The sequence below is a fragment of the Pinus tabuliformis genome, chromosome 7, assembly GCF_031772625.1.
Source record: "Pinus tabuliformis cultivar Carrire ecotype Pingquan chromosome 7, CPIR1, whole genome shotgun sequence".
In the NCBI taxonomy this organism is placed as follows: domain Eukaryota; kingdom Viridiplantae; phylum Streptophyta; class Pinopsida; order Pinales; family Pinaceae; genus Pinus; species Pinus tabuliformis.
The window spans coordinates 1,178,479,724-1,178,551,812 of record NC_142293.1 but is presented as its reverse complement, the minus strand read 5'-3'; the positions used below and the strand labels follow the sequence as shown (position 1 = coordinate 1,178,551,812).

At 38.3% G+C, this 72,089-nt stretch overlaps 1 protein-coding gene across 1 annotated transcript; it reads right to left on the bottom strand.

Moving 5' to 3' along the window:
- Positions 1-33,119: 33,119 nt before the first annotated feature.
- LOC149251652 (putative histone H2A variant 3) lies at positions 33,120-68,134 on the bottom strand. Its single transcript, XM_089453955.1, has 3 exons — positions 68,042-68,134; positions 33,478-33,591; positions 33,120-33,344 (listed from the first exon to the last, which is right to left on the bottom strand). Exons 1-3 carry the CDS (start codon positions 68,132-68,134, stop codon positions 33,120-33,122), a joined length of 432 nt encoding a protein of 143 aa, XP_089310081.1.
- Between the last annotated feature and the right edge of the window lie 3,955 nt (positions 68,135-72,089).

Genomic DNA, 72,089 nt, shown 5'->3' with positions numbered 1-72,089 from the left:
ATTATTATTATAATGTATGAGAATTTTAAATTTGATTTATATAAATTTAAATTTTTAATCTCATTGTTTATATACTATTTAGTTGCGGTCAATCAAACTGCCCCCACAAATTTTACAGAAAAAATATCTCAAGAATAGCCTGAATTTATAAATATCATATAAAATTATTAAAAATTTAAATATTTTTGCAAAATTATTACAACACATTTTGCATATTAAAAACTCGCAACATGCCCCAAAATTTCTAAAATTTAAAATAATTTCATCGAGCAATCGACGTGAATTGAACACGCCATCGACGTATAATATTCTCGGCCTACGTTCCTATGATAAGCACTGACGTTGATGTGAAATTCATAGAGTTAAGCCACGTGTTATGCGCTCATTCCGGGTGGCGAATTCTAAGAATTTGAATTTTAGAAAAGTCATCCCATTCGCTAACCATAAAATACGTTCATACAGTTTGAGGATTTCTAAATGTTATTTTTTTGCCAAAATATTATATTTAATTTCCACTTATTTATACGGTTTGACGATTTCTAAATGTTACTTCTAAACAAAATATTGTATTTAATTTGTAATTATTTAATATTCATGTAATTGCTCCGTATGCAAAAACTTCTCATGTAAATGCCTGAAGCGAGAAAACCCCTTGCGAAACCCCAGCCTCGGTTCTCTCCGCACAGGGAATTCTATTTGGACCTGCATATGGCACGTTGTGTAAGAGGTGTAGCACTCGTCTTTGTAGTCGTTGTGTAACGGGAACAGCACTGCCTCTCATACGAATATAGTTTATAGAGAGAGCCATTATATTTCCTCAAAATTTTAAAAATCTTACTGTTCACACATAACTGTTCACGCGCAGAGTTCGGTGTTAATCTCTCACTTCGGAAAATAGATCTATTGACCATTAACCATAGTTTTCATAATTCAAAATAAAAGAAACTCTCACTTATAAGCTACTAACACAAAGCCATGTAGGAATCTGGTGTTGTATTTCCACGATGTAATCTACAATGGCTCCAACTCTGACAACGCAACATCTACGCTTGTGGGTGCTCCACAGGGGGCTAACCTCACACTTCTCACTGGAAAAGACAATCACTTTGGAGATCTGGCGGTGTTTGACGATCCCATCACTTTGGATAACAATTTCCACTCCCCTTCTGTGGGCAGAGCTCAGGGATTCTACTTCTACGACATGAAGAACACTTTCAGTGGCTGGCTTGGATTCACGTTTGTCCTCAACTCTACAGACCACAGAGGCACCATCACGTTCGGTGGAGCGGACCCAATCCTTACAAAACACAGAGATATATCGGTAGTGGGAGGCACCGGAGATTTCTTAATGGCAAGAGGAATCGCCACAATCTCTACGGATGCGTACGATCCCAATTAATATAAAATGTGGGATGAACTAGAGCTCACAAGCTCCGAAGCCGGTACGGGTCGATTCCCGGAATCGACCCGCCGCCGGTCGGGCGGGGTGGAGTGGCGCGGGGGTGGCGCTGCTCCACCCCCGCGCCGCTCCGCCCCGCCCGACCGGCAGCGGGTCGATTCCGGGAATCGACCCGTACCGGCTTCGGAGCTTGTGAGCTCTAGTTCATCCCACATTTTATATTAATTGGGATCGTACGAATCCATAGAGATTGTGGCGTATCATATGTTGAATTTTATAGGAAATGAAATGACAGAAAACCATCTTGCTTCATCCTGTAACCATATCAATTAAATGCAGACGAACTTCCATTTTCAGCTTTCACTCATATAACTAAATACCAGGCAACTAGGAATAGCCGACTAAAACACCAAGCAACTAGAACCTTGGAAATGTTGGAGTTGTTTCAGCAATAGCCCACAGTAAGGCGACCCCACTCACAATATAAATCAATTGCTGTCTTCCACCTTTGGATTCAGGGATGCCGGTTTTCGAGTATTGGCTTGAATTATGAATTGTACTTTTTTCACGGTAATTGTTATAAGCATTTGGGATTTTTTATTTTGAAGTGTAATTTTTGTTATTAAAATGTTTTTGTATTAAAAACCCTTATTTACATATGTACTATGCAAATTACATAATAAAAATTATAATTCTACTACATTTCGAAACTACATTATTTCTTTGGCACAACATTAATGATGCATTCCTTACTTGGAAATGATTTCAACTTAATCCGAGCTTCAAACACTTAACAGAAGCCTTACTGAACCTAAATTATTAAGGGCCAGCCAGCTCAACAAGTTAAATTTCTCTCAAAAGTTAGCGCTTGTTTCAGTCATGGACGCATTTGAGAAGAAATGATACACATTCTCTGAAATCAATAGAAAATCTACAGCTTCGACCACTGCCTGGGCAACTCGAACATTCCTAAGGAACATTCAGGTATGAGTAATCATCTGAATAATAACGACAGCTAACCTATGATGTCATTGATTTGGATTATTGTCTCGTTATTGATTCGGAGTTCGACTCCTTCCCAATTCCGTGTTTGATTCCTGCACCATATATGTAGAGGACGGGGGAGTCACTGCCATCAAAGCTTGTTTGTCGGAGGTGCAGTACCCTGCTACGGAAAAGGGAAGTGCAACTTCGACAATCCAGGCTTTCAATAATAGCACCAGCAATGAAGAGCTCTGCAAAGCTTTTAGGATTTGGAATGTTTTCTGGAGAGCTGATATACATAAGTTCAGTCCTGATTTTGATTTCGTTTCTATCCTTAGTAGAATCCTCGAATTTCAACGATAATTTCGAAATCTTATGGGGAACCGTTAGATTGTTGGATAATAACCAAACAGCTCAGCTCACTATGGATCGATCTTCAGGTACAATATTTTATATTTGAATTTCGTATTCTTTATAACACAAGAGTTGCATGGTAATGATGTCACTGCCTTGGTAATGATGTCACTGCCTTTTCTTTTTTTGTAAAGATGTATAACGATTTTAAAAAGTAAGTAATATATTTAATGTGGACCTTGTACTAACAAAAACACTATTTATAAAATTAAATCTTATTTGGAATGTATTTTCTGCATGTAGCGTATGGAAGGCAAACCATTTGAAACCCTCCCCAGATGATTTGCAAGAAGTAAATAATATATTTAATGTGGACCCTGTGCTAATAAAACACTATTTATAAGGTTAAATGTTGTATGCTATATTGGATAATGATTTAATGATGTCTTAAATTAAATTTCTAAACTTATAACATGTAATTTGATCTCATAACTGTGATATTAACAAAACCAAAATTGTACATATCTTACTATTTGTGCTAATCAGTAATTTATTCTTCTAACCATTGAAAATTTTAAGGAAGTCAAAGCATAATATTGGCTATGGCTGATACAGAAATGAGTTCAAAAGGTTGAAAAAAGATTAGGTTCTCCAAATTACAACCAATTTAAAAGTGTCTGCATCTTATTGAATATTTGTTGTTGCAAGTATTATTGTGTCAAGCACACACATGCTTGTGGGAAAAGGTTCTCCATTTTTTGTATTTCATGATCCTTTTATATAGATAGGCCTTGCACAATGTATCAAACGTTGGAAAATATGATATCATTGATAGCAGAATAAAAGAGAATATTAGATGTGCTAAGAATCTAGCTATTCAATTTCACATCATGATTATAATAATAGGTTTAAACTGCTTCGAAGATTGTATTATTGATTTTTAATTTATAAAATTATTTTTTCAATTTGGTTTGGTGAAATAAAGAAACAAATAGTTCTATCTAATAGCATGTTTGTTACCTAATTGATTTTTCAAGTGTTAGTCTTGGAAAGGGATTTAGAGAATTAGTTATCAAATTTTGCAAATTATTTTTCCTATATCAAATAATAAAAGAAATAGCAAAACCAATCCATGGTATGACAAAGAGTGTAAAAGTGCGAGGAGAGCAATTAAGGAAACTGTTGATGAATCTCTTAAAATGGACAAGATAAAAATATATAAAGTCCTAACTAAAAGGAAAAAGAGGCAATACATTCGTCAAAGACAAGGGAATCTCTTACACCTCTCTAAGCTAGCTCCTAAGAAATTTTGGAGGCAAATTCTGACTAGGAAGACTAAAGAGGTGTCTCACCTCCATTCTTGGAATAAGAAGAAGGATTCAGGGGAAGTTGCTAGGGGGATGCATGAGAGAATTCAAATAGGAGGAAACAAACTAGAAAAAAAGGAATGAAAAGAGAAGTTTAAGAGAAGAGAATGGGATAAAATGAAGTGCGACGAGTATATAGACTAGATCAACTCTTTAAAAAGGTGGATCCATTTTCAACATTGTCCCTCCTAACGTGCGTCTAGAAATAAAACAATTGCATGTGAAGGTGGGAGAATAAAGTATTCATTGTTTGATTCGAAATTACTTGAAGATTTGGGTAGATGTGTTCTAGATCCATGCAACGCCACCCCCGGGCCGCCCTGCCCCGCCCGACCGGTGGCGAGTCGATTCCCGGAATCGACCCGCCACCGGTCGGGCGGCCCGGGGGTGCCGCTGCCGCGGAGGGGGCGGGGGAGGGGAGGGGGAGGGGTGGTCGGAGAGGGGGCGGTGGCGGTGGAGGGGTGGGCAGGGGGGACGGGAGGGGGCGGTGGTGGGGGATGGGTGGGCGGGGAGGGGTGGGCGGACCGGGGAGGGGGCGGTGGCGGGGGATGGGTGGGCGGGGTGGGCGGGCAGGGCGCGGTGGTGGTGGGCGGGGAGGGGGCGGTGTGGGTGGAGGGGTGGGCGAGGTGGGCGGGGGGACCGGGGAGGGGGCGGTGGCGGGGGAGGGGTGGGCGGTGGCGGTGGAGGGGTGGGCGGGGTGGCGGTGGAGGGGGGGCGGGGAGGGTGTGGGCAGGGTGGGCGGGGGGGCAGTGGCGGTGGCGGTGGCGGGGATGGGTGGGCGGGGTGGGCGGGGGCGGTGGAGGTGGAGGGGTGGGCGGGGGAGAGCACAACTGTGATTTTCGCATTGATTTTTTAGTTAATTATTATTTTTTGAAAAAAAAAATTGTTATTATTATTTTTTTGACATGAAATTCATAAAAAAAACTATTATTTGACCATTTTTAGTTAATATTTTTGTATAAAAATTGTGATTTTGACATGTTAATTCTAGCAAAAAATTATCAAAACGTTTAGTTTTTTTGTTATATTTATGTTAAAAATGGTTACTTTTATGTCCATTGTTAAAAAATGTTGCTTTTTAGAAACAATTATTTCATGTGGATTGAAAAATTAATTAAGGATGTATAAATATGTAGATTATCTAAAATTCAAACTATCGACTTTCTAATTTAAAAATGCAAAACAATAAAAACCCCACTAAAAAAAAAAAATTAAGATAGAGAAGAATAAAATATGAATAAAATGACCACTTCAAAAACTATCAAATTTAGAAAATAATTTTTTACATTTCACACACTAGAAAATTTAAAGTCAAAAAATAGGTCTTTTAAAAAAAGGGTGTGATGCAGAATACTCACTTTTTAAAATCAGGATGAAAATCACTACCATTCACTACCATTCTAAAACTTAATGCACATGAAAAAATTAAAGTTCCAAAAACCATGTTCTAAAAAAAACATGTGTATTCTGCATCACCACTTTTGAAAATCGGGTCATTTTTTTGCCACCTCTACAAAACGGGTAATAGTATCAGTTCCCGTTTCAAAGTTTACATTGTTGAGAGGTCAAGATTTGGAAAGGAAAAGAGTTTGTGCACTCCAGTGGCTTGGGGAATCCAAGAACCACCCTAGAAAACATTCTCTATTTTAGGAGACTCAAATTGAGCTCCTTATTTGTAAATCTCTGCTCTAAAGATACAATAAAAGAAGGTCACCACTGAAAGTTGGACCGGAGATGTAGTCCTAAAGAATAGGGTGAACTCTTTATTAATTGTTGTGTTCTTGTTTTCACTTATTGTGTTTTTCCTTACTATTTTCCATTTTCCAGTGTCTGTGTATTTTGCAATCTGATCGATCCGTTTCCAAAAATAACATAAACACACACCAGCACATGAGTCTGCAATACCTTCATTTATTAATAATTATTTAACTAAGGTCACACACGAGTGAATTTCAGATCAAATACAAGCTTTGGTGGTCAACCTAGAGAGATCCAAGTATGTCATCACATACTTAAAACAGGAAAAAAAACAGTTGAGTGACAAAAAAGTCCTCATGGCGCTGGAAATGAATGAAGCAAATAGGAAATTACCAAAGAGGCTCATGTCACATTAACTCCTATTGAGCAAGAGATTGAAAATGATAGGGAGACTTGGCTTGAGAGAGTCAACATACATATTGAAGGACTCATTGAGAATGCCAACAGGGATAAGAAAATGCTCAGACATATGGCATACCATTACATGACCCGCAACAAAATTTGTAACATGAGGATTAGAAAGTTAAAGGTTAGGCTAAGGAGAGCTTTAGAAGGCAAAAAGGAGAAAGATAGTTTAAAGTTATTGGCTAAAACCTCCCTAGCTCATCAAAGTAGTTGATGGTGGTGTCTCATGCCAAATTCGGGTAGCTTTTGAAGAACTTTTATCATTTTGAAATTTTGGAAATTCAAAACACAGGAAATCTACCTAGAAGTGCAACGCCACCGGCGCTATGCTTTTTCTAGGGGCACCCAATCGATAAAAGGATTGAATTTTTGGATTCAAGGCATCAAGGACATTCACTCTACCAATTTTCATAATTTTTGAAGCACATTTAGTCCACCAGAAGGTCCAAAAACACTCAAAATTTGACCTCTCTGCCAGTTTTTGGACACACAGAAGCAACCTTGGGAGAATTGATTTTTGAGGGGGAAAATGAGCTCCAAATGAAAAAATTAGGTGTTTTGGAAACTAGACTTGAATACCTTTCCCATGTGCTATCCTGGGCTCAATTTGGATGATGGTAAGGCCTCCAAAGGTGGACTGAAAGTGGCTCTATGCGTAGGACCAATGGCGTTGTGCTTAGGGAATTTTTCACTCAGCATGACCTTTTTTGCCTAATTTCTTCTATTTTCTTGATTTCTCTCTTATGCAAATGAATTTTCTGATGTAATTAATGCCATGGATTGTAAATGTAATATTCAAACACTAGTAGATGGTATATTCATGGACAAAAAGTGGTTTTGAGGGTAATGAATCTATTTCCACTCTTGTAGAGGCAAGTTGTTTGACTGCCTAGATTCCTGTTCTTAGTTTAGAAATGGTTGAAATATCTCCTCTTCTCATGGATTTGACCCTTGATGGCTAGGATGAGTGGTTTAGATTTCTATATCATGTATTCTATTTATCATTTGCAAGGGTTGGATTCAGCTGGATGCTCATGTACTGAACACATATCATTTTGTAGCAGTTTTGGCAGGAAACTAATAAAGTTGCAGCTATTTTTATGGGATCCCTGTGGTATGGCCTTTAGCATGTGTTTCTTCTTCTGTTAATATGTTCTCATGTTATTTATGTATGCCTCTTTCATATAATTGCTTCTGATTGGTTGTTTTCAAGTCAGATAGGTGGAATACATTAGGTTTTAATGCTTTGCCTTGGGAAAACACCAATATTTCATGTTTTCTTCTATTTAGGAAGGATTCTTGACTTGCTCAGGCCCTTCTTAGCTCCTCACCAGTCTAGCCTTTCACCCCATCAAGCTTAAGGTGCTGAAGATCATACCTACCTTGCCCCATAGAATCCCCTGCAATTTTGACTTAGTTTCCCAGACCCAAATTGTCAAGCTCCTCCTGATCTGGCAAACACCAACAAAATTCAATCAAAACCTTTTGAGCTACTATGCCTAGCCTAAAATATTTACCTGATTTAGTCATCCTGACTAACATTCATAAGGATAGACCCCTCTCCCGACCTGGTAGGGCTAGCTACCAAGTTAAGCTTGGTTTGTGGTTACCGTAGAATTGCCTCCATTTACCCTGAGGTCAATTTATGCAATAACATAGTGGCGACCATACTAGGGAATGAAGACTAATCACCCCGGTAATATGTTTTAACCAAATTCTTGAGCTTCGGATGATGATTTTTAGAATTTTCTAGGCTGAAACAGAAAGTTGTAAAGCAATATAAGAATTTCGAAATTTGATCACACTGTCTTCGAGAAGGTACACGAGGTCCAATCCTGATTTGAATCCTCCCCCTGTATTTGAAAATCCTAACCTCATTCTGAGAATAATCAAACAAGAAATTTCAATAAGTCCTAGACCTATTTTTAGATCCAATTCCTGTCCGAGTGAGTGGTTGTTCATTGAATACCTCCCTTTTGACGAGTATTTTGATCTTTCTCTGTTTGAAACCAAATCTGAAACTGCACTTGACAATATAGTTCTAAATCCAGAATTTGTAGCAAATCTCGAAATTCAAAGGGCAAATAGATCAATTGATGAATATATCTTAAATTCTCCTTAATCATCCATCACAGCTGCCAATATCCCTAGGCTTTCAAAATCAGCATCCACTACTCTCAGTTCATCAATATTCCCATCAATTTCTAAAGTCCATTCTCAACCTCAGTTTATACCTACCCTTCCCCTTCAACCAATCATATCATATCAAAAACCTATCACCCCTACTTCTCCATTAACTGCTCCATTAACCCTAGTAGTTCAGCTGTTGTTTCAAATCCACCTCGAGTCATGGCTGCCCGGTATGAACCCCTTGTTTTACCTCAAAATTTGGATGATATGCCTACTAATTACCAAAGTAAAATACCTCTTTTTGATGCCACTCAAAGTATTACAGAGCAAAAACATGTTCATAGAATGAGTGACTTCTTCGACCTTCATGAGGTAGATGTAGAAAATGTGACTATGAGATTGTTTGTGCAAAGTTTTGGAGGCGAGGTTCGAAAATGGTTCAGAGCTTTACTAGCAGCCTCTATCAACACTTTGCCAGTTCTGCATAGACAATTCCTAGACCGGTGGGAGGTAAAGAAGAACCCACTCCAAATTTTATCTGAGTATGAAAATATCAAAAGGAATGCAGGTGAAAGTGTGCAAGATTATTGTGTGAGGTTCAATGCAGTATATAATGCTATTTCGACTGACATTAAACCACCGATGGGGTTAGCATTGCTCAAGTTTCGAGATGGTTTTGATGCTGATATGGCATATCAGTTACGGGAAAGAGATCCTACCACACTTGAAGATATGCGCAAGAATGCTGTAAGTGTAGAAGCAAATCTGTTGTCTAAAAGAGCGAGAATGAGATCTGAAAAGAAGGTGACTATAAAAGAGGAAGCATCTACCTCAGATTTTAAGACAGATACTTTGCTCTGGAAAATTAAGAAGATGTTTGACCGGATGACTGTTGCAAATAAACCTAAAACACCAATCAAGAATCCAAACTTCAAAGGACAGCAGCAGCCCCAATTCCAGATTAAGCAGAGGGAGCAAAAGGCACAAGATCAGAGAACACAACAACATCAGGTTAGAACTCCTTTGTAGCAGAACTATGTGCATGGAATGGAGGATGAAGATGATGATGATCCAGTGGTTGAGGCAAACCATTTCTTCACTGTCGATGGTTTGCCCATTTTTCTGATGGAATATGAAGAATATGCAGAGGTTCCAGACATCCAAAGGGATGAATATTACATACTAGCAAATGAGGTAGTTTTGGAGGATGAGTCAGATGATTATCAGCAAGGATATATGAACGGCTTGACAACACAACAGAAGCAATACTCTTTGAGAAGTAGATATGTACCAGTAAGTCCAATTCAAAAGAGAAAGGAAGCACAATCTAAAAATGACTCCACAAACATTCAGAAGAAAGGGAAAGAGCCAACTAATCAGACTTCCAACAAAGGATCATCAGCAAATAGCATTGCAAATCAAAAGAACAATCAGCATAGTGCAGCAAAAGAAAGAGCAAAAAGGAAGGACCTTCCTGTCAAAGAGGTAGAGAAAGTTTCATATTTTAGCTTAGAAAATGAAATTTCTAATTTAATAGTTTCAATTCCTTTGACTAAGTTGATTAGGAACAACAACTATAAACACCAGGTGTCCAAAATTTTGCATATAGATCCTTTGTCAGATATGGTAAATGTCGAAGACGATCATCCTGAGCTCATTTTTGGCCCTGCCTTCAAATGTCAGTTCGAAGATAGTGAAGTTCCTCCATTTTATATAAGCCTTAGATTAGACGAGTATGTTCTCCATAATGCCGTATTCGACTCCGGAGCTTCTCATAACCTGATGCCAAAAGCCATTATGGAGAAACTGAGCCTTGACATTACTCGAAAATATCATGATCTGTATTCTTTTGATTCTGGTAGGGTCTGTTGTATTGGTATTATCAAAGACATGGTAGCATCTTTATACCAAATCCCATCCAAAAATGTTTTGATGGATGTCATTGTTGCTGATATTCCTCCATGGTTTGGTATGATTTTTTCCAGATCGTGGGGTGCAAAACTTAAAGGAACTTTACAACTTGATTTCTCTTATGCTACCATTCCCTTGTTTGGCCAATTGAGAAAACTATACAGGGAGAATAAAATGAAATACATGATTACTAGCAAAGAGAAGCCACTCAATCATCCAACAAACGATGTACATACAGATTTAGAATCATTTGTACTATATTCAGATAGTGCTTTGAATGATGTAGATAGTCAATTAGTTGAAGTAGAAGATGTACTGGAGATTTCAGAAAATTTTAAAGCAGCCCTTGATCAAGAGAGAAATAAATTAACAAGTTCTTCTGAGCAGTCCACATACCAGCAGCAAAAGGTCACTAAACAATAGAGAAATGAAGAGATCAGTCAAGGTAATGCAAAAAAGGAAATATAATTTCAACATCTAGAAGAAGAGGGACGTGTTTGGAGCATGGATTTTGACGGAGCTGTTGGTAAGGACAGTGCTAGCATAGGAATTTGGATTCGGAGCCCTACTTTCCAGCCTGACAAAGTTCCTAGTAATGTTAGAGTATGTTCTTACAAATTGGCTTTTGACTACTCTAACAATGAAGCAGAGTATGAAGCTTTGATTGCAGGTCTAAAAATTTTAAAGAAGCTAAATGCAAAAAGAATTTTAGTTTATGGAGATTCATAGCTGGTAATCAAACAAGTAAAGGGAGAGTATCAAGCAAAGCACCCGCGAATGAGAGCCTACAGAAATGCAGTCCTAGACATCTTGCGAATGTTTCCTGATTATACTTTGACAGCTGTACCTCGGACTCAGAATATTATTGCAGATTCACTCGCCACTGCTGCAAGCAATTTGAAGATCCCAATGAACTCCAGCAACAAGTTTGAAATTCATGTCAAACACCAGCCTGCTATTTCGGATAATTTAAGGTATTGGAAAGTGTTTTGGGATGATAATGAAATCAATACTTTTTTGCAGAATGAAGGAAAATTCAAGGATGCTTCCATAGATGATGATTATGATACCGATGACCAAGAGATTGAAGTGAATCAAATGGAGGTATTGCAGCTGAAAGATAACATTATTCCTAAAAGTCTCATACCTTTAGAAGAACTTTTGATCAAGATGATGTTGCAAGAAAGCCGAGCTTAGTGCCTACAGATAAGGGAGTTGATGATATCAATCTTGGAATAGCAGATAAGCCCAAGTTGGTGAAATTTTCCAAAGCATTGTTTCCCAAGGTAAAGACTAAATATGTTAGATTGTTATCTGAATTTTCTGATGTGTTTTCCTGAGATTATTCAGATCTGAAGGTGTATGACAAAGATGTAGTTCAGCATACTATTCCCATCAAGCCAGATCAGAAGCCATTCAGATATAATTTGAGAAGGATGAACCCAAAGTTGTTGCCTTCCATCGAGAAAGAGATAAACAGATTATTCAAAGCTGGTATAATTGTCCCAATCAGATTTTTTGATTGGATTTCGAATTTGGTTCTTGTATGAAAGAAGACCAGAGAGATAAGATTGTGCATAGATTTCTGGAACCTTAACAAGGTATCTTTGAAGGACAACTACCCACTTCCAAAGATGGATCATATCCTGCAAAGAGTGGTTGGAGCATCGCGCATGTCACTACTCAATGGGTACTCAGGTTATAATCAGATCTTGGTGAATGAAAAAGATCGAGACAAAACTGCATTTACAACACCTTGGGGAACTTTTCATTATGCTAAAATGCCATTCGGTTTGAAGAATGTTGGAGCCACATTTCAGCGAGCCATGGACATCGCCTTTGCTAATGAGAAGGATGTATTTTTGGTTGTATATTTAGATGATTTGACAGTGTTTTCAGGTTCCGATGATGAGCATCTACACCATTTAAAGATTGTTTTTCAGAGATGTAGGAAGTTCGAGATATCTCTTAATCTGAAGAAAAGTCTCTTTGCCATGGATGAAGGAAAGTTTCTTGGTCATATTATCTCAAAAGACGGTATTCGCATTGACCCTTGGAGGGTGGAGGCAATTCAGCAAATAGATTTTCCTTGAAACAAGAAGGAGATATAATATTTCAATGCCCTGGTCCTGATTAGTCCTAATTACACTCAAGATTTCATTATATTTTCATTCTCATTTGAGTATACCATGGCTACAGTATTGATGCAAAATAGAGGTCAACTGGAGAAGCCCATTGCCTTTCTGAGTAGGACTATCCAAGATGTTGCCTTGCAGTATAATATAATTGAAAAATAGGCACTTGCTCTCATAAAAGAGTTGAAGGATTTCAGAGTGTACATTCTGCACTCACACATCATAGCATATGTTCCAAATGAAGTAGTAAAGGATGTGCTGATACAAACTGATCCAAAAGGAAGGCGAGGAAAGTGGATTGCAACAATGTTGGAATACGATCTGGAGATTAAACCCACAAAACTTATCAAAGGAAAAGGCTTAGCGAGACTAATGGATGAATCAAATCTGCATGCTTTAGATATTGATCTCATCATAGCCATTATCAGAAGATGAAGAAGAAATCTCTCTCATTAGAGTGTCTGAAATGTTTCTTCAGTCACCATGGTATTTAGACATAGTGTATGTACTTCAACATCTTTCACCACCTCCAGGAATGTCTAGAACCAAAGGTAGATCACTCAAACTCAAAGCTGCCAAATTCTGCATTTTAAATAATGCCCTTTATTGGAAATATCTGGGAAGTTTTTTACTTAACTGGTTGGTTGAAGACGAAGCTCAGCAGGAGATGAATGACTTTCATAAAAGTGATTGTGGTGGTCATTTTTTCTGGAAGATGAGGGCAAATAAAGTGTTGAGAGCAGGTTATTACTAGCTGACTCTATTTTTAGATGTTTATAAGACAATCATGAGCTTTCATGAATATTAGGTCTTTCAAGGGAAAAGAAAATTATTGCCTCTTCCACTGAAACCTGTCGAAGTCAATGCACCATTTCAACAGTGGGGACTCGATTTCATTGGGGAAATCCATCCAACATCGTCGGCACAACACAAATGGATTCTAACAGCAACCGACTATTTCACTAAGTGGATTGAAGCAATTCCGACCAAACAAGCCACAGATATGGTAATCATCCAATTTATAGAGTCAAATATTTTATCTTGTTTCAGTTGTCATAATAAAATCATCATAGATAATGTAGCCGCATTCAAATCAAAGTGGATGATCAAATTTTGCAGCAAATATAATATTACTTTGGTTCATTCTACAACATATTACCCGCAGGGAAATGGTTTGGTTGAATCATCAAATAAGTCTTTGGTAAACATCATCAAGAAGATGCTGGAAACAAATAAGAAAGGTTGGCACAGGAAGTTGGTTAATGCATTATGGGTTGATAGAGTGAGCCATAAGAAATCCATAGGTATGTCTCCATTTGAATTAGTTTATGGCATTGACACAGTTTTTCCAACATTTCTTGCAGTTCCGGTTTTGAGATTGTTACAGGAGGCCGATAGTGAAGAGGATGACTTTCAGTGAAGAATCAATTAGATTATTCATCTACAACAAACAAGGGATGAAGTTTCCAAAGCACTTTCAGATTACAGGAAAAGATCAAGAAGATCTATGATTGGAAAACTAAAGCAGACAAATTTCAACTAGAGGATGTAGTGTTGCGGTGGGATGCTCGAAATGAGGACAAAGGAAAGCATGGTAAGTTCAAAAAATTATCGAAAGGACTCTATAAGATTGTAGCATACAGAGGACAGAATGCTTTTCTACTCAAGGAGATGGATGATCAAGAGTTCCCAGGAGGACCAGTCATGGTAGGTTCTTGAAGCACTACTACTTTTGAGGTGATTTCTGAAATTATAACATGATCATTGTACATACCATTTTCCCTTTCATTGAAAGATTTCAAAGTACATAGTCATTCCAGCTTGGGGCCTGAAGTGAAGGCTATAAAGTTTGAATGATATCTGTAAGGTTTGCTAGTTTTTATTTAGTTTATCGTCACAGTTTGAGTCATGAGTCAGTTTCAATTTGCATTGGTCGGTTTTAAGTTTTTGAAGAGTTTTGACTCCGTTGCCCAATGGATAAGGCTACTAGGTCTATGGTGTTCTTGACACCTCCAAGGAGCTACCATCCCCATTGGAGACAATGTTAGTGTCAGTCTTGTCATACTGCCATCAGTGATCAAAATCAACTCTTTTGCATTTGCATGATAGATGTCCCATACTATCAAATTTCAATAATTCATTAGGTCATGGATCCACTAATGGTTGAGGTGACTGCTTTTCATGAAACATAATTTCTGATCCTCTTTCTTATTGTTTTCAGTCAAAAGTCTGTTTCCTTCTGCAGTTGGTCTCATTAGGTTTTAGGATTTTCACCGTAGTTAAAATTAATGGTTGAATGCCAATAAAGATCAGCAAAGACATGAGGATGCCAAATAAGTTCAAGTAAAAGTATCAGAAGAATTGACAATTATTTTTAGCAAAGTCAAATGTAATTTTCACCTCAACACATGTTTTGAGGTGAAAATAGAGTATTTTGTTTCTTTTCTTATTTTTTTATGTAATTTCATGTTCCTATATGTAATATTAATCCTAAGCTACCCATAAGTCACCAAACTTACTACCAAGCTACAAAGACTACAAAGAAATCAAGGAAACATGAGAAAATCCACCTACAAAAGAAAAAAATGAACAGGCATTAAAATCAGGGTTTCTAAAAAGCAAAGAGACATTGGAAAAGTGGGTTTTCAAAAAGCAAAAATTAAAATGAGGTTCATATAAAACCCATTTATTTTTTTTATCAGGTAAGAGTAGGACCTTCTATTAAGCTTAGCAAAAAATACATTATTTGCAAGAAGCCGCATCCGCTCTGTGAGAGTTCAACTATCAGCAGGGTAGGCCGAACCAAACCATTCACCCAAACCCAAGAGAAACCTAAACAGGAAAACCAGGGAGAACCGCCAGACAGTTAAGGCACAAGGCTATCTGGCAGTGCTGTCATGCAACAAATGAACCTAGAATTCCTTGGAAAGCTATTCCATCAAACCGGAGGTCATAAAAGGCCACAAATGACTCACCGTGGGTGCACAAGAAGTCCCACCACAAGCCAAGCTTAAAACTAGCAAACGAACTCGACGAAAACTAAAAGAAAAACACTCTAATCTTTTTTCGGTTCCAACCAACTAGCACAAACAAATCACCATCATTGATCAACTGACTAAGAACCAATGGTCTTCGTGAATATTGGGAGGACTAGAAGCGCGAGAGTCATCAGGCGGTTTTCTCTCACCTCACTCTGCCACGCGTCGCACGAAGAGTGGAATCGGAGCCAATCTCTAAAAGAATAGAAAACTTTCGGACCTCGGCCGATATACCACTTGTGGTTTTGGAATGGTTGTTGTGTAGAAAAAGCAAACATGTCCTTTCGCAACGTGTTGTCCTTCAATTCCATCTAGCAGGCAGATCTGGAGCCAATCCCATCCACCTCGATTCTCTATCAAACACCAACTAAGCAAAATGAAAATGGACACCTCATCCTATGGTGCTATCTGAGTCAATCCTTTCATCATTCAATCAAAAGAATTCCAGACAATGGAAAATAGCCGAACCAAGAAGGGTTAGATTGTATGGGGTTCTCCATCCACCTGTCGGTCTTCTGAGTCCCTTTGATCTATCCTGTTAGTCCATAGTTCCATATCCTGGGTTGCCAAATAGAGACAGTCCTCCCACAATTTGCCTAGAGGTAACAAATCCCGAGCATACCTAGAATCCCTATCCCTATTGGTGACTCCTTCATTCACCAATCGATCGACTAACATATTAGCTTTCCTTTTCACATGAACAAATCTGACAGTTTTAAGGGTTCACATGTGAGAGTAGATGCGGTAAAAAAATTGCAAAAGCTTACAGTGCTTCGACACTTTATCTGGAGAGGGTCCATTGCTAATTTTCTTAGCCACTCTAATAATTAATTCCAAATCTACTTCAATTATAACATTATGTGAACTTGAATCCACCAGGATTTCCAAGCATTTCTCTAATGCCATGAGCTCAACCATGTTAGTAGTTGCCTTCCCCAAGTGGCCATGGAAGATTTTCTGTATTTTTCCCTGATCATCTCTTATGGCACCCCCAAATCCCACTAATCCTGGGTTGCCCTTAGTTGCTCCATCAATATTAACCTTTAAGAAGCCATTAACACCTCGGCTTCCAAATGTTAACACCTTTATTTATGAGGCTCACTTCCTTTATTATTCCCAAAGGACTGATAGACTGGAGACCCAAGTGAAGTATAATTCTCTCCTCTTGGGGCAGAGGAGGATCTTTAGGGAGGGTCATCAACAAGCTTCTTACTGTTCCTTTGAGCTGCCTTAGAATTTGATCAATTATGTGTTGGGGCATGCTTGTTTTTTTTTTGAAGATCTGACTATTGCGCTCTTTCCAAACATTCTAGATGACAAAGCCTGGAACCAGAATCCAGGATTTATTAACAATCTCATTCTCTGAGAGGTTTTTCCTCCAGTTCTTCAGAGTGTTGGATATGCTGAGACTATCCCTATCAGTTTGTCTAAAAATAGAGGCCACCCAATCCAACACCTTTGAAGTGAAAGGATAGAGGTTGAGAAGGTGTTCAATCTTCTCCTCATGAGCGCCACATAGGTAACATTTGGAAGGTTCAATGAAGCCTTTCTTAAGGAGATTCTCCCAAGTTAATATCTTCCTTTGATGCACTAGCTAGATGAATAACTTTATTTCATCCAATGTGGACTTTGCCAAAGTTTCTTCCATCCTTTATCAAGATTCACAAAGTTAAATCCTGTGACTTCCTGTTTAGCTTCTTTGAGGTTAAAGTTACCTTCAGTATTCTTTCCCCATCCTAATTGATCAGATGAGGAAGATACCAGAATCCTTCTATGCTCTAGATCCTAGTTGAGAGCTTCAACCTTGGTCTTCAACGGGTTTTCATCATTGTATCCTAGCTCCTTCCACTTCCTCCATTTTCCATAATTCCTTCCTTGGTCCCAGAAGTCTTTTACCAAAACCATACCTTTGCTATTTGTGTCACTTTTGAGAGCTACAAGTTCATCCCTATAAAGGTTGGGTTCCTGTTGCCAGTTGTCCTCCCAAAATCGAGCAAGGTCCCCTGCTCGAATTTCCCAAAAACAATGTTGTTGAACAATACTTTTATTATCCCAGGCAAGGTTCCAAATATGGGAGCCCCTGATTTTCCCTGACATTCTAATGTGATCCTTCTCCTGCCAGTACTTGGCATACTTTTGTTTCCAAAGCTTAGCCCAGGGGGCATTCGGTTCCTTAATCCATCTCCACCAAAGCTTGGCTCTCGAAACTCTGTTGAGGGTCTCAGGATCATGAAGCCCCAATCCACCATGGCTCTTGGGCTTGCAGAGCTTCTCCCAGGCTACTAAAGCCCACTTCTTTTTCTCTTCCCCTCTGCCCCACAAAAAGTCCCTTTGTATGCTTCTTATCTGCTGCTTAATACCTTGAGGAGCAGGAAGAGCTGAAAACATGAAAATGGGAATGGCCTGCAAGACCGCCTGTGTGAGCACAAGGTACCCTACAAAATTTAGTGACCTGCATGTCCATTTTCTGACCTTGTCTTGAATTTTATTTAATATTGGCTCCCACACTTTCTTGCTTAGGGGTTTTTCAGTAATAGGAATGCCCAGATATTTGGAAGGTAGCTGTTCCCTTTGAAATCCAAGAATTCTGGTAATGTTTCTCTGAATAACAATATTAGTGTTAAAGAAAAAAACTTTTGATTTGTTGAGGCTTACCTCTATGCCTGCTGCCATAGCAAAGTCATTTAAGATGTTTTTGATTGCTCTGACCTCCATTACTGTAGGTATGCCCTGCAACATTGTATCATCCACAAATTGTTGATGAGTGTTTGCCTCTCCATCCACGGTAAGTTTGATACCCTAAATTCATCCTTCAGCATTTTCCATTTTGATCACTCTACCTAGCCCTTCCATCATGAGGATGAAGAGGAATGGTGAGAGCAGATCGCCTCGTCTGAGTCCTCTGGAGGGTGTGAAGGTCCTTGATGGAGCTCCATTAAGCAGTATGGAAAAACTGGTTGTGCTAACTAATGCCATCACCTACATTATTCAATTCTGGTCAAAACCATAGGATTTTAAAATTGTTCTTATGTAAGACCAGCTTAATTTGTCATAGGCTTTCACTAGGTCCTATTAGGTTCCCATTTTGTCTATTTTTGACTGTATATTTTGCCATTGAATTACCCTCTTCAACCCTTAAGTGAATGTCTTTGCTAGATGTTTTGGCTTAATCACTCCAAAAGGTACAGAATAACTTTCCTCATTACTACATGTTTAATTATTTAACACGTAATCATGCTATCTTTATAATTATTTCCTGAAGTTGATTAAAGTGTTGACTAATTGTTGAAACTACCTAACTGGCAGGATCACATTCTTTCGTTGCTGAAACAGCGGAAACAGTGCAAACAGTGAAGCTGAAACAGCAAGAATAGCATGAACCTCAACGCTGAAACACCACGAACAGCATGCGCATTCTGAGGAACAGTTGGGATTTGTGTAACGAATCTGCATCGGCAAAAGAGTCTGACCGATTACTATATTGGTCATGATCTTCATGGCTGTAACAATATTTTGTTATTGAAAACTGGCTTCCTTATTTTTGGTACAAAAGGGTTGAAATTGAATATCTGTTGTAATAGATGTCTCCTCTATAAAGAGGAGACATCTACATTAGAGACCGGGGGTAACAACTGGTAATACAGAACTTGTAGTGAAGGGATAAAGACTGAATCTCTTTTTATAATATGGTTTATTGGCAGTTAAATACAATTTTGTTCTGAGCATTTTATTTTAATTCCTGTGTTCTGGGGAATCTTGTGAGAGGGACAGGGCCCACCTTCATCACAAGATTCACCCATCTTCTTTCTGTTGTGTGGTGTGTGTGTGTGATTTCTATTTACATTAAAGTTACTGCTTCTAATGATATTTACTTTTGCTGAAACTTTGTTTTCCTTTTAGTTGTATATGAAGACCTCACCGGTGATTAGGATTCACAGAGTGTATGCGTGAACTGGCCAATAGAGGCAAGTGTTGAAAGTCCTTACTCTGAGGATAGGGTCCTGATCCTCTGTTGCAGGACAACCATCACTTCCTTTTGAAAACTTGTTTCTTTTAAGATATTTGTTCTTACTTCATTTTCTGCAATAGGCTGTAACTACTATAATTGCTGTAACACAGAGTATGGATTTCATAAGATAGTAGACTGTCTATACTACAGCTTTTAATACCATTAAGATTGAGTACATATAGTACGTAGTCACCTTTGGAGTAATTAGACTTTCCTGGATTGATAATTAATGTGGCACTCGACTATTTATCATTAAACAATTAAAGTGACCAACATTTTGGCGCCGTTGCCGGGGAAGGCGAACAAAGATTTTAAGGGTATTAATATTTTTCTTTAGGAATGCAGGATGCATGAGAGGATGCAAGAAGGTTAACCATTCAGGCGGCAAAGGCAAGGGAGGAGGAAGAAAAACTTTTATTGACGATATTATTTCAAATGTTGAGACATCCTAGAGGTTAATCTCTCGGAGGCCACATATCCAACACTCCTCCCAGACAGATTTTCAAACAAAGGAAGTAGTGGGGCCAGAGAGGGTCATAGGATTATCAGAATATACTGAGGAACCAGTGGAAGAAGATGAACGATCAGTGGAAGAACCAATAGAGGAAGTTAAGGTGGAGGAACCAGTGTAGGACATTGAAATTCCAACAGAAAATTCTGAAGACCAGGCAAGCGCATCAGGAAAACAACCAATGGAGGCTAACAATGAAGGACTTTTTGGTGGAGGTCACAGAATAGAGGGAAGGGGAGAAAATTCTCTCTCCACTCTGGAATTCCCCATTGGAGAACTCCCCAGAGGAGCAACTCCTATGAAGAATATCCCACTTTCGACATTACCCAATTTCCATGGGTTATCCACAGAAGATCCTGATGAATTTCTTTTTGAATTTGATATACTGTGTAGAAGCTATGACTATGTTAATTCTGCTCAGAAATTAAAATTGTTTCCAGCCACATTAAAAGGGAACGCATTAAGATGGTTCATGAGCTTGGGAGCTCATGTGATTACAACATGGGACCAGATGAAGGAGAAATTCTTGGCTAAATACCAAGATTATTTTCGAACAAGAGAAAGGAAGGAAGAATTATTCAAGATGACTCAGAAGGAGGACGAGAGTCTGGAAGATTTTGTGGAAAGGCTACAATATAACTTACAGCGATCTGATCATCCTGATATGAGTAAGGACATTCTCAAGTCAATACTGCTAAGAGGGGTACGAGATGATTGTTTAGATATGTTAAATATGCTTGGAAAATGAGACATATCTAAGGTAACCTATGATGAGATTATCAATCTCTGTAAAGGATGTTCGAGAGGAGAAGCAAGTAGACCAAAGAGAAAGGACAGTACATACTCAAGAGTCCAGAAATCAGCAAGTGGAGGAGCAACACGGGCCGAAATAGGTAACTTACTTGAAGAATTTAAAACTGAAATGTTAAGCTCTTTTGCTTCACAAATTGATACCTTGCAGGTTAGAAAGAAGCAGGCAGAAGTAGAAGCTTCTCTGGCTATTTTCTGTTCTAAATGCAGGGAGAAACACCCACGAAGGGAATGCCCTATGGACAAGGTACCGATCTGCACTATTTGTGAAAAGGACCATGAGACTCAACAATGCCCTTCTTTACCAGGAATAAAGGCAGCACTACAGCCAACTGAAGAAGAGGCTGAAGCAGTGTACCTCCTCACACAGAGAAGACAATGGCAACCACGAGGACCAGGTACGAATTCTAACATGTCATTTAATCGTTGGAATAATCATCCTCCTTTTCAAACAAATTACCCACCCTTCAACCAAATGCAATACCCACACCTGAATCAAATGAATTTTCCACCCATGCAGCAACCAAGCCCTCCTTTTGTCGATCCTATGATGTGGAATTCCTGGCCTTTACAGCAACCCTATCAATGGAACCTGAATTGGACAGCTCCACAGATCCCATTTCCAAACCAATTACCTCAGTATCAGTAATCTCTCTCCTTACCATCAAATGCCCCACCTAATAATCAGACAATAAGACCTCAGCTGCCTGTACAACCTAACCCCAACCCGGATAATAATAAAGCTCTGCAAGTAATTGATGTTCAAAACCAACTAGTTTCCCCTCTACAATGCAATGGCATTCATTTACGCTCAGGAAGAATACTTGAACCCATTATTGATGACATCACTTCTGATTCTGATAAAGAAGAAATCGGAAAAGAAAAGTCATCTAATGCTGAAACAGTTGGATCATCTTTTAATGACAATGCTGAAACAGTTGAAACATCCTCTAAAAAGACTGTTGGAGCAGCAGAGCCACCATTCCCTGAATGTTTGGCTCTTACCAAAACACTTGAGCCACCTGCTTTTAATTTGTTAGGAGAACTGTAGAATTTATATGTTAAAATTCCACTTTTACAAGCACTAAGAGATGTACCAATTTATGCTAGAACTGTTAGAGATATTTGTATTAAGAAACCTGGAAGAAAAGCTAAGGACCCCCTCACAGTTCATGTGATGGGTGATCTAGCTGCTCTAATGTTAGAAAAAAACCCTCCTGTAAAATATGGTGACCCTGGTCACCCTACAGTTATAGTTCATGTTGGTAAAACCTTTGTTTCTAGAGTTCTAGTAGATCTCGGTGCTGAAATAAACATTATGACACTTGAAACAGCACAGATATTGCAGTTAAAAAATTTTATTAGGGAAACCCCAACCATTCTAGAGTTGGCTGACTGCTCCACAATCAAACCTGAAGGAGTCATTGAAGACCTGATAATTTCAGTCGAATCTTGGAACTACCCAGCTGATTTTGTGGTGTTACAGACCAAAAATAAGTTGGGGGGTCATCCATTGATTTTGGGGAGACCTTGGCTGGCTACAGCAGATGCCTTTATTAGCTGTAGGTCAGGTTCAATGACAATTTCTAATGGATGTGAAACCAAGCAGCTTACTCTATACCCTCATGCCACACCTATGATTAATAATGATAATTCAGTATGGTTAGATTATGAGGATGATGAGACTCAACCCATTTTGACTGTCGGACAAGCCCTAACTTTTAAAGATTCAACCGAATATGAATTAATTAGTAGTTTTATTTCTGAACCTTCTTCGGTTAACTCTGAAATACATGATCACTTGACTTCAATCTTGGAATATGAATCACAGCAGAATATTAAAACTGAAGACTTATCTCAGACATCAGCAGGCACCCCCTCCAAAAGTATAGCAGTTGAAATCGAGCCGAGCAAAACATTAAATATAAACCCTAACTTAGCAGATGCTAAGACACAACAGTTAATGAAGTTACTCCACGAGAATAAACAAGCATTCGCATGGGATTACATAGATATGAAGGGAATTTCTTCTGAATTATGTACTCATCGAATTTATATTAAAGAAGGATCCCACCCAGTCTGCCAACCCCAACGATGAATGAATCCCAATTTAAGGGAAATTGTGAAATAAGAACTTCAAAAGCTGTTGAATGCAGGATTCATATATCTTATATCTGATAGTGAATGGGTTTCACCATTAGTGATAGTACCTAAGAAAAATGGGAAATGGAAAGTGTGTGTGGACTATAGAGCTCTGAATAAGGCTACTCAGAAAGATCATTTTTCCTTACCATTTATTGATCAGGTGCTAGATAATTTGGCAGGTAAGAGATTCTTTTCCTTTTTGGATCGATTCAGTGGTTATAATCAGATCAAGATTGCACCCCAAGATCAAGACAAGACCACTTTTACTAGTCCTTGGGGAACTTTTGCCTATAAAGTTCTTCCATTTGGACTATGTAATGCCCCAGAAACATTTCAAAGGGCGGTGATAGGAATTTTTTCTGATGTGCTTAATGATTCCTTAGACATATTTATGGATGACTTTACTCCTTATGGTGTGACTTTTGAAGATGCCTTACAAAAGCTTGAAAAAGTACTTAAACATTGTATAGAAGCACATCTTGCCTTAAGTACTAAAAAATGTCATATGATGATGAATCAAGGTATTATTTTGGGACACTTCATTTCATTCCTAGGAATTCAAGTTGATCCAACTAAGGTGCAAGTAATTCAGACTCTGCCTATCCCAAAAACACAAACTGATGTAAGAAGTTTTTTAGGACATGCTGGATATTATAGAAGATTTATCAAGGATTTTTCTAAAATAGCTTCTCCTTTGTTTGTGTTACTTATGAAAAATGCTGAATTTAAGTGGACTGATGGTTGTCAAAAAGCATTTAATGAACTTAAACATCAATTGTCTACAGCTCCTATTTTAAGAGGACCTGATTGGGCACTCCCCTTTCATATATACTCTGATGCTTCAGATACTGCAATAGGAGTTGTCTTGGGTCAAGAATAAAACAACCTTCTCTATGCTATCTATTTTATTAGTAAAAATATGACCCTTGCTGAACTTAATTATACAGTCACCGAAAAAGAATTCTTAGCAGTTGTTTATGCTATTAACAAGTTTCAACATTATATTACTGGTTACACTACTTTTGTGCATACTGATCACTCGGCCATTAAATATTTAATGAACAAATCAGTTACAAATGCTCGAGTTACCAGATGGTTATTATTACTACAAGAATTTGATATCACAATTGTAGATCAACCAGTTAAAGAAAATGTAGTTGCTGATTTTCTTTCTCGGTTAAAGACTGATGAAAATATTCCAGTAGATGATTCTTTTCCGGATGAATATTTATTTGCAGTATCTGCTCACTCACCTTGGTATGCAGACATTGCCAACTATTTAGTTGCAGGAAAACTACCATCACACCTATCACACAGAGAGAAAAGAAAGATCGTTCAGCAGAGTGCTAGGTACAACTGGATAAGTGGGTGTCTCTTTCACACAGGACTTGATCAGGAAATTCGAAGATGCATCAGAGAAGATGAAGTTTATGATATATTGAAGGCTTGCCACGATGGCCCTTGTGGAGGGCATTTTCCAGATAAAAGAACAACACACAAAGCTCTCAGAATGGGTTACTATTGGCCCTCACTTTTTAAGGATGCAAAGAAATATGTTAGGGCCTATGATAGCTGTCATGGAATGGGCCAGCCTAATCACAGGGATGAAATGCCACTTAACCCCCAGGTAATACTTGAACCTTTTGAAAGATGGGCACTAGATTTTATAGGTCCCATCAATCCTCCATCCAATCAAAGAGTCTATATACTGGTTTGCACAGATTATATGACTAAGTGGGTAGAAGCTAAGGCACTCATCAAAGCTAATGAAGAATCAATATTAAATTTTCTATTTGAAGAAATCTTTGTTAGGTTTGGTTTGCCTAGAGAACTAGTCACAGATGGAGGACCTCCTTTTAATTCTCATGGCTTCAAGGATATACTTCAAAAATATCACATTAAGCATAAGATGACTACACCTTATCACCCCCAAGCAAATGGGCAAGTGGAAAGTACAAATAAAGTCATAAAAACCATTTTAACAAAGATAGTTAAGGAGAATAGAAGGGACTGGTTTCAAAGGTTGCCTAAAGCATTATGGGCTTACAGAACTACTTGGAGGAACACTACGGGTTTTTCACCTTATGAATTAGTCTATGGTAAAAATGTTTTTTTCCTGTGGAATTTGAGATCAAAACCTTAAGGACTGCTTTAGCTGTTAATATTGAATTGACTGATGCACAGACAGCTAGGTTGCAACATCTTCAAGAATTGGACAAAAAGAGGTTGGATGCCATCCATCAAACAACCATAATGCAACAGCAAAGAACCAGATGGCATGACAAAACTATTAAGCACAAGCAGTTCCAAAAAGGTAATTGGGCTTTGCTGTATGTCTCCCATTTTGAAAATTTTCAAGGGAAATTAAGAACAAGGTGGTTAGGACCTTATGAAGTAGATGTTGTTTTTCCAAATGGAACAGTCAGACTCCTAACGATTGATGATAGCAGAACCACTCCGGCCTACCCAAATTATTGAGGAGCAAAAACCTGAAGAAGAAGCAAAACCACTCCGACCTACCCAAGTTATTGATGAACAGAAACCTGAAGAGGAAACAGAACCACTCCGGCCTACCCAAGTTATTGATGAACAGAAACCTAAAGAGGAAACATAACCACTCTGGCCTACCCAAGTTATTGATGAACAGAAACCTGAAGAGGAAACAGAACCACTCCGGCCTACCCAAGTTATTGACGAGCAGAAACCTGAAGAGGAAGCAGAACTACTCTGGCCTACCCAAGTTATTGATGAGCAGGAATCAGAATCTAAATCTTTCACAACTGTGCAGATACAAACTGAACCTCCCTGTGTTAGTGATGCTCATGCACAGACTTCTACTTTTCAAGAATTAAGCTACACATGGAAAGCAGAATATGAGCTTTCCCAAGGAAAGGCATTTCAACAGCAGAAATCATTATGGTTTAATTATGCCTATAGGAATTGGGAAGCAATGGAACAGTCTCGTGCACAGTACAAAGAAAATAAGCAATTAAAAGCCAGACTGTCCCTTATCCTTGATTTGGTCCAGCGCTTACTGGTTTCAAGAAAGCCTTCTTTTAATTACTCTGTATTCTTGAGAGAACGCTTGGCGTTCCTTCAATTGAAAGAAATAAAGGATGGAAGACCACACGAGGTCTCTACACCACAGCAATTCATTGAAACTTTTTCAGAAGCACCAAACAATGATCAGAATTTGCTGTGCGAACTCTATCTTCATAACGAGGCTATGCCTAAAGATAGAAAGATTAATTTACTTCCTATTTGTGGTGATATTCAAATAAGATCTTTTATTTCCTTTTTGGCCAACCAATTCACTTGGCAGAATGCTTTCATGTCTGCACAACACAATGAGGAGAATTGTCTTCTCTGGATTCGGTCGGAACCACAGAATGCAGCTATCTTCCTCATGGAGCATCAACGGAATCTAAAAGAGAGAGGCATGACTGATCACATTAGGACTCTGCAAACAGCAGTCTTGGAAGACTGCCAGCACTATGTCAAAGCTAAAGGACCTTTGGCCATAAAAGCAAATGAATTTTTCTGGGAACAGTGTCCCAAAGAAAGAAGGGAATACCATCCCTACAATCCCCTCAATCTACAGGTAGCAATCCCAAGGATACCTGCTTATGTAAATTGCGTGAGACAATGTGTTGAATGATGGATTGGGTACCGTTTTCATTTCCCTCTCTTATGGCTGCCTAGAGAACAATACAAGGCTCAATTTTCATTGACTAAAAAGGAAGAATTGGCAGCATGGAAAAGTATTTAGAATGCCCAAGGGTTCAGAGACATGGCTAACAACACTTTCTACACTTACTGTATAAGCAATCTACATTGTTTAGCTCAGTATTCTGATTCCGATTCAGATTAGGCGTTGCATGTGGACATGCAACATCTTCAGTTGGGGGGATGTTAGGTTCCCATTTTGTCTATTTTTGACTGTATATTTTGCCATTGAATTACCCTCTTCAACCCTTAAGTGAATGCCTTTGCTAGATGTTTTGGATTAATCACTCCAAAAGGTACAGAATAACTTTCCTCATTACTACATGTTTAATTATTTAACACGTAATCATGCTATCTTTATAATTATTTCCTGAAGTTGATTAAAGTGTTGACTAATTGCTGAAACTGCCTAACTGGTAGGATCACATTCTGTCGTTGCTGAAACAACGGAAACAATGCAAACAATGAAGCTGAAACAGCAAGAACAGCATGAACCTCGATGCTAAAACACCACGAACAGCATGCACATTCTGAGGAACAGTTGGGATTTGTGTAACGAATCTGCATCGGCAAAAGAGTCTAACCGATTACTATATTGGTCATGATCTTCATGGCTGTAACAATATTTTGTTATCGAAAACTGGCTTCCTTATTTTTGGTACAAAAGGGTTGAAACTGAATATATGTTGTAATAGATGTCTCCTCTATAAAGAGGAGACATCTACATTAGAGAAGGGGGGTAACAACTGGTAATACAGAACTTGTAGTGAAGGGATAAAGACTGAATCTCTTTCTGTAATATGGTTTATTGGCAGATAAATACAATTCTGTTCTGAGCATTTTATTTTAATTCCTGTGTTCTGGGGAATCTTGTGAGAGGGACAGGGCCCACCTTCATCACAAGATTCACCCATCTTCTTTCTGTTGTGTGGTGTGTGTGTGTGATTTCTATTTACATTACAGTTACTGCTTCTAATGATATTTACTTTTGCTGAAACTCTATTTTTCTTTTAGTTGTATATGAAGACCTCACCGGTGATTAGGATTCATAGAGTGTATGTGTGAACTGGCCAACAGAGGCAGGTGCTGAAAGTCCTTACTCTAAGGATAGGGTCCTGATCCTCTGTTGCAGGACAACCATCACTTCCTTTTGCAGACTTGTTTCTTTTAAGATATTTGTTCTTACTTCATTTTCTGCAATAGCCTGTAACTACTATAATTGCTGTAACACAGAGTATGGATTTCATAAGATAGTAGACTATCTATACTACAGCTTTTAATACCATTAAGATTGAGTACATACAGTACGTAGTCACCTTTGGAATAATCAGACTTTCCCGGATTGATAATTAATGTGGCACTAGATTGTTTTATCATTAAACAATTAAAGTGACCAACAGGTCCAATTGAATGATCATACCAGCTTGTTTGTTGCTTTTGAGAGAGTGTACCACCTCATGATCTTGGATGATATTGTTGAGGAATTGTCTTCCCTACACATAGCCAGCTTGCTCCTTCGAGATGAGAAAGTGTAGAAGTGGCTTGAGTCGATTGGCTATTACTTTAGAAATAATTTTATACACCACATTACATAAGGCTATGGGCTGAAAACCCTCCAGAGTCATGGCATTTTCCTGCTTTGGGATAAGAGCTATGAAGGATACATTTAGAGCCTTTAGTACCTTTTTGGATCTTCTTGATTCTTTCACAACCTCAAGGATATCATGTTTGACAGTTTCCCAATAGGCTTTGAAGACGTCTACATTGAATCCATCTGGGCCTGGTGCTTTACCATTCTACATTTCATTAATCACTTCACTAACCTCCTATTCTGATACTGGCCTGTTGAGATTGTGTTTGTCCTCTCTGGTAACTAGCTGAGGGATATACTGAGTGAAATGGTTAATGAACCTAGATCTGTCCTACAGTGGCTCCTTTGCAATATTGTAGAAATGTTGTATCAGGACCGATTCCATATCATTGTGAGATAAAAGCTCAATACCTTGAGAATCTTTGATCTTACTGATTCTATTGTGTGCCTTGTGAGCCATAGTGGATTTATGGAAGAATTTTGTATTTCTTTCTCCCTCTCTAATCCATTGTATCCTTGATTTCTGCCTCTAGAAAATTTCCTCTTGTAAGCATCGATCCTCCCATTCTTCCTGCAGAGAGTCAGTTAGTTTTTTCTGCTCTTCGGTGAAGCCCTCTATGATGTTGATCTGATTGATCTCCTGGAGCTTCTTCTCAGTTTCTCTTTTGGCTTTGAAGATATCTCCAAATTCCTTTTTGTTCCAAGCTTTAAGACAGGATTTGATATGTTTAAGTTTCTGCTGGAGCATGAACATTTTTGTACCCTGAATATTCAACTCTTCTCTCCACCATTTATCAATGTTACTAGTGAATTTAGGGTGTGAGAGCTAGGCATTTTCAAACCTGAAAGGTCTGTCTCTCAGTTTGCCCATGAAGGTGGCTTCTAGCTATACAGGCCAATGACCGAACCTCCAAAGGGCAGAATGGAGGCTGTCATGGCAGGTCCTATGAGAAGGAGGTCCTCTGAAATAATAAATCTATCAAGTTTGGAAGCAACTTGAGAAGCCCCTCTCCTTTTGTTGTTCCAAGCGAAGTTTCCATTAATTGTTTCAGTGTCCGCTAGTCCCATGTTCATAATGAAGTTCTGGAAGGCAATGGAGTCTCTGCCTAGTTCTCTAGTGCCTCGTTTTTTTCCGAAAGAGATCTTATCATATTGAAATCTCCTGCAATGATCCAGGGAAAAATGGGATGTCTTGCTCTTAGATCCTCCAAGGAGGTGAGAAGCTTGAGTTTATCTGCTTGCTTTTGAGGTCCATAAACATTTGTAATCATGTATATCTCCTTATCCCCTACAGGTTGACATATCAAGGAGAGATAGCTCCTGGATGCTTCAGCATCCAAGATTCCAAATTTCTATGGATCCCACAATGTGAGAATCCCCCTTGCCCAGTTATTTGCCTTAACCTCTAAATAATCATATTTGATTAACCACTTATTATTGTAGGTTTTAACCTCGTACATAAATTACTTGCATACGAATTCTAAAAACATAGAAATAAATAATGTGAGAGCAGAACACATAAAACACATATACACAGAGATTTTCCCCTAGATCCCAAAACGTGGACTACTAGCTTGATTTTTCCTTATATTCCTTTCAATGTTACAATACATATTTATACATGTCGAAGCATCCAATACCATGGACCGAAAACCATCACGTCCAATACCATGGACCGAAAACCATCGCGTCCAAAAAACATGTGCGAAAATCATGCACAAAACCATAGGTGGGTCCACCCAACCTAACATAGGGTCCAAAACAAAAATTTTCTAGGGTGCTGCCTCGGACCCCATAAAGTGGGGTTACCGGTGCCCTTCAAACCCCTTGTTAACTATGTGGAAAGAATATAACACAACCCAACATTCTCCCACTTGTTGTTTTCTTTCCATAGGGGGCCACAAGAGAGCTTAGTCATTTTTCCAGCCCTAAAATACCCATTGTCTCTCTACACCAAGAGAACTTCTCAGAGCTCACATATTTTGTCAATACATCTGCAATATTCTTCAAAGTGTCCACCTTTACCAGCAACACCTTTTTTTCTTCTATCATATCCCTCACAAAGTGATACTGAAAATCAATGTGCTTTGTCTTTAAATGATATGCGGGGTTCTTCGCCAAGAAAATTGCACTTTGGCTGTCACAGTCTATCCTTATATCTCCCTGTACTAACCCCATAATTGAACAAAATATTTGCGACCAAATTGATTCCTTGCTTGCATGAGTGGTTGCCATGTATTCTGCCTCTGTAGTTGATAGTGCCACTACAGATTGTTTCTTACTCATCCAACTGATTGCACCTCCAAATAGGTTAAACGCATACCCACTTGTAGATCTTCTCTGATCTAGATCTCCAGCCTAGTCTACATCAACAAAGCCACGAATATCCAACACTCTGTCCAATCCTGATCTTCCTTGGTAGCACAAACCATAATCACTAGTGCCACACAAATACCTGAAAACTAGCTTCATTGTTGTCCAGTGCTCCTTCCCTGGTTTTGACATAAACCTGCTCAATACTCCCACTGCATGTGCAATGTCTGGTCTAGTACAGACCATTGCATACATCAAGCTACTGACTGCACTTACATATGGAACACGAGACATGTCCTCTTCCTCTTCTTTTGTCTTGGGACACTGTTCAGCAGATAACCTCACACCTACAGGAATATGAACCTTCACCAGTTTACTATCCTACATATTAAACCTCTGCAATATCGTCTCGACATACTTCCTCTGTTTTAACCAGAGCTTCCTCTTTGCCTGATCTCTTTTAATTTCCATGCCCAAAATATAGTTTGCAGCACCAAGATCTTTCATGTCAAATTTGGAGGACAATTGGGTCTTCAAATCCTGGATAATTTCTTTGTCATTTCCAACCAGCAACATATCATCCACATACAATACCAGATAAATAACATGGTCACCAATTAATTTAAAATACACACAGTGATCTACTTTGCTTCTGGTGAAGTCAAGTCCCCGTATAAATGTATCAAATTTATGATACCACATCCTTGGTGACTGCTTTAACCCATACAGAGACTTTTAATTTGCATACCAGTTCTTTCTTACCCTTCACTGTAAAGCCTTCAGGTTGCTTCATGTAGATTTCCTCTTCCAGATCCCCGTGAAGAAATGTTGTCTTCACATCCATCTGTTCTACTTAAAAGTCAAAAGCAGCAACAATAGATAAAAGTAATCTAATAGAAGTTACCTTGGCAACAAACAATGTAAACTTTGAAACGGGAACTATAAACTCAAAACGGGAACTCTGGCCAAAAAACCGCGAAAAAACATGAAAAACAGTGCTAAAAACGAAAAGTGTGTATACTAGAACGACGATTTTTTTTTAGGGTCAATTTTGAACATGTTTTAAAAATGGTAGTGAAAATGAATTTTTGGTGCAAAAATTGTGCAAAAAACACCCTCAAAACGAAAAATGTTGATGTTGGAATAACACTTTTTTTTTCCTAGGGTAAATTTACAATATTTTGAAATAATGATGTAAAAGATTTTATCATGACTCCGAAAAACATTAAAATTTCAAAAAAATAATGAAAACATAAAATTAAAAATAAAACAGAAATTAAAACAATGAAAAAAAATAAAAATAGAAAGTAAAAAAAAAATAACAAAAGGTAAATAAAATTATATATATTAAAAACAAAACATAATATTAAAAATAAAAAATAAAAAATCAAACATACAAAAAAGACAAAAAAAAAAAATCAATCACAAAAATGTAAAAACAAATTAACCTATAAAAGATAAGAATTAAAAAACTAAAAAAAATTTAAAGAATTAAATAATAAGAAAAACATATTTTCAAAAAAATTTAATTTTTTTTAATATAATTTCGATTGTGTTTCTTATTAATTTTTTCATGACTTGCTTTCTTCCTTTTGAAACCAAGGTTGCAATTCTTGGAATGGAAATTTTTATCATTCATATCGATTCGTAACTTAGTTTAAACTTGTGTTAAGAGGTTAAGGGTAACAAATAAATTTAAGCGGAAAAAGTAATAATGTTGAATTTAAATGAGTTTCAATAATAAAACAGACCAACAACAAAATTGTATAGATTAATTTTTTTTTTTTTATAATTCAATATAATCCTATATATATTTTAAGAAGTATATTTTTAATTTTTATTTTTATTTTATAGATTTGTTTTTTATAATCCAATATAATCAAATCAAATCAAATAAAGCTATATTTAAAAGAAAATGGCTTCAATAAATCTACATTAAGACATTTTAAAACTCAAAACAAATAAAAATATAGTGATTTTTTTTCCCATAAAAAAAACTCCAAACAAATAAAAATATATTAATTTTTTTCATAAATCTATAAGAAGATATTTTGACACCTTTTTATAATTTAAGGTAAGAAAATTAAAACATAAAAAGTATATTTGAAAGCTAAAAAAATCCATTACATAAAGATATATCATTTTAAGTATATAAATTTGTATAATAAGCATTATTTTGAAAATCTGAAGCTTTCCCAAAGCACGCCAACCTTTTTCAATTAAGGTTTTGGAAGCTGGGCGATTTCGAGAATTGCCCAGCCACCGCCTCACCACTCAGTGGCTGGGGATTCCCGGAATCGCCAGCATCCAAAACCTTAATTGAAAAAGGTTGGAAAAGCTTGAAATTTTGAAACAATGGTTTATTAATGGGCGATTCCCGGAATCGCCAGCATCCAAAACCTTAATTGAAAAAGGTTGGGAAAGCTTGAGATTTTGAAACAATGGTTTATTAATGGGAGGAATGACACCGGCCACCTGCAATTGTGCCTTTAATCAGCGTGTCCAGATCTTGGTCTCTTTTTCAATTAAGGTTTTAGAAGCTGGGCGATTCCGAATCGCCCAGCCACCGCTCGGCCGCGCCCCCACGGGCGGCCAGGCGGTGGCTGGGCGATTCCCAGAATCGCCCAGCTTCCAAAACCTTAATTGGGAAAGCTTGAGATTTTGAAACAATGTTTTTTTTAATGTAAGGAATGACACCGCCACCTGCAATTGTGCCTTTAATCATCGTGTCCAGATCCTGGTATCCCCTAATGGAAAGCTGCAGATTCCTGGGTGTAATGTGTTTCACCTTAAGATCTTTGCTGGTCTCCCCTAATGGAAAGCTGCAGATGCCTGGGTGTAATGCGTTTCAACTTAAGATCTTTGCTAGCTTTCCCTGCCAATTTCAATACCTCTGCAGTAACATACTCCATAACGGCTGCCATGTACACAGCTGCAGTTGCTCCCACTCTGATACTTGCATGCGCACGAGTCTTTATTTCACGATGAATTCTCCCCACTGGAAACTACATCAGCGATTTACCAGTGATTAGTATTCTATGCAAATTCAATGAAACATTTCTTGAACTTCCAAGAAAACCCACTCGAAAACATTCTATGAAACACTTCATGAACTTCCAAGAAAAGCCATGGAAAATTTCAATGAACTTCAATGGACAATCATTTGAACAATGTCATAAGTATAACAATCATATTTTCTCTTATGAATTAAAACATAGTAATCCCCAAACTCTTCCAAAAACAGCCGGAAAAACCACCAGAAACCCTGCAACCTGCAAGCCAGCACGAGAAGACAAACAAAAATCTGGAATTTCCCTCCCTTGATGGTTCAAATTCTCCAAGAATGTTCATCGTGCCCATCTTATGCTTCTTTGTTTCCCATGCAAAGCTATGAACAAGAAAATATAAAGAGTGAAGAATCCGCGGGAGGCTCCTTGATCAAGAAAAAAAGATGCGGGATTGTTAATGATGGAGTGATGTGCAATAAATATCAATGATGACTGACGACTGAGTACAGACAGAATGGTAGGCATGGTAGATTACCATGAGCGTGTTAATTAGATTACCACGAGCATGGCTCGAATACAACGCATTAGCTCTGCTTGTTTTCAATTTGGGTGTACCATCAGCGTACCTCTTACTTTCAAGATGATGATGTAGTTTCCTTTTTTTAAATTGCAGTTAAACTTATTTATATTTAAATATTGTTAGTAGCTGAAATGTTGCTCATGGGAATTTGTTTTTGTTATTACCCTAAACATTCTATGTAAATGACGCTGATTTAAATTATTCTTACAGTCTTGATTTAATTTTTAAGAAAAATATATTTGATTTTTATAGAAGGGTATAGTGAAATCCGTTTGGAGTGTAATTTATTTGATTTTATAATTAATTGTTTTAAATAAAATATTTTTATAATAGATTTGAAATGTATTGAATATTTAATAATTATGATTTTTTAAATTGTTATAAATTTGTATTGTTTAAAGAGATTGATGTGTTTTTTTGAAAATTATTTGTTTAAAAACAAAAAAAATATTATTTTGCCATCTAAATATTATGGTCTTTTTAGATTAATTTTTAAATTTATTTTAAGTAATATAGGTAGTAAAGAATAAATGAACGAGCCCTAATAAATGAATCATTGAAATTACAGCATGTGCATATGCTTTGACATGTTATTGCTAATAATAATTAGAAATATTTAATGGTGAAAATAATAAGTCATATTTCGGAACTCATACTTTTTTTTTAAATAAATTTTTTTTAGTAATATATATTTTTATAATTTTAAATGTTTTTTTAATTTTAATTTTATTTTTAATTTTGAAAGAATATATATATATATATATATATATTTTAAATTTTAATTGTTTTTTGGTTTTTTATTTTTTATTTGCGTATATTTTTTGTTTTTTTTAATCTTTTTAATCTTAATTTTAGTACTTTTTAAATTTTTTTCTGTTAATTTTCTAATTTTTTTTTTAAATCTAGTTTGTTTTTAATATTTTTTTAGTTTTTGTTATTGTTTTTTTTCTATTTTTGCTTAATTTTATATTTTTTAAAATTTTGTTTTATTTTTTCCAAATTTTTTTTGTCTATGAGATATATATATATTTTAAATTTTAATTGTTTTTTGGTTTTTTATTTTTTATTTGCGTATATTTTTTGTTTTTTTTAATCTTTTTAATCTTAATTTTAGTACTTTTTAAATTTTTTTTTTGTTAATTTTCTAATTTTTTTTTTTTAAATCTAGTTTGTTTTTAATATTTTTTTAGTTTTTGTTATTGTTTTTTTTTCTATTTTAGCTTAATTTTATATTTTTTAAAATTTTGTTTTATTTTTTCCCATTTTTTTTTTGTCTATGAGATATATATATATTTTAAATTTTAATTGTTTTTTGGTTTTTTATTTTTTATTTTCGTATATTTTTTGTCTTTTTTAATCTTTTTAATCTTAATTTTAGTACTTTTTAAATTTTTTTTTGTTAATTTTCTAATTTTTTTTTTAAATCTAGTTTGTTTTTAATATTTTTTTAGTTTTTGTTATTGTTTTTTTTCTATTTTTGCTTAATTTTATATTTTTTAAAATTTTGTTTTATTTTTTCCAAATTTTTTTTGCCTATGAGATTTTTTTTTTACTTTTTTTATATTTTCTTTTTTGTCTCTTATATATATATATATATATATATTTGTTTTTTGTATGTCAAAAAATCTGACATAAAAAATTTTAAAGTGTAAAAAAATGAAACTTTTAAAAACAATATCCACACTTAATACATTAACAAATTTAAAGTGTCAAAAATTGTTAAATTTAGAAAATAATTATTTACATTTCATATATTAGAAAATTTAAAAACAAAAAATAGGTCTTTTAAAAATAGGGCATGATGCAGAATTGCCACTTTTTTAAATCAGCATGCAAATCACTAACATTCTAAAACGTAATGTACATTAAAAAAATTAAAGTGCCAAAAAATATGCTCTAAAAAAAATATATGTGTTCTGCATCACCTCTTTTCGAAACCGGGTCACTTTTTTGCTATCTCTAAGAAACGGGTAATAGTATCAGTTGCCGTTTCAAAGTTTACATTGTTAATAGGAGAAAAAATATCACCAAAATCAATTCCCGGCACCTGGGAATAACCTTTTGCTACCAACCAAGCTTTGTATTTCTCCACTTTTCCTTCTACATTTGTCTTCTTTTTGAACACCCATTTGTTGCCAATGGGTTTCCTTCTAGATGGCAACTCCACCAGATCCCAAGCCTCATTTTTGTGCAAAGATGCCATTTCATCAACCATGGCCTCTTTCCAGAGTTTTCCATCCTCTGAATCTACTGCTTCCTTCATAGTTTTGGGATCATCATTAGTAACAGACAAAGCAAAATTTGATTAAAAAGCAGATGGACTATACCTTTCTAGCTGCCTTCTTTCTCAATCTGATCTTCTCACAACTGGAGTTTGTGGTTCTTCATCTTTTGATTCCTCCTCTACTGTAGAGTCTGATTCTTCCTCCTTTAGCTCAAACTCCATCTTCTCAGGTTCCTTTGGTTGGATTTCATGTTTAATAACATCTTTCACCTCTCTGGACACCACATCTCAGCTGTACACAACCTTTCGTGTGACTGTGTTCCAAAGCTTATAACCCTTTAAACCATCCTTATACCCAATAAGGATGCACTTTTCAAATTTACTATCCAACTTGGTTCATTTCTCCTTTGGAACATGTACATATGCATCACATCCAAATACCCTCAGATGTGAAAGAGAGGGTTTCTTACCAGTCCATACATCTTGTGGAGTCTTATCCTCCAACACTGATGAAGGTGACCTGTTGACCAGGTAACATGTAGTATCCACTACCTCTGCCCAGAATTCCTATCCTAACCTAGCACCACTAAGCATGCTTCTTGCCCTTTCCATCAACGTCTTATTCATTCTTTCTGTAATTCCATTTTGCTAAGGTGTATATGGAGTAGTCTTCTATCGCGCTATACCACACTTCTTACAGAATTCTTCAAATTCCTTACTGCAAAACTCTCCATTGTTATCTGTCCTCGGCACCTTTATCTTCTTCTCTGTTTGGTTTTCTACCAAAGCCTTAAATTCTTTAAACCTGTCAAAGACTTCAGATTTCTTCTTAAGGAAATATATCCATGTATTCCTTGAGAAGTCATCTATATATGATACATAGTACACAGACTTACCCAGTGATGGAACCTTCACAGGTCCAAACACATCACTGTGCACAAGTTCTAATATTTGTTTCACCCTTTTACTACCAGCGGGGAAACTCACCCGATTCTGCTTCCCATATACACAATTTTCACAGAAATCAAAATCTAAAGAGCTATTACTCATACCTTCTACCATACCTTTACCATGAAGTATCTGAAGGCCCTTTTCTCCAATATGTCCAAGCCTTTGATGCCACAGCATGGTCTTCTCTCCAGAGGCCACTAGATTTTCTACTCCACTTTCAGGAACCACAGAACTATTGCACCCATAAATAATAGTGTTACCTTGCAGCTTGTACGGAGTTCCAATCCGAACTCCCCACATCAATACCAGTTCTCCCCGAACCATCTTGCAGGTATCCTTCTCGAACACTATTTTCACACCTGCATCATCCAGCTTGCTAATAGAAATCAGATTTCTGGCTAATGTAGGAATATGCAGAACACCTCGAAGTGTTCTAACCCTTCCACCTTGCATCTTCAACTTCACTTTTCCACGACCAATGATTCTAGCCTTCCTTTCATCCCCCAAGAAGACATCACCACCATCATATTTCTCATACTCACAGAACCACTCTCTATGGGGAGTGAAGTGAAAGGATGCACCTGAGTCAATCAACCATGCCTCATGATCTACATGTGTACTTGAAGAAGCCAAGTACACATCCCCACCTTCATCTAAGGTGCTTTTCACCTCTGTAAAATAAGCCTCATCAAATCCTTGTCCTTTTTCAGGAGCTTTAGATTTACAGTCCCTTTTGAAGTGGCCTTCCTTTCCACATTTCCAGCACACCACCTTTACAGGTTTTCCTGGAGATTTAGATCTCCCTCTAGATTTAGATCTCCCACTCGATGGCTTATTTTTGTTTCTGTTCTGGGACCATCCTCGTACAGACAATGCATCACCATTTTGTCTCTCCATATTTTTCCATCTCATCTCCTCCGTCAGCAAGGCTGAGACTATTTCATCAAACTGCAAGGCAGTTGCATTGCTACCTATTGCAATAACCAGACTACCCCACGAATCTGGTAGAGAACACAACAAACTGATGCACTTATCTTCATCTGAAATTTTAATATCAACAGATGCTAACTAACTTACCACAGCATTAAATGCGTTTAGAAGCTCTGTCACCAAGTCTCCATCTTTCATCCTCAAGTTATACAGTTTTTTCCACAGGAATAGTTTATTCACCAGAGCCTTAGATTGGTACAAAGCCCATAACTTGTCCCACAAAGCCTTTGTTGTAGCTTCCCCTGATACTTTCAACAATACTAAATCTGAGACACATAATCGTATTGTGCTCTTTGACTTCCGATCCAACTTCTTCCATTCTTCATCGAACACTCTCATTGGTTTAGTACCTGGATCTACCGCAATCCACTGATCTTTATCCACCAATAGATCCTCCATATTGAGTTTCCACAACTCAAAACTCTGACCAATAAATTTCTCGATCTCTATATTTCCATTGTTCGCCATCTTCTTTCACCACCAGAATCGATCTCGCAGATCTCCCACTGAACAGGGTCTACCACAGGCCCCAGTGAAACCCCTCAGCAACAAAGGCGTCCCCTTGAAGCGAAATCTGCTCTGATACCAAATGTAGGTTTTAACCCCATATAGAAATTACCTGGATACAAATTCTAAAAACACAGAAAATAAATAATGCGAGAGCAGAACACATAAAACACATATACACAGAGATTTTCCCCTGGACCCCAAAACTGGGACTACTAGCTTGATTTTTCATTATATTCCTTTCAATGTTACAATATATATTTATACATGTTGAAGCATCCAATACCATGGACCGAAAACCATCACATCCAATACCATGGACCGAAAACCATCGCGTCCAAAAAACATGTGCGAAAATCATGCACAAAACCATAGGTGGGTCCGCCCAACCTAACATAGGGTCCAAAACCAAAATTTTCCAGGGCACTACCTCGGACCCCATAAAGTGGAGTTATGGGTGCCCTTCAACCCCCCTATTAACTACGTGGAAATAATATAACACAACCCAACAATTATGAATATCTCTTATCTTATCCATCGAACATTATGTCTCCTGAATAAAAACCATGTCTAGTTTTTCTTCTTTCATTCTGTTAGTAAGATTTCTTTGTTTCCTTCTACTCCCTATGCCTCTAATGTTCCAGGTTGCGAGCTTCATTAAGAAACGTTAGTAAAGGAATAACTGGTAAGATCTTTCATCTTACCTGAGTTAATAAATAGCTTTCCACATTCATTCAACAACTCATACTGTCTATTTCTTCCTCTTTTCCTACCTGATTTCTTTGGAGATTGTGCCTGTGAATTCTCCATCATCTTGACCCCAATAGGCTCCTGGTTTTCATGATTTCTTTTGACTCCAGCTCCCTTTGTTTGTGACCTCCATAGAAAGAGTTGTTGTACTCTCTCATAATCCTCTTTTTGTTGAGAATGCAACAAGATTATGGAGCTTAGTGGAAAGGAGTCGCCTTCACTAAGTGGGCCTGCAGGCTATTTTTAGCGCAAAGTCTATTTTTAAACATATGGATCATGGTCTATGAGTTGCAGTATGCTATTTTTGGATGATTGGTCATGTTGGTAAAACTAGATGGTGTAGTGGTTCCAGCTAGGGTACTAGACTAGACTCTATATTTAATATCGACCGAGGTGCGTAAGCTTAGAGGCGTGGTCTAAAATATATAGACATAAAGAATCTCTGGCCAAGTGATTATGATGTAGGTTACAAGGCTTCTTTACGGAAGACCGGAATATGTAGCCTATCATTCACACACCTAGATTACCCTACTGATATGCTTGATTACAGTGCTTGTTATGAGATGCATCTATCAAATCAAACCATGAACCTAAGTACTGTGTATGACTGTAACAATGATTTTAACCTCCTTACAGAGATATCACCCAGAAAACCCTTGTTTGGTAAACACACACAGCATGCAAAGATATTTACACTATCAAGCTATATAAAGAGAACATAAATGAACTGGGAAACAAAACAGAGTTTATGATAATGTCTCTATAAGTCACACAGGGATCGAATCCCTTACAAGACTCCCTTCCAGATCCTAGTGCTGACCATTCAACATAACCATAAACCATTCATAAGCGCACACCATATACGTGCAATGAAAATCAAAGGCTATAGAAATCAAAAGCTATGTAACTGCTATGCAAACCATAAGCTGTGTAAATCGAAAGCTATGTAATCGTAACTGTGATGCAAACCATATGCTATATAAATCAAATCCAATATAAATACTGTGCGAACATGTGATAACCGAAATGTAACAAAACAAATGAACAGTATACCAATCGAAGAACGCAGGGCCCGTCCGCGTCCTAAGGGTACACTGGCTATAACCGATCAGCTATCAAATCAATGCAAGAGGTATACACACATCGTGACTGTGAATAAGTCTTTTGTATTAACTTAAAAACTCTGTTCTGAGAAAACGATTCAACGATTAAAACTACTAAACTCTCAAACATTAACCTAACTGTATTTACATATGTGTACGCACAGCCATGTCATCGATACAATGAATGTACATTCAGCTGTTGCCGCTTTTATCACATAAGCCTTTTCAAAATGTTTCCATGCTAAGTGTTTCAAAAAGAACAAAAAAACTAAAATGAAAATGGAACGATGCTGTTGTTGCTTTTGTCTGTCAGAGTACCCTGCTTTGACTTGAGTTGACCGCATACATAGGAGGTTCGATTTGGCTGGGAGATAGGTGTTTGTCCATGCTTGGACATTCTGCTTTTCGCCCATGCCTTTCGTTCTAGCTCATCTGTTGCGCCACATGTCAAACGATAAGCTCATTACAGGATGTAGGTACTTCCTGTAACCATGTCATCAAAAACTTCCAATTCTTGAACATAAAACCCTTAAATTAATTTCTATGCAATTTAATAACTATAAAACGATTAATAATCAATATTCAAGGATTTTGAGGGATATATGATGAAAACGTATGGATAAATGATATGTTTTTGGGAAGGAAAAAGGGTCTTGGGATGATACCAACATCTCTCCCCGACTTAAGGACTTAGCATGTCCTCATGCTACCCTAGAAGTACTCCCCTTGAACTCTGTCCCTGCATGGATCTCTGCTACCTTGAGCAAGGTATCTACATTCTTCTTCACCTGGTGATCTTTCTGTCCCTTGAGCTCTTGCTTTAACTTTTTACATTTTTCTTTAAGAGCATTCTTCTGATTGTACCACTTAGTGGCCCAGTTGGAAATCTCAGTTTGCGCGGTCTCCAACTCATTGATTCTTTCCTTTAGCTTTTCATTTGTTTTCTGTGTTTCTTTGCTTTGCGCCCTGAGCATTTCATTTTCCCTTTTAATAACTTTTTCCAACATGTTAGCTTCCATGAGCTCTTCCTTCAATTCTTCAATTTGTTTTTCTAATTTCTTCTGTCTTTTGGTGGGAGGTGGTGAACATTTTTCCTGTTTGTTATGGCTCTCTACCTCCATGTCAACTTCTGGTGCTGGTAGTGAATGGTCACCACTCCCAACATCCATTTGTGCAGGTGCATGAGATTCAAACTGGTCTTCTTGCAGCTGAGTTTTTGGTGTCCTCCTTATTCTTCGTGAGTAGGTGGTAAAAATTTTGTCTTTCTCAGCCCTCTTGGCATCCTCTTTTTGCATGTTCCTGGTCCTTATGCTGCCCATAGGTAGAGGTGCTCTGCTGGCTTTGGACACTGGAATTTCCTCATCAATGTCCTTCATAAACCCTGAATCTTCTTGCACTTCCTCTTTTTCCTCCTCATCTCTGATTTGATTGACAGCTAAGAATTCTTTCCATGGCTTCCCTCGCTTCTGCAACTCATGTTCAATGAGGATTTTAATTAGGCCAAAATGGTACAGGATTTTGTCTTCATTCCCCTTTTGCTTCTGGATAGTTTTGGCTATCTTTGTTAAACTTTGCAGCAGAAAATATGGCACACTGATTACACATTGTTTCTTTAAATGGAGGAGTAGCTTGATGTGGTATAGATAAACAATACTATACCTACCTTCACAGGTTATGAACTTTTGAAGAATGTAAACCATTTCATCCCAAGGATGAACTGACCAGCTTCTTGGAACACCCTTCTTCCAGTTTGCTGAGGAAACTTTAGATCTGGACATGAACTGTGTCCATGATTTCTCCTCGAATTGTTTGGTTTTAAAGTACTTCTCTCCTTCAGGACTAATTCCAATTGCTTGAGCTATAGTATCCTCTGAGATTCTAAAGGAGAAGGTGCCTATTAGGGCCTTTTCTCCATTAAAGGTGAAGGCAAATTTCTTGGTGATTTCCTCATTACTCCCATGGAATTTTTCCAGAAAAGGTAACCACTGTGTTTCTCTAAGAATCTCAATGCAATCCTCATAGTATTGTGAGCTGTCGACTATACTGGGTTCGACCCTATTAGTCATGGTGATGGCAGAGGGTTGTGCCTCTAACCCTTCTCTGTCTATACTCTTTAAAATTTAAACACAGAAATGCCAAGTTGGTTACCTGGTATATATCACTTCCTTCAGTCTTCAATATGGTGCTTGGCCGGTCGATATGACTGTGATGGGAGTTAGAAGTAGAATGGTGATGCTTTCCCTTTTCGGCGTTCACTGGTTTCACTGTGTAAACCGATCCCAAACAGTGATACTCTCCTCGGCGCTCCTTGCTTCAGATTTTCACTTTGTAACTCCACCCAAATGATAATAATCTCCTCGCACTCCTTGCTTTTGATTCTCACCTTGGAAGTTATGGGAATCGAGGGTGGAAAGGATGGTGAAATAACCCTGTACTCACTTCACAATGTAATCATTCATTTAAAAATAGAGTGATGTACGCTTGCATGCATGTTATCACAAGAACGCTGAGAGCGTACCCATAGTGCTGGGCTATAATGCTGGGTGGCGAAGTTATGATTCGGCTGTGTGTGGAGTAAAATAGGCCGCTTATTATGATTTGACTGTATGGAGTGAAATATATATATATATATATATATATATATATATATATATATATATATATATATATATATATATATGCCGCTTCCACATCTATCTCATCCTTTGTATTTAAAAATACACAGCTCACCACGTGCCCTTTTCAATGAGTATTCGGTCATATAGAGAATGTTGGTATGCTTGTAGGGTATATGACAAGGTGGATGTGTTGATAATGGGTTTTTGGGATATGGATAGTTTAATGTAGGGGAATGATGAGAATTGGTGGGATAAGGGTGATAGATTGATGTATATAGGTGTCCTTGAAATCAATTACAACAGCTTATAGTCACCAAAGTTACATTAAAAACCAATCTAGGAAATTAAATGTTTAAGAACATAAATACATTACTCCTTTGTTGATCATTTGACATGCTGAGTTGCTAATTCTTTTTGACTGTTCTTTTTGACAGGTCCTCTGAGGGAGGTTGAGTGCACAGGTCTTTTAAGAAATTTTTTTGAAGATATAACAGGTCCCTTTGAAATATTTTAATGTACAGGTCCCTTAGAGAACTGAAGATGTAATAGGTCCCTTAAGAAAACTGAAGGTGTTCATGCAGCTCTTTGTATTGTTACAGGTTCACTAAGCTTGCCATTTGCTGAAGTGTTGGTGCCCAAATCCTTGTAAAAGCTTGGTGGAAGTCTGTTGAAGTAGCCTTTGGTGTCAAAAACTTTGTTTTAACAGGTCCCAACTAAATGTTTTAAACAGGTCCCATTATTGCTGGTTGGAATGTCTTAACAGGTGTCAATTGCTTTAATAGGTCCCTTCTGAAAATCTTAAACAGGTCCCATGACTGCTGGTGTTGGACTACTGGTATTGGTAGCATAGATGTCTGAACAGAACAGGTCCCCCTGCAAAATATTTATAACCAGGTCCCTTTGAAATAAAATCATGACAGAACAGCTTATTTGTTAAAGTCTGGAATTACTGCTGGTAACAAGCTGTTGTTGGAAATTTACAGTGAAATATAGAATAAGAAATCTGAAGTATTTACAAGGGAGAGATAAAAGTAACAGAACAGATGCCTCTCTCCCCGACTTAAAGGTTGACTTGTCCTCAAGTCATGATTCAACTGAGAAATGAAACATGAACAAAAGAAAGAGAATTCATACCCGCCAATAAATTGGTTTTTAGGTAGGAATTCGGGGTTAGATTGTGCCAGATACTGGTTTTCACATCTAACCCATTATTTTTTTTTTTTTTTAGTTTTTGTTTTATTTTTTTTTTTTGTTTTATTTTTTTTTCTTTTTGTATTTTTATTATTATTTTTTTTTCTTTTTTATTTTGAAATTGAAAGGAAATGAAACTAAGGCAGTGATACTGCAGCTGAGGGCTGCAGTATCTCAACCTCTTCTTGCTGAGATAGTGTATGGAGAAAATCTTGCTTGCTGATGGGCTTGTTGTACAGCTTCAGGCGATGACCGTTGACTGTGAAGGAATGACCTTCGCCATCAATAGTTTGGAGCTTTACTGAACCATTGTCATAAGCCTGAACAATTTCATAGGGGCCCATCCAATGGGTGGTGAACTTAGCTTTATGATCCTTGAATTTTGAATCAAAAAGCAGAGCCCAGTCACCTTCCTTGAAGTGCTTCTTCTTAATGTGTGAATCATGCCATTGCTTCCTGTGCTGTTGCATGAGGATGGTGGTTTGTTCTGCTTGCTGCCTCATCTCATCCAGCTGGTTCAACTGCTGGATTCTCTCTTTTTGTGCTTGATCCAAATCAATTAGTAAATCTGCAGCTAATTTAAAAGTGTGAATTTGGAATTCAATAGGAAGCATGACATCCTTACTGTACACCAATTGGTATGGTGTAAATCCGGTGGTATCTTTCCAAGTAATCCGGTAAGCCCAGAGTGCCTCTTTGAGCTTTTCTTCCCAGTTTTTCCGGTTCATTGCAACAGTTTTGGTAATGATCCCCTCCAAGGTCTTCTTGGTTGATTCCACCTGCCCATTGGCCTGTGGATGGTAGGGGGTACTTTTCCTGTGCTTTATTTGGTACTTGTCTGTGATGTCCTTCATGAGCTTTGAGGTGAATTGAGTACCTTGATCAGTGACAATTTCTCTTGGCACTCCATACCTCACAAAGATCTCCTCAAAAAGGAAATTGACTACTGTGTGTTCGGTTGCTCTTACCAGTGCTTTTGCTTCTGCCCACTTTGTGACGTAATCAGTACATACTAGGATGTACTTCTTACCATTAGAGGCTGGGTTGATAGGTCCTATGAAGTCCAGAGCCCACTTATCAAATGGTTCTAAGTGAACTTGGGGCTGAAGGGGCATCTGATCGGTAGCTATTGGTCTGCCCATTCTTTGGCAGCTGTCACAACTCTTTACATACTTCTTGGCATCCTTGAAAATGGATGGCCAGTAGTATCCAAGAGTAAGAACTTTGAAGGCTGTTCGCTTCGCTACAAAATGCCCACCACATGGTTCATCATGGCAAGATTTTAAAATGTCAATTACCTCATCATTTCGTACACATCTCCTAATGATCATATCAAAACCAGTGTAAAAGAGATCGCCATTAAGCCATGAATATCTAGCACTTTGTTTGATCAGTCTTTTCCTTTCCTTTGCAGTGAAATGTGGAGGTGTTATACCTGTAGACAAGTAATTAGCTAAATCAGCAAACCAAGGAGTTACTATGGAAATTGCAAATAAGTGCTCATCCGGAAAAGAATCCTCAACAGGAACAATCTCACCTAGATTTTGCAGTCTAGACAGAAAATCTGCCACCTGGTTTTCTTTGCCTGGTCTATCTAACACTGTGATGTTAAATTCCTGTAACAATAGTAACCATCTGGTAACTCTGCCACTAGTTATTGGTTTATTCATGAGATGTCGAATGGCAGAATGATCAGTATGTACAAAGACTTCATAACTAGTTATGTAATGGTGGAATTTATTCACAGCATAAATGATGGCAAGTGTTTCCTTTTCTGTAACTGTATAGTTTAGCTCGGCAGGGGTGAGATTTTTACTAATGAAATAAATTGCATATGTACAAGATTCTTCTTTTTGGCCTAAGGATGCACCTATTGCAGTGTCATATGCATCGGTAAAAATATGAAATGGTAAACTCCAATTAGGCCCCCTCAGGACTGGTGCGGTAGATAGTTTCGTTTTGAGTTGTTCAAATGCATGTTGGCAGTTCGCAGTCCAATTGAAAAGTACATCTTTGGCTAGAAGTTTAAACAAAGGTAAGGCTATCTTGCTAAAATTTTCAATGAATCTGCGGTAATAACTAGCATACCCAAGAAAACTTCTTACCTCTCTCTGATTCTGTGGAATAGGCAAATCGGCAATAATCTGGATCTTGGCTGGGTCAACCTGGATGCCTTGAAAAGAGATATAATGGCCCAACACTATCCCTTCATTTAACATCATGAAGCACTTTTCGTTGCTGAGGGACAGTTTAGCTTCAATACACCTTTTCAAAACTCTCTCTAGATTTTCTAATGCATGTTCAAAAGAATTACCATATACTGAAAAATCATCCATATACACTTCAACACAATCATGAATCAAATCAGCAAAAATAGCTAACACAGCTCGCTGAAATGTAGCTGGAGCATTACAAAGTCCAAATGGCAAGACATTGTAGGCATAGGTGCCCCAAGGACAGGTGAAGGTGGTTTTGTCCGGGTCTTTAGAGGCAATCCGGATCTGGTTGTAGCCACTGAAACCGTCAAGAAAGGAAAATGATGATTTGCTGGCTAGGGTGTCTAACACTTGATCAATGAATGGCAGTGGGAAGTAGTCTTTGAGCGTTGCTTTGTTCAGCTGTCTGTAATCAACACAGATGCGCCACTTGCCATTTTTCTTGGGCACAATAACCAATGGGGATACCCACTGACTGTCAGAAATAGGATATATAAAGTTGACTCTCAAAAGTTTTTGCAACTCCTCTCTGACAATGTCTTGGAGCATGGGGTTCATTCTTCTTTGTGGTTGCCTCACCGGTTTAATGGTGCTATCTGTGTAGATGTGGTGAGTGCATGTGTCGGGGTGAATCCCATGCATGTCAGTGTAATCCCAAGCGAAGGATTTTTGGTACTTTGTCAAGAGTCTAATCAATTTCTCTTGTTGAGATGAGTCTAGGTGGTTGCCTATGTTCAAAGTTTTCCCTGGACTGATCTCTATGACTTGACTCTGTGTATTGGTGATGGATTGAACTGGAAAGATGTCATGAAATGTAGATTGCAAGGAGTGGATAGTGCATGTTTCTTGAAAGTTTTGAGCGAGAAGTACATCTGTAGCATTATATTGTTCATTTCTCAAATTTTCAGATACATCAGGTTGAGAAAGAAATAGTTCTACCAAATCATTATTGTCTTCGTGGAAATCATAGATCTGGTCAATGCTAAAAATAGATTGTACTTCCTCTTTGTCATTAAATTTATCATCAAGCCACAAGTTATGTGTTACTGCAGGTGATTGTGCCGATGGATAGAGGGTGAGTTGTTTCCTTTCGGTCCCTCTAGAGATAATCATGTTACCTGATCGGCATCCAATAAATGCATCAGCAGTCGCTAACCATGGTCTACCTAGAATGATAGGATGTCCTCCTAGATTGGATTTGGGTTGAAGGACTATGAAATCCATTGGATACTCCCAAGAGTCCAGTGAGACAATGATATCTTCCAAAATCCCCTCAGGAATGACTTTGGACCTATCAGCTAGTTCAAGAACAATCGTGGTATGTTGCAAATTCATAAGCTGGAGTGTTCTCATGGTTTCAAGGGTCATGACATTGATTGCGGCTCCTAGATCTATCAAAGTGTTTGGAATCCGTATGTTGTTAATGATGGTGGTCACTTTTGGAATGCCCGGATCAACATACTTCTCCATGGAGATGGTATTGGTCATAAGGCCTGCTAAATTTCCTAAAACATGAATGGTCTGAGGATCAATCCTCTTTCTAGCAGGTTTCTTGAGACACATGTCTTTGATGGCTTTGGTGTAGATAGGAATGTCCTTTATAGCTTGCAGCAAAGGGATTTTTATGTAGACATTTTTAAGTTCATCCAAGACATCAAATTGTGGTGGAGGCAGTGGTGGTTTTATTTGAACCAAACGGTCTGGAAAAGGTGGGTGCAGTGATTGCATCTGTTTGTCCTTGGTTTCATTGCTTGGTTTTGTTTGAGTTGTCATTTCATTTTCTTTTTCTAAGTTTTCTTCTTGCTGATATGTTATTGGAGAATCCTTTTGAAGCACCCTACCAGACCTCAGATTAATGTTTTGCAAAGGCAGTGTGGAGTAGGAATTTCCTTCCTCTACATTATAAGCTGGCCTCTCTGCTCTATTGTTCGGATTTGGGACAATTTGAGCAGGTAGTTGTGTGGGTCTGGGAGGTTGTGGGTTAGTTGGAAATTGAAGTTGTGGTACATTTATTTGTGGAGGAGCAGGCAAGGTCTGTTGAGAGGGTTGGGGCTGATAAACAACTTGCTGAGGGTGCTGCTGATATGGCTGTGAGTGTGATGGATATGGCTGTTGGTACTGCTGATATGACTGTGAATAAGGTGGGTATGATTGCAGATATGGATGATAGGATTGGGAATACTGTTGAGACGGTCTCCATTGATTTTGTGATTGGTTTCCATGCTGCCATGGCATAGGTATATTCCATGAGTTTTGTGCATACATCTGATCATTCATAGGAAATTGCATATTTTGATTAGGAAACATACCTTGGGGTGCTTGCCTTGGCTGCCATGGTCGCTTTGCATCCATGTAGTACACGTTCTCCATCTCTGTGCTGGCTGCCATGTTACAGTTCTACAAAATTTTAACTTTAGGATAGTTAAACATATCATGATGCTCAGTATAGAAAGCACATACTTGGATATTCTCTAGAGGGCAGTCTTTTAATGCATGTTTCTTGTGATACTTGGGGCAGAAAATAGCCATGATATTGTCTTTTTCCTCCTATTTCTTTTTGGCTTTTAAGGTATCAATTTGGTTTCCTAGAGTGCTCAACAAATCTGTTTTGAACTCTTCTAAAAGATTACCAATTTCAGCCCGGGTGACACTAGCAGAGGCAGTTTTTGTGACCCTAGATGACAAGGTTCTCTTTCCCATTTTGGCTTTACTTCTCGAATATTTTTCACATAGTTCAGCTATTTCTTCAAAGGGTAAGGCAGAGATGTCACCTTTGCCCATTAAGTTGAGATCATCCATGTATTCTTCCCGGATACCTTTCAAGAATATTGTGCGGACTAGGTCAGGAGGCATTGTTCGGTGTTTAGATTTTTGCAAGTTGTAGACAAACCGTTCTAGATATTCTTCTAAGGTTTCATCCTCCTGCTGACTCATTCTAAAGATGTCATCTTTAGAGTCTTTGGATCTGCAATAAGGCTGATATTTCCTCAGAAATATTCTCCTCATGCCATCCCAATCTACTATGGCATGCTCACCTAGCCCCATAAACCATTTCAAGGCTGCTACCTTTAATGTGGCTGGAAACAATCTGAGTCTATGAGCATCATCCGTATAGCCATAAGTTCGACATACAATGTCAAACTCGAATAAGAATGAGTCCGGATCCTCTGAAGCCATACCATAGAAATTGGGTAGCACGGATGGGGGTATATTTTTCATTTTGATCTCCTCATCCTCCTGTGGTTCTTGTATAGGGAATTTAAAAGTTGATTCCTCCTCCTCTTGATGGGGAACTGATCCAGATCCCTCCTCAGCCATTCTAATTGGTCTCTTGGTGTCTCTTGGTGGAAAAGAGAGAAAGGAAGATTGCTTGGTAATGGTACTACTTTTCCCTTGTGTAGAAGATTTAGGAAAGGGTTGCTGCTGTGATTTATGTGCAAATAGAGTTTCCCTCTCAGCAAGAGTAATGTGTTGTCCTGAATAAAATCTTTCTGCCAATGTTTGAATATCCTCCTCAGATGGTGTTGTATTCCCTGGAGAGTCTGCTCCTGATGATGATGGGTTAGTTTTGAGATGGTGGGGGATTCTTACAAATCTCCCTTGATTGTCCCTAAGTCTAGGCATAAATGAACATGATTTCTAACTGTGTTTTTGTTTGTTTTTGTGTATTGAAATTTTTTTCTTTTTGTTTGAATCCTTTACGTACGCCTCCCCAGCAACGGCGCCAAAATGTAGTGGTTCCAGCTAGGGTACTAGACTAGACTCTATATTTAATATCGACCGAGGTGCGTAAGCTTAGAGGCGTGGTATAAAATATATAGACATAAAGAATCTCTGGCCAAGTGATTATGATGTAGGTTACAAGGCTTCTTTACGAAAGACCGGAATATGTAGCCTATCATTCACACACCTAGATTACCCTACTGATATGCTTGATTACAGTGCTTGTTATGAGATGCATCTATCAAATCAAACCATGAACCTAAGTACTGTGTATGACTGTAACAATGATTTTAACCTCCTTACAGAGATATCACCCAGAAAACCCTTGTTTGGTAAACACACACAACATGCAAAGATATTTACACTATCAAGCTATATAAAGAGAACATAAATGAACTGGGAAACAAAACAGAGTTTATGATAATGTCTCTATAAGTCACACAGGGATCGAATCCCTTACAAGACTCCCTTCCAGATCCTAGTGCTGACCATTCAACATAACCATAAACCATTCATAAGCGCACACCATATACGTGCAATGAAAATCAAAGGCTATAGAAATCAAAAGCTATGTAACTGCCATGCAAACCATAAGCTGTGTAAATCGAAAGCTATGTAATCGTAACTGTGATGCAAACCATATGCTATATAAATCAAATCCAATATAAATACTGTGCGAACATGTGATAACCGAAATGTAACAAAACAAATGAACAGTATACCAATCGAAGAATGCAGGGCCCGTCCGCGTCCTAAGGGTACACTGGCTATAACCGATCAGCTATCAAATCAATGCAAGAGGTATACACACGTCGTGATTGTGAATAAGTCTTTTTTATTAACTTAAAAACTCTGTTCTGAGAAAACGATTCAACGATTAAAACTACTAAACTCTCAAACATTAACCTGACTGTATTTACATATGCATACGCACAACCATGTCATCGATACAATGAATGTACATTCGGCTATTGCCACTTTTATCACATAAGCCTTCTCAAAATGTTTCCATGCTAAGTGTTTCAAAAAGAAAAAAAAAAACTAAAATGAAAATGGAACGATGTTGTTGCTGCTTTTATCTGTCAGAGTGCCCTGCTTTGACTTGAGTTGACCGCATACATAGGAGGTTCGATTTGGCTGGGAGATAAGTGTTTGTCCATGCTTGGACATTCTGCTTTTCGCCCATGCCTTTCGTTCTAGCTCATCTGCTGCACCACATGTCAAACGATAAGCTCATTACAGGATGTAGGTACTTCCTGTAACCATGTCATCAAAAACTTCCAATTCTTGAACATAAAACCCCTAAATTAATTTGTATGCAATTTAATAACTATAAAACGATTAATAATCGATATTCAAGGATTTTGAGGGATATATGATGAAAACGTATGGATAAATGATATGTTTTTGGGAAGGAAAAAGGGTCTTGGGATGATACCAACAGATGGACTTCTATTTTTAGACATATGGGCAGATTCTATTTTTAGACTGCCAGGCTAAAAATAAAACAGTCGAATATTATTAGCTCACAATAATATTTGGACTATAAACATTATCTTATACTCTTGGAGCACTTCAGTTTGAGCTACAGATGTGGAACATGCAGCTATCAGAAGGAAATACACTTTTCTTATGAGTCAGTTGAGCTATTGCATGCAGGACTTCAGTTAGAACTCATGTGGTTGAGTTTGGTGGAGTTGATTGTGGAGTTGATGGAGTTGTGTTCAGTTTGACTTGGTTGAACTAGTTGTATTTTAGTCTAACTAAAGAATACACTAGTGATGAGTTGTGTGAATTAATTATTAATTAATTCACTAAGTATTAACTCATAAAGCAACTAAAGAATACATCAGTTAACTCAGTGCATGCACAGTTCAGTGGAGATAGGTGTTAGAGGTTGAGATTGCTATCAGTTGTGACTATAGTTGTGCATGAGATTTGCACATGCATGGATGGAGATTTCCCATGAGGCTTGCGTAGTATAATCAAGGGAATTCGATTTCATAGGGTGATTGATTCTCTTGCAGGATTGCGCAGTGGAGGCAGGCAAACAGTGGAGGAGATTTGAGGCATCAGATCTGAGCTAGTTTGTGTGTAACAGGTGGAGATAGTACTGAGTACTTTTGAGGAGTATTGTACTATGTATTGTTACATGTTCTCTATCATTATAATATACAGATAGTGTGGGGTTTTCAGCTGTATGATTTCCCCGGGTTACATACTGTGTTAATGTGCGCGTGCAATTGATGTTTCATTGTTTTTAATGCTGCTAAATTGATGATCAACGTAGAGGAGGTTATGTATTATGCATGTATTTCGAAATAGTTTATAATCAAGATAATCTCTGTGAATAAGTGTCATATTATTCAAAATTTATACATGGTATCAGAGCAGTTGATCATCAGATCTATTATTCAGAAAGTGTTTACATTTTATTTCTTCAGGAAGAGTCTGTAATCAGGCTAGGTAGCCTCTAGATTCATCCTTCCTTTGGAAGTTGAGATATCCAGTAAAATCCCATACAGTCAATCTCTGTATAAGAAATAATTTGTTCTCACGAATTCTAGATCAGAGGCGGTTGAGTTTTTGAGCTGGTGGAATTCGAATTTGCAGCAATGTTTTCTTGGTGTCAACGTGGCAATGTCTTTCAACGAATTGCAATTGGAGTATGCTCTTGAGGGCAGCTCAAATTATATTGCATGGAAAGACAGGATGGAGGTGGTGTTAGATGATAATGGGCTAAAGGAGTTCATAGAGGCTGAGGTCCTAAAGCCTACTAATACTGCGCAAGTTGATGCTTGGAAAAATAAGATAGCAAAGTGTCAAAGGATTCTGTTGGAGGGCATGAAGGATCACATTGTGTCCAGCCTACATGGAAAGGCTTCTCCATACTTGATGTGGAAAGCATTGACAGATCTATTCCAAAGCAAGAGCAATCAGAGGAAGCTGGCACTCAAGGATAAACTCAGAAACATTAAGTGCGAGAAGGGAGACAGTATGCCCAAGTATCTCACGAAGTTCACTAAGTGCAGGGATGAGCTAAGAAGTGTGGGGGTGACTGTCGATGATGAGGACTTGGTGAGCTTGGCTCTCCTTGGTCTTCCGAAGAGTTGGCATTCCTATCAGGACTCTGTCAATGGTTAGGAGAAATTGCCAGGATGGGAGAGACTTTGGTCAGATCTTGTGCAAGAGGAGATCAGGCGGAATACCAGGGACGGATCTTCATCAAAGGCAACTAATGAAGAAAATTGTGCTTTGGCTACCAAAGCAAAGAAGGGGAAGAACAAGAAAGCTTCTCATTCCAGTGCAAAAGGCAAGAAGCAGGATATGTCCAAGGTGAAGTGCTTTCACTGTCACCAACACAGACACTATGCCACAAATTGTCCACAGAAGAAGAAAAATAAGCAAGCTGTTGGATCTGCAGTGGGAGAGGCCTTAGCCTCGCAGTTTGAGCTTGATTTTTCGTTGATCACATGTTTGGTATCAAGTGTGATGGGATCGGTATGGTTCTTGGACATTGGTGCGTCTTTTCACATGACAGGAGATCGAGATTTGTTTTCTGATCTGGAGGAGAAAGATCTTGGAGTGCACATCGAGATGGGCGATGATGGTAGATATAGTGCAACCAGTATCGATACCATTTCCTTTGAGAGGGAGTCTGGTAAACCCTTCGTATTGAAGGAAGTGATGCATGTTCCAGGATTGAAGAAGAATCTTATCTCTGTTGCGATGTTAGAAGACAAGGGATATGATGTTGTTTTCAGCAAGGGAAAGGCCTTCCTGCGCAGAAAGACAACTGGAGAAATCCAGAAGATAGGGGTTCGAGTCAAGAAAATTTATCAGTTGCATGTAGATGGTTGCGCAGCAATGGCATGCAAGGCAAAAGGATTGGTGAGCCGGGATGATGGCGAGCTTTGGCACAGGAGATTGGGTCACCTTCACCATGGAGCCTTGAAGATACTGCAGCAGATCATTACTGGGCTTCCTAAAGGCACTCTTGCGCAGTCAGATCAGTGCAAGGGGTGTACTTTTAGAAATTTTGTGAAAGCCACCTTTCATGAGAAGGATAGTCGCGCCACAACGATCCTTGAGAGAATTCACACAGACGTGTGTGGACCTTTCTCAATTGCTTACACAGCAAAACACAGGTACTATGTGATCTTTGTTGATGATTTCTCTCGAAAGTGCTGGATCTTCTTCATGCAGAAGAAGATCGAGACATACTCAAAGTTCTGTGAGTTCAAAGCACTGGTTGAGAAGGATTCGGGGAAGAAGGTGAAGGCTCTTAGGAGCGACAATGGTGGTGAATACATCTCTAGCAAGTTCAAGGACTTCTACAGCGTAGAAGGGATTCGAAGAGAGCTCATAGCTCCCCATAACCCACAGCAGAATGGGGTTGTTGAGCGGAAGAACAGAACGATCGTGGGTTCTGCATGGGCGATGTTGCATGATCAGGGCCTACCCCTTCACTTGTGGGTGGAAGCATGAAATACTACAGTATATGTGCAGAACCGTTGTCCTCACAGGATACTTGGCATGAGTACACCCGAGGAGGCTTATTCTGGTAAGAGGCCTGATATTTCTCATTTGAGGATTTTTGGTACTAATGTTTACATGCATGTGATGAAGGATGCCAGGAAGAAGCTGGAGCCGACCACAGAGGTTGGGATATTTGTGGGTACACTGATATTCCCACAACTATCGTGTGTATTTTCCAGACAGTGGCAAGACTGTTGTGCGATGGGATATAAAATTTCAGGAGGAGAAAGCCATGAAGTGTTCGCTTGAGAGGGAGCCACACTTTCATGCAGATGAGGAGCTATTAGTTCCTAAGGATGAGCTTCAGGACGTGGATCAGCCACAGGATGAAGTTCATGGAGTGGAAGAGACCACTCATGCAGCATCAACCATCAGAGGGCGAAATTGCTTGACAGAAGTTGAATGATTGGCTCAAGATGCAGAGAAGGTTGTAGGACCACCTACAGCTCAACGCAAGTAGAGACAGTCACCTGATCGGTACACTGGATACATGGCTCTTATGAGCAAATGTGTCGTGACTGAGCCATCCTCTTTCGAGGAAGCTGTGGAGGATCCCGCATGGGTAGATGCCATGGTGGAAGAGTATGATTCGATTGTCAGAAACAGTGCATGGGAGATTGTCTCAAGACCGAAAGGGAAATCAGTGGTGGGTTCGAGATGGATCTACAAAGTTAAGCATGCAGATGACGGGAGTGTGGAGAAGTACAAGGAAATATTTGTTGCCCGAGGCTTTTCACAAATAGAGGGGATCGATTATGAGGAGACCTTTTCACCTATCGTAAGGTATTCTTCCATACGGACGATTCTTGCTCTCTCGGCGCAAATGGGGTGGCACATTCATTAGATGGATGTGAAGACTGTGTTCCTCAACGGAGTCATTGAGGAGGAGGTGTACATTGAGAAACCCGAAGGTTTCGAGATCTTCAGCAGTGAGTCGATGTGTGCAGGCTCAAGAGAGCACTGTATGGGTTGAAACAAGCACCATGTTCTTGGTACACACGGATAGACAGTTATTTCACTGGACTTGGATTCTCCAAGAGTGAGGTGGAACCTAACCTATACCAGACTGTGGTGGAGGGTAAGTTGCTTATCATTGTACTTTATGTAGATAATTTGATTCTAACAGGTGATGAGTTGTTGATACTTTCATGCAAGGATGATCTTGCTAAGGAGTTTGAGATGAAGGACTTGGGCCTCCTTCATTATTTCTTGGGATTGGAAATCTGGCAGCACAGTGATGGACTATTTGTTTCTCATGGTAAGTATGCTCGAGAGATACTGGAGAAGTTCAACATGCATGGCTGCAAGCCTGTTGATACTCCTCTTCCTGGAGGTTGGACAAAGGAGGATGCTACTTCAGCAGAGGTAGTGGATGCCATTGTTTATCGACAATTGGTGGGGTCGCTTATGTATCTGGTCAATACATGACTCGATATATGCTATGTTGTTAACCAGATTTCACAAGCTATGGTTAAGCCAACCAAGCTCTTCTGGAAGGCAGACAAGCATGTATTGTGTTATCTTAGAGGCACATTAGGATATGGATTGTGGTACAGACAGGAGGATGAGGTGAAGCTATGTGGCTTCACGGATGCAGATTGGGCAGGGAGCCCAACAAACAGAAAGAGCACATCTGGAGGGATTTTCAGTATCGGGTCGACAACAGTTTCTTGGTATAGCAGGAAGCAGAGATCCGTGGCACTCAGTTTAGCAGAGGCCAAGTATATGGCAGCAAGTTTGGCTGCATGCGAGGCTATATGGATTAGGAAGATCCTGGTTAGGTTGTTCCGTTCTCACTTGGAGCCTACAGTGATTTATTGTGATAACCAGAGTTGCATTAAACTCTCAGCTAATCCAGTATTTCATGATAGATCCAAGCACATTGACATCATGTACCATCATATCAGAGATTGTGTGTAGCGGAGAGTCATGTTACTTTCATACATTCCAACGGAGGATCAGGATGCTGATATCTTGACGAAGGTGCTCACCAGGAGCAAATTCGAATAACACCGTGGCAGGATAGGGGTTGCTGATAATCCATATCTTGTTGAGAGGGAGTGTTGAGAATGCAACAAGATGATGGAGCTTAGTGGAAAGGAGTCGCCTTCACTAAGTGGGCCCGTAGGCTATTTTTGGCGCAAAGTCTATTTTTAGACTATGTCTATTTTTGGACATATGGATCATGGTCTATGAGTTGCAGTATGCTATTTGTGGATGATTGGTCATGTTGGTAAAAATAGATGGACTTCTATTTTTAGACATATGGGAGGATTCTATTTTTAGACTTCCAGGCTAAAAATAGAACAGTCGAATATTATTAGCTCACAATAATATTTGGACTATAAACATTATCTTATACTCTTGGAGCACTTCATTTTGAGCTACAGATGTGTCACATGCAGCTGTAATAAGGAAATACGCTTTTCTTATGAGTCAGTTGAGCTATTGCATACAGGACTTCAGTTAGAACTCATGTGGTTGAGTTTGGCGGAGTTGATTGTGGAGTTGATGGAGTTGTGTTCAGTTTGAATTGGTTGAACTAGTTGTATTTTAGTCTAACTAAAGAATACACTAGTGATGAGTTGTGTGAATTAATTATTAATTAATTCACTAATTATTAACTCATAAAGCAACTAAAGAATGCATCAGTTAACTCAGTGCATGCACAGTTCAGTGGAGATAGGTGTTAGAGGTTGAGATTGCTATCAATTGTGACTATAGTTTTGCATGAGATTTGCACATGCATGGATGGAGATTTCCCATAAGGCTTGCATAGTATAACCAAGGGAATCCGATTTCACAGGGTGATTGATTCTCTTGCAGGATTGCGCAGTGGAGGCAGGCAAACAGTGGAGGAGATTTGAGGCATCAGATCTAAGCTAGTTTGTGTGTAACAGGTGGAGATAGTACTGAGTACTTGTGAGGAGTATTGTACTATGTATTTTTACATGTTCTCTATCATTATAATATACAGATAGTGTGGGGTTTTCAGCTGTATGCTTTCCCCAGGTTACATACTGTGTTAATGTGCGCATGCGATTGATGTTTCATTGTTTTTAATGCTGCTAAATTGATGATCAACATCGATGAGGTTATGTATTATGCATGTATTCCGCAATAGTGTATAATTAGGATAATCTCTGTGAATAAGTGTCATATTATTCAAAATTTCTACATTTTTGGCAGGGAGTCCACACCTATGTTTTCTCCTTGTTCTAGAAATTTCTCTAGATCTAGATTTTCCCTATCCAGAATCTCCTGTAGCTCATGGTCCTCTGTTCCCGCTTCACTTGGCGTCATCTCCTGGTCCCTACTCATCTCCATCAAGCTTGGTAGATCATCATCCTTTTCCTGGTTGTTTATTGTGATGTCCTCCATGTTAGTTACCTTATCCAGCTCCTTTGTTATGTTCTCCATGTCCTAGACTGTCTCCTTGTTCCCCTCTTCTTCCTCCAGGATCTTGAAGTTGTTATGTCTTGTATGTCTATCCTCATTTACCTTCCTGTGTGGATATTTTCCCCCTTTCCCTTTACTCCCGACCTTGGTGAAACCTTCGTGATCTCTCTCCACAGTGGTTCTTTGGTTACCTTCCTTATTGATTGTGGGGCAATCTCTATATAGATGCCCATGTTCATGGCATTTGCGACACCTAAATGGTATGTGCTCATAGTCCACAGTCTGCACCCATTCTTCATCATATACTTCTAAAATTATCGTTTCTGGAAGGGCTCCAGATAGATCCATTTCCAAACATATTCAGGCAAAGGAGGTATATCTTCCTTTCAAAGTTGCCTCTGAGATCTTTAGAAAATGCCCCAGCTTGTTGCCTATGGTTTTCAAAGATTCTGGTAGCCAATAATCTAGAGGAAGGGAGTATAGTCTAATCCAAACTAGTACCGATGTGAATGTTTCACGCTCTGGGACAAAGTTCATCATCCATGGCTGGATGCAGAGTCCTGCCACAACATAGAAATAGGCCCCCCCTTCAAATACTCTATCTTTGTCCTCTAAGCTTGTGAATACTACTCTAAAAATCCCTTAGAACCCAGATGTAAATGTATTTCTCCCTTTAGCTTCCAATGGCTCCTTATCCAGACGTGTAATGCCCTCTCCGTCGGCCATAACCCCATGAAGCTGCATATGATTGCATGTTCTGTCATATGATCCCTATGTGCTTGTATCGTTGGGTCGCTCAATACGACCTTGGGAATAATGCCTGACTTGGGTTTGCAGACCCCAATTGTCCTTATGGAATCCAAGCTTTCACTGTTTCCTCCATTCTCTTTTTCTTTACTTGTTTCCTATTGGTTCCCTTCCTGATACTAATGTCGCTTCTTCCAGATGTCCACTGGCTTCGTGCTTCTGAAATCTTCTCCAGAGGTTTTTTAAAATGCTTCTTTCTTGTGTCCTTACTTCCTTCTATGACTGCTTGACTGTAGGAGGGAGCATCACTCCCCCCTATTCTCCCTGCCATGGAACCCTGAGTCCAAAACCCTATCTTCAACTCCAACCCTAGCTTCTCTGAGCCGCCAAAAAAAAAAATCCATTTTCTTCTATTTTCATTCCATTGTATCATTTTTGCAAATCAAAGGAGCCAAAGGAAAGAAGAAAAATCAATTTTCTAAGTGTTCTTGAGCAAAATAGAGGCAGCGCTGCGTGTAGGCAACAGGCACTATGCTTCTGGGGGATTTTTGTTCAGTGCTGCACGTAGGGAGGAAGGCACTACGTGTATATCCTTGCGCTACGCGTAGGGAAATTCTTCACACTATATTTTTCCACAGGCGTTGTGCATAGGAACCCGCGCTGCGCACTTGAGCAGAGGCGCTGCGCTTAGGGCAGCAAACCATAAAAACACTCGAATCTTCAAATTTTTGCCAGATTTCCTCCAAATTTCACCTTGCAAGTAAGTACTAGCACCTTGCTTGCTGATTAGTTTTCTTGTATGAAGTTTTAGACAAATTTTTCATTCCTACTATAAAACCCTAGTCATTTGGTTTTTCCCATCACTCAAACTCATATCTAAACCCTAACACTTATTATTCCCATCATTTTTATCATATTCTACCACTCATTTATCACTCCCTAAACCTTCCCCTCCCTCTCATGCTTTACCCATAGCTTCCTAAAGTCATCCATACCCATCCCTACAAACCCTAGAGCATATCATTCATCCCATACATTGTCTAAATTGTGCAAACGAAGAAATTTTATTAATCATGGATAAAGGTGATTCTAATTATGACGAGGAGACAACAAGTGATAGTTCAGTGGAGAGGAGAAGGCAACAGAGAAAGCCTCATAAGTGAGGCAAAATCACAAGAGAGGAGCCAACCAGCATAGCAGAATTACAAGCCTCTCCATTAGCAGTTTCTTATTTAAGAGATCTTGGTTGCTTTGAGTTTTGTGAATTAGTAGAGAGAGTTTAGTTTCATCATGAGTTGCCCAGACTCTTTGTTGCAAATTTGTAGAACCATGAAGTGACTTTAGTTGGGGTTAATTTCATAGTGTCACCAACTATTATTTTAGAGGCCACTAGAATTCCTAATGTTGGTGAGAAATGGTACAAGGCTTAGGACCTTGATGAGAATTACTATGAGCCTTACATCAAGCCTCAGTACAAAAACCAATTGAAAAGGATTTTCCCCTTTAAATTTTTGGAGAACAGGTATGTCCCTTTGATGAGGATTATCATCAAGTATTTCACGTGTGAGGGTAGGCTTTCTAGGTTATACACTTATCATATCAGACTCCTCATGCAGTTCACAAGGGTAAAAATGTTGAACCTCCCTAATTTCCTATTTAGAAACATTGACAAGATGGCTTACCTTGTTCAAAAAAAGCCATATCCTCAGCAGATGAACAATATATATCGTTACTCCTTAATTAAAATTATTGTCCTTCACCATCTCAGTCTTCTCAATATTCCTTGGGAGACTTTCATAGCTCATGACATGTTCAAAGGACCTCTGATTCCTCCCACCATGGTGCTAGAGACAGCTAGGCCTTCAACTCATGTGGAAACAAGAAATGAACACCAAGAGACAAAGACTGCTGAGATACAGGTGTTCTTGACATATCAAATAGGGTCAAGGAAGTTGTTTGCAGCTACCAAGCAAGTGTTTACTCCACAAGGTGTGGAAGGGACCTTGCCTTCTTCATCATTCCACAGGCAAATGTTATCTCCACAAGGTGTGGAAGGGGCTTTACCTTCTACATCAACAAAGAAGGTACAAGTTGAGCAGTTGAACAAAGGGAAGGAAAAGGTACAGGAGGATAACTTGGAAGATGAGCAAGAAAGGGAGTTTGAGTTGGAAGAACATGATGAGCCTAAGCAGCATGACACTGAGGTTATTGATTTAGAGACTCAAGATCAAGAAACCATCAAAGACATCACTGTAAAGGAAAGGGAATCTCAAATACAATCTTTTGTGGTCAACCTAGAGAGAGCCAAGTATGTCATCACATACTTAGAACAGGAAAACAAACAGTTGAGTGACAAACAAGTTCTCATGGAGCTGGAAATGATCAAAGAAAATAGGAAAATTACCAAAGAGGCTCATGTCACATTGACTCCTATTGAGCAGGAGATTGAAAATGATAGGGATACTTGGCTTGAGAGAGTCAACATACATCTTGAAGGATTCATTGAGAAGGCCAATAGGGATAAGAAAATGCTTAGACATATGGCATACCATTACATGACCCACAACAAAATTTGTAACATGAGGATTAGAAAGTTAAAGGCTAGGCTAAGGAGAGCTTTGGAAGGCAAAAAGGAGCAAGATAGATTAAAGTTGTTGGCTGAAGCCTCCCTAGCCCATCAAAGCAGTTGATAGTGGTGTCTCATGCCAAATTTGGGTAGCTTTTGAAGAACTTTTTTCATTTTGAAATTTTGGAAATTCAAAACACAATAAATCTGCCTAGAAGCATGGTGCAACCGACGCTGTGCTTTTTCTAGGGGCACCCAATGGACAAAAGGATTGAATTTTTAGATATAGGGCATCAAGGACATTCACTCTACCAATTTTCAGAATTTTTGAAGCACATTTAGTCCACCAGAAGGTCCAAAAACACTCAAAATTTGACCTCTCTTCCAGTTTTTGGACACAGAGAAGCAGCATTGCGAGATTGGTTTTTGAGGGGGGAAATGAGCTCCAAATGAAAGAATTCTAGGTGTTCCAGAAACTATACTTGAATACATTTCCAATGAACTATCCTGGGCTCAATTTGGATGATGGGAAGGCATCCAAAAGTGGACTCAAACTGGCGCAGCGCGTAGGACCAGTGGTGCTGCACGTAGGGCATTTTTCACTCAGGATGACCTTTTCTGCCTAATTTCGCCTATTTTCTTGATTTCTCTCTCATGAAAGTTAATTTTATGATGTAATTAATTCCATGTATTGTAAATGTAATAGTCAAACACTGGTAGATGCTAGATTCATGGACAAAAAGTAGTTTTGAGGGTAATGAATCTATTTCCACTCTTGCAGAGGCAAGTTGTTTGACTGCCTAGATTCCTGTTCTTAGTTTAGAAATGGTTGAAACGGCTCCTATTCTCATGGATTCAGTCCTTGATAGCTAGGATGAGTGGTTTAGATGTCTATATCATGTATTCTCTTTGTCATTTTCAAGGGTTGGATTCAGCTAGATGCTCATGTACTGAACACATATTTGTAGCAATTTTGGCAAGAAATTAATAAAGTTGCAGCTATTTTTATGGGATCTCTGTGGTATGTCCTTTAGCATTTGTTTCTTATTTTGTTAATATGTTCTCATGTTATTTATGTATGCCTCTTTCATATAATTGCTTCTGATTGGTTGTTTTCAAGTCAGATAGGTGGAATACAGTAGGTTTTAATGCTCTGCCTTGGGAAAACACCAGTATTTAATGTTTTCTGTTGTTTAGGAAGGACTCTTGACTTACTCAAGCCCTTCTTAGCTCCTCACCAGTCTAGCCTTTCACCCCATCAAGCTTAAGGTGCTGAAGATCATACCTACGTTGCCCCATATAATCCCCTACAATTTTGACTTAGTTTCCCAGACCTAAATTGCCAAGCTCCTCCTGATCTGGCAAAAAACAACAAAATTCAATCAAAACCTTTCGAGATACTATGCCTAGCCTAAAATCTCTACCTAATTTAGTCATCCCAACTGAGATTCATAAGGAGAGAGCCTTCTCCCGGCCTGGTAGGGCTAGCTACCAGGTTAAGCTGGGTTTGTGGTTACCCTAGAATTGCCTCCATTTAGCCTGAGGTCAATTTAGGTGATAGCAGGGTGCAGGAATTGTGGTTAGGTAGACTCCTTCAACACTTAATTTTCAACCGAGGGGTTTCATAAACTTAGAGACAAAGCATAGGAAATGTCGAAAATGATACGAAATTTTCCAAACTCTATTCCTACTTCCTTAATTGCAATCTTGCAGAATCAAAAAGAAAATATCACCCGACAATTTACACCAAAGATATTCTAGTGCTGCAATATGAAAGAAAGTACTTTTGTGGGAAAATAAATTAAAGGAATTCTCAAACCTCTTGGAAACAATATTTGATTAATGAAAATGTAAATCTATGTTCGTCTTAAGTATAGTTGTGTGCTAGGTTAATAATTGGACCCTTGAAGATATTTGACTCGTTATAGATTTTTCTCCTTGCACTAAGCTATTATTCCTGTACTTCTACATTGTGCTTGCATTAGTACCAGAACAAAGCATATGTGTTGAAAGTGTATTTTACACCTGTACTAAGGATTTCTAGCTTCATGCGGGAGCTCTAAGCCACAAGGCTAGAGCAATATGTTCCTATACCGGGATAGAAGTTCCTGCACCAAGTTTTCCAATCCTTCTTTCAAGAAAATAAAGAATGTGTTAACTAGGAAAAAGAACTTGCAAAGGTGAACACAACTTCAAAATAAAATCCTCAAACCAAAATATGCTTCAATAAATCTTAATGTCTAGAACAAGAATTAATTTCCAAAGTCAAAGGGGATTCTTCTTTAATTAAGTAAATTTTGCATGTAATCTAAAAGATCATTTAGTTATGACAACATGATTCAATCCTGTAATAGTTATTCACATGAACTGATCTACATTCATAACCTTATTAACTCAGAAAGATTCCCTTTAAGAATAATTACACATAAGTCTGATCTTTCCTAAACAACATAAAGTGCAAGCACAGACCAGTGTGTCACAACAACGTCTGGTTTCTGATGATCAAAAGTATGTTTAATTCAAAATATTAAGAACACTTCAGAATGAAAATCGCGTTCTTTATAATTGATTTAAGACTCATCATACATATAAGAATAAAATACTATTACTCTAATGAACCAGAGGAATCAATCTACGAGACTGTAAATGCGTTAGTGCAGGAATGCGTGCTTGCACAATCTAGGAGAAAAAAGAGATTAAACTTCAAAGAAGGAAATCATTAGATTAAACTTCAATCGAGCATGCACACCACTAATCCATCACATTGTAATGAAATCAGATTTAAACTTTGCAGAAGGATAAAAGAAACATCTATTTACTTCACACTTTGCATTAAAAGAAACTAACACACCTTAATCGAAAAAGAAGAACATGAGGGAGAACGAGCTGGGTTGGCTGGGCCCTAGCCAACCAACTCGTTTCCCTATTTAGGAAATGTAAAGATTCAACTCTTTAATCAATGCATCGACACATAATTACAATGCAAGATTGAGCAAAGATGGCACAAGTCCTTTCTATTAATGATCAGTAAATATACATCATGAGCTCAAATCCAACCTAGAACGAGGTTGATACTAGCAAAATTACAAACGAACAAAGTCACATATCCTTACTATAGCTATCACTTGCTACCATTTTCTATCTGAATCCTATATTTTATACATTCATTCAGGCCTGCGGTGGTACCCAAATTACATCAAGTGTTCCAATCTGAGCCTTTTGGCTATAACGAAATAACAATAACACTTTGTACTAAGATTTTCGGCTATAACAAAATGTTATTCTAGGTATTTAGATGGCAACCCAATCTCCACCATATCTCAAATTTTCCTCTCCGCTCCGAGCCCAACTCGAGTTGATTGTTCTATAACACGGTGTCTCCATGGAGTGGTGAGTTTTCATGGTAGTTGAAGATTTGCCAACGGTGCAGGAATCCTACCTACACTCAACCATGCTAACGAGATGATCAATTCATTGTTTATCAAATAATTTTAGGAAGAGAATTATTAGTTGCAAATATTTAAAAGTATAAAATCTATGAAAATGATTAATTAAGCACATTCGTAACCCTTAAGCATGAAACATAAAGCTAGTGTAGGAAAAGACACGATTCTTGGATTAGTGCAAGAATAGGGAGGTTTGAAAGGTTAAAATAGTGTAGAAATTTTGAATAATTAAACACTTATTCACAGAGATTATCCTGATTATACACTATTTCAGAATGCATGCATAATACATAACCTCCTCTACGTTGATCATCAATTTTGCAGCATTAAAAATAATGAAACATCAATCGCATGCGCACATTAACACAGTATGTAACTTGGGGAAAGCATACAGCTGAAAACCCCACACTATCTATATATTATAATGATTGAGAACATGTAACAATACCTAGTACAATACTCCTCACAAGTACTCAGTACTATCTCCACCAGTTACACACAAACTAGCTCAGATCTGAATCAATCACAGGTTCAAATCTCCTCTGCTGCTTGCGTGCCTCCACTATGCAATCCTGCATGAGAATAGATGAGAATGGCTGAAGCAAACTCATATTTCCTTGGCTGAACCACGCAATCCTCATTGGTAATACTCAATCCATTGATTGTGTAAATCTCATGCACAACTATAGTCACAACTGATAGCAATCTCAACCTCTAACACCTGTCTCCACTGAACTATCCATGCACTGAGTTAACTGATGTACTATTTAGTTGATTTATGAGTTAATAATTAGTGAATTAATTAATAGTTAATTCACATCACTCATCACTAGTGTATTCTGCAGTTAGACTAAATACAACTAGTTCAACCAAGTCAAACTGAACACAACTCCATCAACTCCTCAATCAACTCCACCAAACTCAACCACTTGAGTTCTAACTGAAGTCCATCATGCAATAGCTCAAATGACCCATAAGAAAAGCATATTTCCTTCTGACAACTGCATGTGCCACATCTGTAGCTCAAACTAAATTGCTCTAAGAGGATAATATAATGTTTATAGTCCAAATATTATTATGAGCTAATAATATTCGACTGTTCTATTTTTAGCCTGGCAGTCTAAGAATAGACTCCACCCATATGTCTAAAAATAGAAGTCCATCTATTTTTACCAACATGACCAATCATCCACAAATAGCATCCTACAACTCATAGACCATGATCCATATGTCTAAAAATAGACATAGTCTAAAAATAGACTTTGCGCCATAAATAGCCTGCGGGCCCACTTAGTGAAGGCGACTCCTTTCCACTAAGCTCCATCATCTTGTTGCATTTTCAACAAATAGAGGCCTAAGGTTATGGTTTTGAAGGAAAAAAGGGCTAAAAATGAAGCAATTTAGCCTACCAACATCCTCCCCTCCTTAAGTTGTTGTGGGTCCTCACACAACCTTTACCTGCTATAAAAAAAACTAAAACGGAAGGGCCTCCCTTTAATTCTTTTGTATACTAATTCCTGCTTCCATTATCTTTTCCTTCCTACTTCGAACCTTTTTAATTTTCTTGGTCACCTTCTTAAGTCATTCATAACACTTCGAAGCCCAATATTTCCATATCTTAACTTGTCTTTTCTGTTCCTTCACCTCCCCTGCCAATTTCGTGTTTGCTCATTTCTGCACTATACTCTTCTCTTTCATGGATTGGTTTAACACCTACAAGCCATAAACATGTTGCTTGAGTTCTTCTATCTGACTATTCAAATAGACGGTGGATTTCTCCACTCTCAATTCCTCGGGCATTGACCTTTTGGCAGTTGATTCCATACTTGTGCCATCATCATCAAGGTTAAAGTTATCCTAGCCACTTTTCAATTCCTACATTCTAAGATCATCAAGGGTTTCAACACCCAGAATCTCAATGTTATTAAGGGTCTTAATGCCCTGCATTTGTACTTGATCAGGGGTTTCAGTACCCAACCCTTTCAATATACCTGGGGTTTTAGTACCCTACTCCTTAGAGTTATTAAGGGCTTCAATACCCTACTCATCTATCTCACCAAGGATTTCAGTACCCTTCTCTTCAAAATCGTTGAGGGTTTCAGCACACTGCTCGTTCATCGCACCAAGGGTTTCAATACCTTGCTCTTCAAAATTATTGATGGTTTTAGTACTCTGTGCCCTGTCACCCATATGATCCTCTATCGGGTCCTTACTTGTACTCAACATCACTTTTCTTTTCTTCATTCTACCAAAGGGGACCGACAAGGTTGTGTCGTCTTCCTTCTCAACATAGTCAACGTCAACCACTATATGAGTTGTTGCCTCAGTGAGAATCGAAAGATTATCTTTACCTCGTGAAGCAAGTGGTGAGTCATCCATCAATATCGAAGATTTCAACTAAACGTGACCTACCCTTGAGCAGGCAGTTCTTCGCCTGGCCGACCTCCTCGTCTTGGTAGGATGTAGGGTCATCATTTTTTTATTTCTCATTCTTGCCTTCACTCCTCTTCTGACTCGACTTCATCTTTTCTACACTCTTCTTTTGAGCCAAATTTTTTGCACTCTTCTTTTGAGCCGACTTTTCTGCACTCTTCTTTTGAGTCAACATCTCTCTACTCCACCCTTGAAACTCCTTCAAGAATTCCTCCCAAGTCACATTTTTAGCTTCTAGTTCTTTATTAACTAAGATTTTGATCATCCCATGGTGATATAATTTGTATGTGGTCTGATTGGATTTTCCATTCTGGACCCCTTTTTCCATCTTGTCTAAAATTATGAGCAGATAATATGGGAAATCGATGAGCTTATCGAACTCAAAGTGCAAGAGTAGGCGTATGTGGTAGAGGAAAGTTAGTGAGTAGCGGCCCTCTCAAGTAAGGAACTTTTGCAACACATACATGAGATCCTTCCACTTCCCGATCATAGTGTTCCATTGATGGCCATTCTTCTAGTCCACCTGTTGCTCCGGGTTGACCACGAACCGCCGCCATAGTTTCTTTTCTAACTTCTTCATCTTGAACCATTCCCCCCCACTGCTGGAAACCCTGTAGCCTGAGATATGGATTCTCCTATTATTTCAAATTGTAATTAACCAACCTTTGCTCGGCTCCAATCGAAGGTCCGAGAAAATGCTATTTCCACAGCTAAGTCAACCCATCAAAACTCTACAAGAATGGGAGAAACCCATATTCTTGCAACATTGCAAGACTATTCATATACTCAGTTGTTTGTTCCATCTCTTGTATGGATCGTGGCTCAATCCTTACAGGTGCCATGTCTATTTGAAATCACACACTCTCCATCTCAAGTTCTAAAAATATATTACAGCAAGAAGAACTCAAACAGTGATCGAGCTACACATTTCCCGTTATATCAACCATTTCTCTAAAGATCGTGCTTCATTATTAAAATTACACGGATGTGAATGTGAATTGGTGCAAGTACAGGCAGGCGATGATGATTGGGAGAGGTGGCAGTTTAGACAATAATTTCACATAACGGTCATGCAAGGTTGGATATGGGGTGAGGCCATTATTATTTGGTGAAGAGTTTTCCAATGGAAGGTAAGTATTGAATTTTGGGAAATCATACTGCTCCACATTTACTCCATGATTTCACATAAAGTATAATTAGTACTCATTCAAAAGATAAGATTTCATAACCTAAAATATCCTTGTACTTAAATGATTTCTTCATAATTTAGTAAATGATGAAACAAAGTGTTAATCATAATATAAATTGAATGTCATGATTTGTAGGTGGTACATTTATTCTGCCTGTACAAAGGTTCATGAAAACAAAGATAAGATTTGACACGGATTTTTTCACTAGGTGTTCCTGCACCGAAACATGTTTTTTTTAATTGAGCGCGCTCAGCAGTTAGGGTTCCTATACTGAACATGCCTACAGTTGATGTGCTTGTGCCAACCATGCCTACACCGAGCATGCTTGCACTTAGACATTCTTGCACTATCCATGCTTGCACCGAATCTACTTGCCCTCAAACACACATTCCTGCACTAGGGACAATTGTAGCATAATAGGAACCAAAAGAAAATTTTGATAGAATACAATTCATAGAATGGATTAAAAGATTTGCTAAATATACAAAGGATATTTTATTCACCATTTTTTGGTGTTAACATATGCCTTTCGATCTGATTTGTGAGTTCACATCAGATCCTGCAATCAATCCATGAGGAAAAAAAGGAAGTGGGAAAAGGGTAAATTTTTAGAATGGGAAGGAAATTACGATAACAAATTCAAGAGCGAAACCACCAGGAGGGATAAATCGAAAAAAGGATTTTGGGGAAAAATTTTCAAGGGAAAAGAGGGAAATATGAAATCAAATAGGGAAACTTCTTTGAAGAAAGGGATGATAAACTTTGGGATAAAAAGAACAAAAGAAGGGGATTTTTTTTTCGAAATTGGTAATAGAATAAAGGAAGAATTTTACCTAATATCTGCCTACATAGTGTTGATCCATAAAATAAATGCAACGTGAATTGAGCATTTCCTGAATCAGAATTTCCATGCGAACTATCCCAAACTTGGATAAGGGCCTGGTTTCTGTACTTGAACTTTCTTATTTTTGGTGATAGTTAACACATCTAAAGGTCAAACAACATTCCCATTTTATTAGAATTGATCTTCCTGCCAGCAAGCTGGTTTTCAGGTTGATCCTTTTGTAATCATGTTAGTAGAACTGATTTTCACAATCACGGGAATAGAAAATTCTTTTTCCTTTTTAATTATTTATATAATTTTTCTTTTTGGATTTTCCTTAAATTTCATTTCAAGAGAGAAGAAATCATATTACAATAGGCTAGCATAGCCACCTACTAACTGAAGTTCAGATTGTTGCTGCACTTGTTGCATGAAGTCTTCCTTTGCGATGGGTTGAAAATATACTTTAAGGCTATGCCCATTCACAAGGAAAACTGAATCTCGCCCATCGATGGTTTTGACTTCTACAAACCTATTTTCGAAGAATTGAATCACCTCATACGGTCCCATCCAATGAGTATGGAACTTCCCTTTAAAATGTTTAAATCTAGAGTCATAGAGAAGTACCCAATCACTTGGTTGGAATTGTTTCTTCCTGATAAACTTGTGATGGAACTTCTTGTGTTTCTGTTCCACCAAAATATTTTGTTGAACAACATCCCTTCGAAAATCTAGCAACTCATTTAGCTGTAATAGATGTTGATGTTGTGCTTCCGAGAGATCTAGACCCAACTGAACTGTATGTTGTGGTGAAAAATGCCTATGCAGGACGATCCTATCCACCTAAGGTGTGACAGTGCCTTAGCAACAAACAGAGACAGCTATTCTAGTATTCTTCCTTTATGAATTAAGAATGAAGAGAGATGGATGGACTAACCGATGTCTTCCGTTTGTCCCTCGATCTAGTTTCCCTTCTCTTTGTGAGTTCCCAGCTACTTGCCTTCTCGCTCGCCCAGCTTCAAGAGGTTTCTACAAGATCACAAGAAGAGAACACTACACAAGACATGGATTCATATTCATAACTAGTTCAGGATTAGGAATAAACTAAACATACTAATGCAATCATACATCAAAGATACATCAGTATATAGGAGAAACCAAGATAGCTTTATTGATGAATAACAAGGTTCAGGAAGAGATACAACCCAGAGGGCTCCAATCCAGCATCTTCTTCCCAGCAAATGGAATTCCTATCTTCACCCCCTTCAAAGCATTAAGCACCCAATGGTTCCAATCTCAAACCAACATCAATTCTTTGCAATAACAAAATTCCAGCCTGTAGATCTCATGGAGGAGAGATCCATATATAGATGTTTGGAGAGAGGATGAGTCAGCTTGAGATCTGACTAGTGTCCTCTCCCTCTGTCAGTTCTTGATTCCACTTGGAGGTTCTTGCTTCCACTTGGAGATTGGGAACCTCTTACTCATCACCAGTCGAATTCACTGATGCAAGTGTCATTGAGGAAGATTCTGGAAGCTTCCTGGGTCTTGACACCTCTTGGAATGAACTTGCCATTTGTCAACTCTCGCTCAGCACACCCTGGTAGTGCTTCTACCTGCGTTGCAGTGCAGGTAGCCAGTGTTGGCTTTGAAATTTAGTGCAGACAGCTAGTGGAGCCACTGAATTGATCCTGAATTGACTTGTTTTTGAGCAGTTTCTGGTGGAGAACTTCTGTGAATTGTTGTGGTTTGTTAGCCTTGTTCCTCTAGGGGTAGGAACAACATGTTTAGGGACTTTGGATCCCTTAGATTATGGACATTTCATGCTCAATGCTGTAAGGCACAAAAATGTCTATAACAGTTGCCCCCTAAAGTATGAGGCCGTTTATCGGGTGAAATGCTTTATCAGGAGGATCCGAAGTTCATCCAATGCTGGGAGGAGACCTGTAATAAGATACAATACAATACATTATTTTTCATACTGCTTTCATGATCTAGCTGAGGCAGGAATTCCCATGCTCAACTTTATAAATTCATTTTTTTGTACATAGAACAGACAATCGTCTGATGGTAGACTGATAATTTTGGTGAAATTATCATCCTTTGGGTAGGATGATTATCTGCTGCAATGATGTACATGTCAATGTCTTTATCTTTCCCGAATATATATCGCAGCCCGGATGGATGAAACTAGATTTGGGGTCTTCAAACTCGTTCGATCTTCACTCTAAGTACAAGTCGATCCATGTGAGAAATGTTCTGAAGTCGAACATGGAAAGACATCGCTTGATTACCGGTCAATGAGGTAAACCGTTAACAAGTGCGAGAGGAATCACCGATAATGATAATGACCCTCAAGGTACTGCAGTACAATTCACGTGGTGTGAATAAAGGACTTGGCGTCGAACACCACGCAAAATCTTTCGGTCGAAGGTCATTGATGTATACCTGTCGCCGGAAGTGAGAAACTTGCCATTGAGTCATGCAAGCTTCAAAGTA

Coding starts and splice junctions, on each gene's coding strand:
- LOC149251652 (XM_089453955.1), bottom strand. CDS start 68,134: ATGGCGGCGGTTCGTGGTCAACCCGGAGCAACAGGTGGACTAGAAGAA. Junction 33,592..68,041: donor GGGAAGTGGAAGGATCTCAT/GTATGTGTTGCA, acceptor TCGCTGATGTAG/TTTCCAGTGGGGAGAATTCA. Junction 33,345..33,477: donor TGGAGTATGTTACTGCAGAG/GTATTGAAATTG, acceptor AGGAATCTGCAG/CTTTCCATTAGGGGATACCA.